The sequence below is a fragment of the Rhipicephalus microplus genome, chromosome 1 (assembly GCF_043290135.1).
Source record: "Rhipicephalus microplus isolate Deutch F79 chromosome 1, USDA_Rmic, whole genome shotgun sequence".
Lineage (NCBI taxonomy): Eukaryota > Metazoa > Arthropoda > Arachnida > Ixodida > Ixodidae > Rhipicephalus > Rhipicephalus microplus.
Genome location: NC_134700.1, coordinates 81497599 through 81569687, shown reverse-complemented (window position 1 = coordinate 81569687; position 72089 = coordinate 81497599). Strand labels below are relative to the sequence as shown.

At 46.2% G+C, this 72089-nt stretch overlaps 1 protein-coding gene across 2 annotated transcripts; it reads right to left on the bottom strand.

Annotated features, from left to right (window-relative positions):
* Positions 1–33361: 33361 nt before the first annotated feature.
* Positions 33362–71551, bottom strand: LOC119178632 (uncharacterized). 2 transcript variants are annotated; one of them, XM_037429852.2, is made up of 5 exons: positions 71280–71551; positions 47912–48260; positions 41563–41795; positions 35920–36337; positions 33362–33732 (listed from the first exon to the last, which is right to left on the bottom strand). In XM_037429852.2, the coding sequence occupies exons 1-5, from the start codon at positions 71344–71346 to the stop codon at positions 33438–33440; spliced, it is 1362 nt and encodes a 453-aa protein (XP_037285749.2). In that variant the 5' UTR covers positions 71347–71551; the 3' UTR covers positions 33362–33437. The 2 variants fall into 2 exon arrangements, 1 of the variants encoding a protein (XP_037285749.2); XR_012888602.1 differs by having other exon boundaries at positions 33589–33732; positions 35833–36337.
* Between the last annotated feature and the right edge of the window lie 538 nt (positions 71552–72089).

The window sequence follows — 72089 nt, the reverse complement described above, 5'->3', positions numbered from 1 at the left end:
CCCATCTCACTAACATGCATTGGCTGCATGATGCTCGAACACATTATCGCATCATATATATACTACATCCTATATAGAATCGAATAAGTTCTTCATCCCAAACCAGTATGGTTGCCACAAAGGCTTTTCCTTTGAGTCACAGTTATTTGAGTTCACCACTTCCCTTTATTACAATTACATCACATTCCAAATTTTTTGCATCTTGTTAGACAGAGAGAGAGAGAGAGAGAGAGGAGAACACAAGGAGAAAGGCAGGGAGGTTAACCAGGCTGAGCCCCGGTAGGATACCCTGCACTGAGTAAGAGAAGAGGGGGAAGAAAAGTTGTAGAGGAGGAGAGAAAAGGTCACTGACTGGGCCGACGCGTAACAGTTTCCCCATCACAAACGATAACACAGGCCGGTGTGTTTGAGAAAATGCAACAGTGCTTTCGTTGCTTTCGGAAAATGGATGGGCAGTGCCATGATCTTAATACTTTCTCGACAGTGTATCACTTCTGTCCAGTTGATTTAAAACACTGCGCAGATGAAGCATCTTGTTTGTGTTTGCCGGGCAGTAATATAATATGTGTTCAATAGTCTTATTGACGATGCAGTCGTTGCACTCGGCGCTGTCGGCCATCCCTATCTCAAATGAGTAGGCATTGGGGAAGGCTACGCCCAGACGCAGATTGCACAACACTGTGCCTTCCTCCCTAGAAAGACCAGAGCGTAGCCGCAGTCGTAGAGATGGGTCGAGCGAATACAGTCAATAATGTGCAAACTGTGATGACTGCTACTTCTGGAGTGTCATGTCTTGCGCCAGCTTACTTAGGTATCTAGCCCAGTAAATCCGAGATAAATGTACGTACACAGTGTTTGTTTGTACGTGTGTATTTCTGGCTGCTTCACAGCGAGGCCGTTACCAGAGATACCGCAATGACTTGGTATCAAATGAACACAACGTTGTGTCCTTGTTCGGTTGCATCGTGAAGCATTTCTCTGATCTTCCGTACATTTTCCTCGTACAACCCGCGACAAAATCCCGACGTAACAAATTGTAGAGCTGCCTTTGAGTAAAAAAATACCGCCCATTGATTTGCCGGTTATTGCTTTATATAATCGGTAGCACCTCGCAGGGCAACAATTTCCGAACCAGTCGATGTGCTCACGTGACAAAGTTTTAAGTGATGTTGATGTGTCGCAATGGAATGACGGCGGTGCTGGTGGAGCTAGTCTGGGTGGTAGATCTATACGTCTATACGTGGATTCTGTCAGCGTAGAAAGTGTGTAAACAGTCCAGAGTCGCTTGCTTTAAGGCCACGACAGATAGGGCTTTTCTATTTCTTATTCCTGGGACGAAAAGGCGCACGTCAGGTTGTCGCAGGCTTGCCAAGGCGGATGGTGAACACGCCAAAGGTATAAAACGGGATAGTAGCAAAGCGCGGTGGAAGCTGACGACCTTAGAGAACGACGCCTGCGGTCATTGTTCTGGTCGAAATGTCAATTGGCTCGATACAAACTGTTAAATGTGGTGAATATGTGCTCTCAGCTCGTCGGTTGTGACGTAGGTCGTAACTGGATGATCCCGAGCCAATATAACTATTCCAGTGGTTCAGGTAGTTCGTGGTAGGCCGAGACAAACACGTAATGCCTGTGCTTGCACGCTCTGGAGTGCACAACTTCCTAGACTTTCTGTGGCGTTTCCGTAATTTGCTTGCCTTCCAGTTCATCTGATTCTGATACCGCCACCTACCAGAGGGATCTTGTAGAGTATATGACCACGAATGTGTGTGCGTGTACGTTATCATAGTGCTAAATAAAGCCTTACTTGAGACCCTCCACTGTATGTGTGTTTGCCATCCGAGTTGAATTTCGCACTATACAAATAAAGTAAAGCCCAAACATTACCGCCCAATTTCGGCTTGGTATTTTAGGTTGTTTTATTCACACAAACTATACAAATGTGGGACGAATTAGCTCTTGTTGTCAAGTATGTATTTACAGGGGCATAGCCAAACATTTTTTTCGAAGGGGCGGGGTTCACACCGACGCCACATCGAGGGGAAGGGGCACAGGCATTAGCTTCCCTCAATTACGGGACTATCAATGGCAGTTTCAACAGATTGTGTACATGCAATATAAAGTCATGGGACTCCCACCACCCTCCCCCTGTGTTCGCTTGTGGAAAGAGTACACTGTAAGCAAAAACTTACCGAGTTTGGGGTTTTTGCGGCTCAGGACCTCTGAAAACTCTCTTGCGTTTAAAATTACTACCTCGTGTAGGAGTAAAAGATGGTACATGACATAGTTTTACCACCACCTCTCAGGCAAGTAGTAAAGGGATGTCAAAATCCAGTTTTACCACGTAGGGAGTTTTCTATCACGTGCATTTTAACCTGCGTTTCAGAGTTTATTACCACGTGACTGCAAGAGGTGCCGCTGCTTCGGTGGCTTTTGCCCCATACCCCCCATTGTGACGCTCTCCTGAAGGTACCCAAGGACCACAGTTTTTTTTTTTTTTGCATCGCCGTGCCTCGGGATTGACCTCGAGTCAACGCAGTTTCACTGGAACTGGGGGCAGCATAAGCACAACAAGCGAGAACAGCATTCTGTGAACGAAAAAGAAAAAAAGACGGGTGGGCGGATCTCAAAAGAAGAAAAAAAAGAAAGAAAAGCTGCTCAGGAAATTTGTCCTGCATATTTTCGCAAATTTTTGGCTTTTGCTCGGCGTTGGCCTTGGAGACAGACGGTGCAAGAAGCTCGGTATCTGTGTGTCTGGTTGGGCTGATGGATCTCACGTGTTTCCTATATCGTCAAATGACCGTGCGCTTCCGAGCGCCTCCGAACCTGGACGTCGCGCATATCTCGCTTCCGAGCCGAATTGCGAATATCTGCCAGTGGTAACAAAATCAATCTGGTGTCATCGTCCGTGCTTGCCTACTGGAAAAGCAATAACCAAAATGCTTCACTCTGTCGTCGGCACCGAGCCGCGGCCGCCAGTGACCAGTGGGAGTGTGTCGCCGGGGCAGGTGAAAGAAGCATCGCATATATTTTGTTCCAGAGTAGGCGATGTGTGCATGAGTAAAGTGCTGCCCGAATTGCCCACCTCATGCACCAACTGCTCTCAAACATGTAGCGCAAAGACTATACGAGGCAGACAGAACCAACAAGCGGCTGCCGGTGAGCACGAAGAAAACATGGATGGTGGTCTTTACGATGACCATAGTTATAGCGCGAGAACAAAACGACGACACAGAGACAAGAAGGACACGAAAGTATGCATACACCGCCCCGTCCCCGTAAGATAGTGGTCACGTGTTCATTTGTGTCCGAAATGACGATGAAATTCGCACAGGATATGTCTTCTGTGATCGCCAGCTGTGTTTCATCGGATAGCCGTGCTCCTCAAAAAGGCCTAGTGCACCGTCGGTAAGAAGCTTGTGTGCAGGCGTGCACCGCTCCTCTACGCCCGTTGTGATGAATACGCGCTGCTACTGTGTTTGTGCACCGTCGCTCAATGAAAATCATTGAGCTACCATGGTTTGTGCGTACTTAGGTATACTTTACGTACTTGTGCATCAGCAGTGCTAACATGCGTGGGGCAATGAGCCCGGTGTGCCAAGTAATTATTGGATACTCAAAAAGGTGAGATTGGGTAGATTTACAATAAAAGGTCGGTGTGACATTTAGTGCCCTGCAGCCCACCTTAAGTTTACGCTTGCACCTTCAACTGTTCTTGTTTATCGATGCAAAAAAAGAGCTCTCCTACTGGTCCTACAGAGCCGGTCAAAAAGTCGTGCCTATATATACTGGATTGTCAAAGTGTAGTTGAGCAACGTGTGCAGTCTGTTCGAGTGGTGTTTTATTCTGCATTTGTTGTGTGTGGGTGTCTGTCTATATGTGAATCTATGTGTCACCAATTCTGCCGTGTATCAATTCAATCAATTCTGCTGTTTAATGAATTTGTCGACTCTGGGCGAATGCACCCATCAATTTTTATTTTTTACCACCAGAAATAACTCTCTCAAATTCCCTCAAAAACCTTGTGAAGGCAGTAAAAGTTTACTCTCTCTATACTTGCTCAAAACTTCACTTGGGTAAATAATTACTACTCTCCCTACGTTCAAAAACTCAGTTAGCGCGAGAGTAAATTTTTACCTCGAAAGTAGGTGGTAAAAAAACCCAGGAAAGGTAGTGCGCCAGAGGACAAATGGTTTACCCAGTTTTTGAGGTTATTTCAGGTCATTTTTGTTTAGTGTGCAAGCGAAAACAATCACCGCAAAATACAGCGAAGCACGGGTACAGTGGCTGTTTGGAGAACCAGCCTGTCATCGCACATTGTGTTACGCCTGGGAGTCCACACTGAACGTCAATGCCTCTGCAAAGGTGATCTGTGTCAAGGCACAAAATCGTGCTCGCATGACACGATCGACTCAACGACGTCATCAAGCGGCGGCGCCGGTCTGTCACGCAACGCACAGCGAGCTCCATCAGCCAACGAGCCCGTTGAAACAATCGGCGCCTTCCAGTCTGGCTGGTTTTACGCAATGCGTGGGAACGTCACTCGTTCTTGGCTGCAACAACGTGCAGCGGCTCCGGATCTGATGAGCAAGACGCGGCCCAGCGGAGGGCCCTATTGGAGGATTCTGACATCGCGGCCAGCGGCGCTTCTGGTTGGACGTTTGATGACTCAAAGGATCCACCCGGTGCCTATAAAAAAAGCACTGTGGAGCGTCTCCGGGAATAGACCTATGTGCCAGAGAAGCCTCTCGTTGCGTCGAGCCCCTTTGGCAGTCGGCGCACCCGATGTCCTTGGCATCGGCGAGTTTTGTGGCGCCATTCGTGACCTCGTCGGCGGTGCGCTTTGTAGTTGACTTACACGGCAAAGAGAAGTGAACGGACGCGTGCGAGAGAAGACATCTCGGCTCTTCGAGTCCGGAAGCTGTTTGCCAGTGCTGAATTTATAACGCCCCTATTTCTATGCTGTACATAAACCTTGCCTTAACTCATCGTCGTCTCGTCCGCTCGTCTATCAGCTCTACGCAGAAGCAGTCGCGAGCACAGTAACACACGCTACCGAACGGCTGGAGACCTTGGCGGCGGAGTTTGGAGCAGTGGCACCTTCGAAACCATGTTGGCGTCTCGCCTTCGTAATAATTGCGACGACCTGCCTGATCTGAGAAGACATCATGAATCGTTAATCTCTGCTAAGCGTAGATGGCGTAATCCTCGGCGGGGCGAAGTGCGTTTCACAAGTCAAGACCGCCTCCGCTTACAACAAGAAATCAGAGGTATTTGAAGCCTGTTTTTGTACAGTCATAATGACATTTCGGTTTTGCTTACCTTTCCGAGTGAATTTCTTACTGTCGATGTTTGTGACTATATGCCTATGGGAATGATTTTTTTTTACGTTAAGCACTATCACGGCCGCTGGATGAAAGATCGCTTTCATTCAGCGGCTGTGGCACTATATGTCAAGCAGCCCACTCACAGTGATGTCTTTTAGTTAACATTTTGGAGGTGAAGCTCCTTAAGGCGTGATTGTGCATCTCCTGTATGTAGTAGCCACATCTCTTTTTTAGTCCTTGGAATGTCTACTGAATAGCGGTACTTGCATATATTTAACATATAATAAAGAATCCGAGACGGTGGTACTTCGAGTGTTCACTAGATTGACGGACGGATGGATAGACGTGCAGACAAGCGGACGTACAGACAGACCGACAGACGGACGGACGAATGGACAGACAGACAGCCGGACAGGCGAAAGGATTGACATACATACATACATACATACATACATACATACATACATACATACATACATACATACATACATACATACATACATACATACATACATACATACATACATACATACATACATACATACATACATACATACATACATACATACATTCATGCATACATACATACATACATACATACATACAGCTGGATGGACGGACACATACATACAGGTGGATGTACGGACGCATAGACGGCTTGATGAATGAATGAATGAACAGAAAGACAGACCGACGGGTGGACGGATGGACTAACAGAAGCATGGGCGAACGGACGAATGGACGCAAGCACGGACGGATAGATGGATTGAAGCACGGATGTACGGACGCGAGCGTAGACGCACATAGGGACAGAAGCATGGACGCATGGACGGAATCATGGACGCAAGCACGGACGGACAGATGAAGGCAAGCACGAATGGGTGGACGGATGGCCGGACGGACTGATGGAAGTGTGGACGGACTGACAAATGGACGGAAGCACAGTCGGACCAACAGACGCAAGCACGAACGGACGAACGCTTCGCCCCACTTGTCATGAATCACTGCGTGGATGTGCTGTGATCATTTTTTACTTCTCTGTGCGCGTTCAAGCGTGTTTCCGATATGCAATTATTAACTTTTTTCTATGTTACGCTGCGCGTTGGTAACACGATTTCGATCGCGTGAATTTCAGGCCGACTTTCTCGCAACCTTGGTTGATATAACAGTCACACTGTGATTTTTGATAGCAACGAAGTCCTCAAATAGTATTGGTTTTATTGTGCTGTTTGCGAGGCTAAGGTAAACATTGTTAAAAAGTGTTCAGTTGGTCTCAATCAAAAATGGACATGGGACCATAGTATAGCTACCTGAATAGATATAGCTTCTTCGCTGCGCATTCATGCTAAATATTTTAAATACACATAAAACCTTCTATTATGGTGGTGTTGATGTTATCATCCAAAAAGGGGTCCTGAAGGACACTCGGCTAGACGCGAAGTGTAAGGGCATCTCCCACGTTCGAACAGAAAGCTCGAAGCACTCTGCCAACTTGCGGGTCTCCTGGACAGCCCGAAGTTGGTCTGCTAGTGAAGCACTTCTCAGCATTTTGGCTCACTGGTCCTTGTTCTTGGCGTAAGTGTCAATCGATGCACAACCGCAGAGCATATGGTTTGAATCTACATGTTCACAACACTGTTCACACAAGTGTTGTCCGTCGTAGTCTCGGTTGGTTTGCTTTATGCGCCAGGGGCTGAGGTATGAGTTAGTCTGTAGCAAGCGTAAACGTTGTAGGCCCGTGTGCTCAGATTTGGGTGCACGTTAAAGAACCCCAGGTGGTCTAAATTTTCGGAGCCCTCCACTACGCATCTCTCATAATCATATAGTCTTTTTGGGACGTTAAACCCCACACATCAATTAAGCGTAACGTGATTGACAGGCTGTGCATTATTTCTTATTTGGGAGGGGCCTAACTAACTGTCAGTGGCCTGGATAAAAGCGCTTAGTGATTTCGTTGAAAGTGGATAACTGATCCCTGTACTCCATGTGGTGGGTGGTGAAAACTTTTAATAACCATTAAATGGTTACAGAGAGGTGATTGGGTTGGGGCCTTATTGGCCTCCTACCCTCACAGCACTAGGTGGAACCCCTATTCCGGGGCTCCATTGGCAAGCAACGCCGCCCGCGCTCGTTGAACCAGAGCCTCTTGGGCCTTCAGGTCTTGACAGCCGAGCAGGGCCGCCTCCCAGTCCTCTCTCGTGGGATTGGGGTTGGGGGGGATAGATGGATTAGACTGGCACGCCCAGACGATGTGAAAGGTGTCAGCCACCTCACCACAGAACTGGCACGTGCCATCAAAGGATGAATTGAACTGTTTTAGCACCGCCAGACACAGTACAGTATTGGTAAACAGTTTTAAGAGGAGGCGCTCGTCAGCGCGATGCAGTCCCTTACAAGGGTCTGGATAGCGCCGGTGCTCCTCCTTGTAGTAATTGGTAATATCTTTGAATGAAAGGGCCGAATTGTCTGATTGCGAGTAGGCTTCCAAAGACAGGGAGATAGCCCGGGAAGAGAGTGCGCGGGCGGCCTGATCGGCCTGTTCGTTACCCCTGAGTCCTTGGTGACCGGGTGCCCAAACCAGATTTCGCGGAGGTGGATTAACGTATCGGCAGCTAGGTTCCAGTATGCGCTGAGCAAGCGGTGAAGCCCACCCTAGCTGATAGTTCCGACAGGCCCCTCGTGAGTCGGTGATGATATGTTTAGAAGAGGGATAGGTGAGAGCCAGAGCGATGGCAATCTCCTCCGCGTGTGTTGCGCTGTAGGCTTTGAAAGTGAGCCCGTTTACGGTGTTTGAGTTGTGTATGACTGCGGCAGTATACCACCCCCCCTGGTGCGGGCCGGCAACGTCCACGTAGCACACGTGTTCCTCTTGACCAAAGTGTCGCTGCAACGCTTCCGCGCGCGCCTGGCGGCGACCACTGTGGTTTTCTTTGGACATGTTGCGTGGAAGGGGTCGGACCCGGAGGGCGCGTCTCCAAGGTTCTGGCACTCTCACCCTTTCCTCAATATAGTAATCGTGTTTGATGTGTATTCGGTCCAAGAGGCGGCGACCGGAATGGGTCTGTGCAAGGCGTGTGCATTGGTTAACGAGGTGGGCTTCTCGAAGTTCCCGGTAGGTATTCACCACGCCTAGGGCCAGAAGTCTCTGGTTGGACGTGGTGATAGGGAAGTCGAGAGCCCGCTTGATAACTTTACGGTGGATGACCTTGAGTTGATCATGCTCGTGTTTGCGTAGGTGCAAGTAGGGAGTCGAATAGAGTATTCTACTCGTTACGAAAGCATGGGCAAGCCGCATTGCATCCCTGCTTCGTAATCCGCCCCGATTTTTGGAGACCCGGCGGACCATACGGCCCACCTGGTCTCCCACCGTGCGAAGTTTGGCTATTGTGGTGTCGGCCTTGCGTTGGTGGTGTATGAAGAGGCCAAGGACGCGGATCTCCTTGGCCTCACGGATCGGTCCCGAAGGAAGACTGATATGGAGCTGAGTTGTGTCCTGAGGGGAGGGACGTACGTGCACAAATTCTGACTTAGCCGGGGCACACTGGAGTCCGCAGTAGGTTGCGTAGTCGTCGACTACAGTCGCTGCTGCTTGCAGGCATGACTCCATGTGACCGAGGTTACCTTGTGTGGCCCAGATTGTGATATCATCTGCGTAAAGAGCGTGATGTATCCCTGGTAAAGAAGCCAATTTGGGGGGAAGATGAAGCATGGCTATATTAAATAGGAGAGGAGAGAGGACCGCGCCTTAAGGAGTTCCCCTCGAGCCGATGACGTAAGGCCCATGTTCCTCATCTTGTATGCGTATGTAGGCTTGACGGTCTGTAAGAAACTGTCTAACATAATTGAATGTTTTATAACCACAGTTGGTCTGACTGAGGTGGTCAAGGATTACCTCATGCTTCATGTTGTCGAATGCCCCTTTAAGATCCAAGGCTAGGACTACCTTGTCATTGTGGGGGCATTCAACCGGATCTAATATGTCATGGTGGAGCTGTAGAAGTATATTCTGGGCTGACTTCTGAGGGCGGAATCCAAACATGGTGTCCGCAAAAGTGTGCTGTGTTTCTAGAAACTCGGAAAGTCTGTCGCGCACCATCGTTTCCATTAGCTTGCCGACACAAGACGTGAGGGAGATGGGGCGAAGGTTCTCCACGTCAATAGGTTTACCTGCCTTCGGGATGAAGGTCACGAGAGCTGATTTCCATTCAAGAGGGAGAGGAGTTTCTCCGTCCCAAATGCTATTGATGTATTTGAGGAGCGTGGCGTAGGCTGCATCGGGAAGATTGGCCAACAGTTTGACCGTAACCTGGTCACGCCCTGGTGCAGTGCCACGCTTCATCTTGCGTAAGGCCGCCTGGAGGTCGTGGAGCTGGAACGGGGTGTCCAACTGCGTGTTCTTTTTGCCTGCGTAGGAGTATGCGACCGTCCGGGGGTCCTTGGTGGTGCACAGGTATCGGTCCCTGAGCGTGTTTGCCAGCTGTGTTGTCGTTCCTGTAAAGATGTGCATGACCTTATGTAAGTGACGTTGAGTTTCCGTGCGTGTTTGTGTTGGATCGATGAGAGCGCGAAACAGGCGCCACGTGTTGCGACCAGACATCTGGCGTGCAGCCGTGTTGCACCTGTCCACCAAGTTAGTGTCGGCTAGCTGAGCAGCATATTCCGCAGCTTGCTCCGTGAGTTCTAGGATGCGTTTCTTGAGGCGTCTGTTATGTTTCTGTTTTTTCCATCGTTTGGTGAGGCTGCGGCGGGCCTGCCAAAGATGGAGGAGGTGGTTGTCCACGTCCGTTTGAGTTTCCGTGAGCTGTATCAGCTGTTCGTGTTGTTTCAGTGTAGACGTCAGTGATTTAGACCAGGTGTCGTATCCCGACTGGAGAGGGTCTACAATAGGTAGAGTGGTGCGGAAAGTTGTCCAGTCTGGGATACGAGCTTGTGTAAGTGGGCGTTTTAAGGGACGCATGTACACGGTTGTGTTTAATACACAATGATCACTACCGAGAGTGTCCTGTGTGTTCAGCCAGTCGGCATGGCGTATGTTGCGTGTAATTGTGAGGTCCGGGCAAGTATCTCGTTGAACAGAGTTGCCTACACGTGTTGGGCTGGCGGGATCAGTGTGGAGGGTGAGTCCAAGTGTAGAAAGAAGTTCCGCAAGCTTCCTCCCACGCGTGTCCTCTCGTGAGTAACCCCATAACATGCTTGGGGCATTGAAGTCGCCGACGATCAGGAGGGGGTCCCGTCCTGCCACCTGCATAGCTTGTGTGAAAGTTGCGCTGAACGTGACGTTCTTAAGCTTTGGGGGACAGTAAATGTTTAAAATATGAACAGGTGGGTCAGATCGCCTTATAGGCAGCACCGACACCATCGTGTATGGGAAAGGCGGTGTTGTGGGGAGTGTGACTTCCTGGGCAGTATATTGCTTGTGAACAAGTATACATGTCTCCGGGTTGTGTTGAAATGTAGTGTAATTTGTGAGTTTGACGTCCGTGCCGGGTTCCTGAAGGCCAACCACGGCAACGAGGAACTCAAAGGTCTCAAGATAGAGGCGGAAATGAGCCCGCTTCTTGTGGTTCTTGAGACCTCTGCAGTTCCACTGTGTTAGTAACAACGGCTGAGTTGCTCTACTCCATGTGGAGTGTAGAGGTGGAAACCGAAGTGAGTCGATGAGTCTTCGCGCCGCCTCGTCTGCCGTCTCCTTGAGATTCCGCAGGTTGCCCTCTAAGCTGCCCATGTGTGCCTGGAACCATACGATAGAGTGATCGGTGATGTAATGTCCGCCTAAAATTCGCAGCGTCGTCTTGTCGATCCCGCCTATGGCGAAAGCTCAAGGAGCTGCTGTATATTGTTGTGAAGCTCCAGGCCATGAGGGCTAGAGCTATCGCGGCTTGTTCGGCTACATTCGGTGTCTTGGTGTAAAGAGTGAGTTAGTCGTGCGTTCTCCTGTGTGCGTCAATTGCTACGACCAAGTAGGCGTGCTTTCCCGGTATGTCCGCTGCATCCACGAAAGCTGTCCAGCCGGTAAATCTTGCGGCGTCTGCCATGAGGGGCTCTGGCGCGGGCGAATCTTCTTCCATGGTTGTGAACCGGGTGTACGCTTCTTTGGAAGGGGAAAACTTTAATTGATTTTACCATGAGTTTGGGTAACTCCTTAACGTCGTTCCTTTCCACAGTAGTGTGCAAACCGAGCTTGACGACAATATTTCCGCCCGCTTTGGTGGTGGATAGGCGTGCGATCTGTGCCATTGGCTGGGCCTCGACGATTTCAGCAAGAAGATTATGCATTCTTACCTGTAGGAAGAGAGCAGTGGAGGCATTATTCAGGAGGCCCAACGCTGTCCTAAAAGCGCGTCGTATGTGTACTTGGAGCTTTTGCCGTTCTACTTTTTTCCAGTTCAGCATCGCAGCCACGCATGTGATGTGACAATGGACAAGAGCGTGGGCCATTCTGATGGCGTTATCATTTCCCAGTCCTCTGTGCTGATTCATGATGTGTCGAAACATTCGAAACGCGTTCTCAATCTTGAATTTGATGCTGTCGAGTATCACCAAGTTGGAGCCACTACTTTGAATGATGACTACAAGGATGCCAATTTTGTCGACCGTAGGTATGCTGTTGCCGTCCGAATCACGTAACTCGATGCATGGAGGGACGGGTCTGCGTCGGTCGTTTGATGGGCACCCTCGTTGGGAGGACAATAGATAAGCAGCTCAGATTTTCTGGAAGAGCAGCGAAGTTTCATTAAGGTGAGATGTGCTTCGTTGACTGAGATTGCGTCTTGCATGCGGACATCTAAATCTTCATCGCTGCCACCGGTGCTCCAAGTGGTGATATCGTCTGTGTATATTGTATGCTCCACACCTACTATTTTCCTCAGTCTGCGAGAGAGCTTTGCCATAGCCACATTGATAAATAATGGCGAAAGTACCGAGCCTCGCGGTGTACCCTTATCGCCCAGCTCAAAGATTTTAAAAACGCGCTCGCTATACGATAAGTGGCCGTTCAATTCTACCGAAAAGCATCGACGCATTGATAGAAGTGTGTGCAAAGATTGTGATGAGATATAGTGGTAAGAATGGCTTCATGTCTGATGTTGTCAAAAGCTTGCTCCACGTCGAGACCCAGGAGCGCCCTAATTAATATCTTGTGTGGGGTGATCCAGTAGTCCTTTCTTTATTCTCAGCAAGGTGTCTTGCGTTGATAAACCCAGCCTATGCCCGATCATAGTGTAGGGGAAGTATTCCTTTTGTTCGACATGCTCTGCCGGTCAGTTCAGAATGACATGTTCAGCTAGCTTTTCTATGCAGGACGTTAGTGATATCGGCCTCAGGTTTGATAGCTCCCGCGGCTTTCCCAGTTTTGGGAGAAGGAGCGTGTTTTTATGCTTCCATTCTCCAGGTGAATAGCCAGTTTTGCAGGCTTCGTTGATTTGTTAAGAAGGTGATCAAATTGTTATCTTAATTTTGGAGAGTTCGAATGGTGACACCATCGTAGCCAACTGCAGAGTTGCTGTTGAGTTCGGGAATTGCGTAGCAAGCTTCACTCTCAGTGTAGTCCACGTCGAGCTCCGAGTTTGGGGCACCGTCATAAATCTTCCGATGGGAAATACTAGGTTGTCCCAATTTATGTGGTAGGTAGCGCTTTGCAAGGCCGTCAACAAGTTCTTCAGCAGTACAATGTTGCGTTGCGCAGTGTACTAACTTTCTTAGCCTGATGTGTAGCGCAAACTTGAACTTGGTGCCATTTTTGACGAGAAGGTATTTCATGAACATCAATTCACTTCCTTTCCGTATTTTGCCGTTGAGGGAGCTGCAAACTGCGTCCCACTGCTGTCGGAAAAAAAAACACCGCAATATTCTTCAATGGTTTTGTTGAGTTCGGCGAGCTTTTTTCGCAGTCTTCGATTGAGTCGTTGACCCTTCCACTTGGCTACAATGTAGTGTTTGGCATCAAGCAGATTTACTAGTTGACTGTCCATTCTCTCCACATAAGCGCTAGTGGTACACATTCATTCCGAGTCTATGATGTAGGCTTTGAGCTGTTCGATCCAGCTTGTTTTCGTGTGATTTGTGGTTTCTCCTGATCAGTTTGATTACTGCGTCCGTATTTTGCTAACTTTGTCGCAATCAGGGACAAAGTGCAAAGAAAGTTTGTACTGCCTTTGCTTCATTCTTCGGAGTTCTGCATCAATGCGGAGAATGTAGTGATCTCGGCCAAGGTATATGCCCGACTTACACCAGCCGCAATTCTCTATGACCCGGACGAAACTGAAGTCTGGTGTAGTGTCGCGGTTAGTGGAAGTACCACACCTAGAGTTTTCGTGTCTGTCATAAAAGTAAGATCGAGATCGGTTGCGGTCGTGTGAAGACGCGCACCTTTGCTAGAGGAATATGCGTAGCCCCATGCCTCGTGTTGGGGCAAGGTCGCACACATCTTTAACGATGTTCGCAATCTTGACGAATATACTTCTGAACCCTTGCCTTGTGTCCTTCGAGCTGCTGTAGAAATTAGTGAGAATATGATTTGGTTGTTCACTACGTGGTCGTTAGGTATGTTCTCCGTCTTGAGGTGTTTTGATAGCAGGCTGTGTGGTGGATTTCGTGGTGAATATACGGGATCTTCTTGCCTATCAGAATCCCGACGCCTCTGCCTTGCTCGTGTCTGTGGGTTTCGGCCGTATAGCCTGTAAGGGTAAGTTCCATTGTGATCATTTGTTATAGTAAAAATACGTGTGCTTTCTCAGTTTCCACTTTTATCATCTGCAGGAGGACCACTTTTTTAGGTGATCCCACTGCAGTGTAACGTTCTTTTTTAACGAGTAATGTTCTTGTTTTTTTGCAGCTTTCGTTGCTATTCTTCTTGAAAAGATAGCGTTGCCGCAAGGTGTCTTGCGTTGTTTGCACGCCTGAAGTCATCATTTTCCTTCACGCCCACAGATTCAGAACTGCACAAAATACTTAACCGCACAGCATAGATAAAGCTTCTATACACTGTTCTAACTGTTACGTGCATTCATGTTTGCAGCACTTGCACCAGCATGAATACGTGCAGCCTCGTACCACACAATATTTTGACTGATCGGTTCATCAGTGAAGAAGGAATGAACTGCGGTCTTGTTCAGAGCATAGTGCATCATAATCAGTTTTTCAGAACACGTGAACTCCGTCGACAAATGCAAGCGCATCCAACGAGCCTTTACTTATGGTGTACCGCGTACCATCCATGCCTGTCGGTTGTCTGTATCGAGAGTTCCGATGGGAGTTACTGGAATTTCACTGCTCGTATCATCTCCTTCACTTTCTTTCAGGTCTGTGGTATGGGATCACAACGCAACAGGAGCTACCAGCCTTCCGAGGAGCACATTTACAAACACGAGAAATTTCGCATGCAAAGTAAGATGCTAGGCGAGAGCGAACTTACCGGTGCCTGAAGGGAAGCAAAGAAAATTTACACGCGCGAATCTTTTCGCCAGAGGAGAAACGAGCGCTGGTATAAAAGGGGGAACTCTACAAGTCAATATTGATTGCCACTTATGTACTCATTTCTCGCAATCAGTGTCACTGCCCGAACTTCGCTTAGCACGTTGCTTTCTAGAACTGCAATCACCCCATTCAAATGAGCTGCCTACATATATTGCTCAGTAGTTCGTGCTCCATGTCAATCGACACCATTCTATGAAACTCGGCAGTCATGCCAAAAAGCTGTGAGGAAACGCTTGATACATATTTCTCGAAAGGCGAAGCTGCTCCCAGTGCATATTTTTCTCTGGTTTGTGGTCCTCGTTTTTGCGCTATTTACCACACTGCTTAACAATAAAACTTGTGCTCACTGCAGCTGCCCACACTGAATTTCTCATTACGCTGCTTTAGGTTTATTACCACTACCTTTTGGGGTCGAAGCTCCTTACGCCGTTGGTCGTATGTCCCGTGTCGTGGTCGTAGTAGTAGCCAGACTGCAGCCATATATAACCAGTAGCCTACCGTCCGTTCATTCGTGCGTCCGTCCCTCTGTCCATCTGTGCGTCCGTCCGTGTGTCTGTCCGTTCGTTCGTCCGCCTGTCCGACCGTCCAACCATGCGCTTCGCCACACTCATCATTCCCCTTGTGGATATGCTGTAACTTTTTATTTATCCGTCAAAGTTTCATGATGAGTACTTTCGAAAGCCTTTCTAAGGTCGTGATGGACCTGTACGTTTGTGTCTGTCAATCTTTGTCACTGGACAATACTTCAGAGCGCATTTAGGCGATTGAGCAGAGTAAACATCAATGTATCGAACAATCGCATACAAGCGAAGCTCGGTGGATATGGTGAGGTGAATATTCTGTCCCGCACGCGCGTTTGCGTATGTGTGTGTGTTTAGATGCTACCAGAACACACAAAAGTTCAATAGAAATGTTAGTCTCGTTTGCGTGTGCGTTTGTGTGTATGTGTGTGTTTAAATATTACAAGAACACATGAAGGTTCAATAGAAATGTTAGTCTTGGCTGCAGTATATCTTAGCCCACGTACGCAGAGTCACACTGTCATGTGCTTGACGTGGCCTATCAGACCTTGGAACTCTGTCTGGCTTTTACTATTAAAAGTAACATCTGCCAAGTGAAAATTGTTGTAGTGGTCGACTCCGGCGAGATCAGGTGCAGCAGGTACAATTGTGACCACTTCTCCAGCATTATTCTCTCGCTATCCAGCCAACCTTAAACAAACGCCGCCGAAATTTCTACCCGAAATCTCAGAGTGCAAAGTCCTTGACAAACAGCCCAACACGTTCTTTCGTATGGAAACTATAGTCACTGTAAATGCACCCAGGAAAGATATTGTGATATTAGCACCGCTTAGTTTATAAATCATGTCAGCCCGAAGCGACAAAAAAAGGGGGTTAATTGGGGGGGGGGGTTGCACAAAAAATTTCGGGAAGTGTTGAAACCTCCCAACACCCCCTTTACCTTGGCTACGCCACTGTTTATTTATATTCCCACAAAAGATACGCTGGTTTCATCTACATTAATTGTATATTTAGCATAGTTATCCATGCTTCGCCCCCACCAAAGCACTTTCTAAAGAGAATTTTAATCAAAATGCTTCCTGGGAGTCTGCCGCATTTAATTGTATTCAAGAAGAATTTCTATCGATAAATTTGGCGCTGGTTTCTATAGGACTTGGCGCCACGCATTCATGTGCTTTTAATAAGTATTTGGAGTTATGGTATAACAATTATGAGTAGTTTGTGTGCATGTACAGTTTTTGGTGAAATATATATATGGATATGGAGAAATAATTATTATTAGAAATAAATAATAGCTTCTTCAGGGGGCCGGTGTTATTATTTCCGAAAACTGTGAATTCTAACTTCTCTCTGCTCAGGTTTTAAAGTTCTGGAACAAGTTTCTAACCCAGCTGGGCTTTCCTGTGTGCTCGAGTCGACTGCCTCTAGTGCTCTTGCAAGCCACCACGATTATTCAATGCTACCATACTATAAGTAAGGCGAGGCTGGTAAATTGGAGGCTAAAATTCAGACCATTGTTTAAGCAATGGCGTTCCAGTTGCCACGATCACACTCAACTCTGTCTTAAACACTTGGGGCTAACACACTTATTAGGAATGAGCTCAGAAGTGCTCTGCCGTCAATTCCGAGCGTCCCCGATTCACCTGCCTTGGCACTCTTTTTTTTGGTATCTTGACCCAGCCCGGGACGCGCAAATAATCAAACTTTTCATGCACACAAAGTTAGCCACATATTCGGAATAAATGCAGCGTCAGTATTAGCCTGAACACCACCTTGCAACTTGATCTTCCAGAAACCAAAAAAGGCCACTGTCACTGTAATACACTTCCATCACCCTTGCAAGCTTTCATGGCTGGTGTAGCACGTTGTCTGCATGCAAGAGCACGATGTGTCTTTGTTTCACTGCCATGTTGATCTGGTGCCAGCAAAGTCCGATGATTGTAGTTGTAACAGGTATTTTTTTCGTCCCGTCCAAGAAATGTTCACCGGTAGCTTTATGTGAGCGAGCGTGCGCATGGCATCTGCTTGTTTTGAATGGCTGGTGGCTGCATCGTCTGTATATCTTCGTGCAAAGAAAAGCTCGGCTGATGTCAACGAGGAAGGTTCTGTTGCATCTGCCTCAACGAAAGTTAGAGGACCAGAGTTTATGGCTTTGATCCAGTGTGCATTGTTGACACTTGCCTAAAGCGCAGATGCACATTTCTGATTTTTTGACGAGGAAGCTTCAGTGACCGTTTTGAGGTTCTGCCACTATTCATTCTAGAAAAAAGCATTTGACGCAATAAGATTGTATACTGCCACGTTCCATTTCCCAAGTTTTCGTTATCGTCCCAAAACACCACACGATTCTCAGCGCAAACCGCGCCTGCAGTTTTCCAGAAGGTTCCGGACTGTAGTAGATCATTTCGATAAGATCACGCCCACTGTGCTAACGGTACAGATTGTTCTGGAACCTACGCCACCGCCAGCGATAACGCTAGAACATTCGATGGCCAGAGTATAAATGCCGACGCGCTTCGCCACTTGTCAGTAGTTGTGGATCGAAGGCCGACGCTCTGTTCGCCGCTATCAGTCCGAGACTGCTATCTGTGCGAGACTGCTGCTGTCATTGGACTTTCCTTTTACCGGGCACAGGTTCGCCCAAATAAACAGTTAAATCCCAACACGAAGTCTCCTGTCTTCGGCCACGTCACGACCCCGTGACATCTGGTGGAGGTGCTGCTTCGTTCATGTACCGGACGCCCCCGTCAAGCCGTGAACCCAGCCCACGTCGCGGAGAAGATACCGACGCCAACCAGGAGCAGCGAACAAGCCGCCGACAGCAAGGGCTACCACCGGAGTACGGGCTTCTGCAAGACAAGGCGCGGAAGACCAAGGCCATGACCGCGACTGCAGCGACAATGACAACCGCAGCGTCCCAGCCCACGATGGTCATGCATCAACCCAGGGAACCACCAATTTTCCATGGGTCATCGTTCGAAGACCCGGAGTCCTGGCTAGAAACATACGACCATGTGGCCGCCCTCAACCACTGGGACCATGACGAAAAGCTGCGTCGTGTGTTCTTCTATTTGGAAGACACCGCAAGGACCTGGCTCGAAAATCGGGAGTCCACGCTCCGAACGTGGGATGTTTTCGGCGGCGCATTCCTGCAAACGTTCGCGAGCGTCGCTCGCAAAGAGAGGGCCGCTGCTTTATTAGAGACCCGGGTTCAGCTACCAAATGAAAATGTCGCCATTTTCACAGAAGAAATGACCCGACTATTCCGTCGCGCTGACCCAGACATGCCTGAGGAGAAAAAAGTTCGTTTCCTCATGCGAGGGGTCAAGCAGGAGCTCTTTGCGGGACTGATGAGAAACCCACCGAAAACCGTCCAAGAATTTGTAGCTGAAGCGACCACCATCGAAAAAACCCTGGACATGCGCACCAGACAGTATAATCGTCGCCTGACGCCAGAATGCGCTGCTGCTCAAGCCAGTGACTCCGACAACCTGCGCGAAACGATCCGAGCGATCGTGTGGGAAGAGCTGCGCAAACTGTTGCCTTCGGCGCAACCTCAAGTGGATTCGATCGCCGACATTGTGCGAGAAGAAGTTTGGCAATAGCTTCGAATTCCCCAAACACCACTGCCCGAGCCAGAAACTATGAGCTACGCCGCTGCAGCGCGCCACAACGCTCCTCCCCGTCCACGCCGAAACGCCGCCCCGTCGCACTTCCGTCGCCAGACACCACCGCCGCCACCACCCCCACCGACGACCTACCGTTCGCCAGCGGGCCAGCGCAGTGCGCCGAGAAAAACCGACGTCTGGCGCACCCCTGACCACCTCCCACTGTGCTACCACTGCGGCGAGGCCGGGCACACTTACCGCCGTTGCCAGTACCGACAGATGGGACTGCGTGGCTTCGCCGTCGATGCACCACGTCCGCAGCCGGGGGAACGGCCACGTGACATCGCCGACTACCTGACAGAAACTCAATGGAGACCACCAAGTCCTTCCCGTTCGCCGTCGCCCAGCCGCCGCATGTCACCGCACCCCCGGCAGTACTCCGGCCCAACGCGGGGCTGGTCTCCTAGCCCGTATCCGGGAAACTAAGGGCAACAACCGGTGGAGGTGCGGTTGCTGTGCGACGAACTACCGAAGATCCTCCGACGACGACGACGCCGCGACGGAGCTTTCCGAACACAACGCTAACCAGGCAAAGCCCTGACGGCGAAAGCTCACTTACCGAAGGTGGCCTGACGACGCAACATGGAAGCAGCGGAACAAGCCGACGCAGCCGTGACCCGACGCCACGCCCTAACTGTAATGCGAGACGGCGAACTAGCGACCTCGACGTTCTTATCGACGGCCACAGTGTGACTGCTCTCGTCGATACTGGAGCTGACTATTCTGTCATCAGTGGGTCGTTCGCCGCGAAGTTAAAGAAAGTTAGGACAGCTTGGAAAGGCCCTGAAATCCGCACAGCTGGAGGTCATTTCGTAACGCCTGCAGGAATCTGCACAGCGAGAGTCACCATTAACGGCCGTATTTATCCTACAGACTTCGTAGTCCTACAGCGTTGCTCGAGAGATGTCATCCTTGGCATGGACTTCTTATGCCTCCATGGTGCTGTCATCAACCTAAAAACAAAGTCGATAACGTTATCCACAGAAGAAGCACTACCGCCGCGCACGCCGTCAGGACACCATGCCTTGAATGTGCTTGAAGAACAAGTCACCATTCCGCCTCGCTCAAGCGTCATTATTTCAGTCGGCGCTCCTAAATCACCTGACTTGGAAGGCGTCGTTGAAGGCAGTCAGCATCTGTTGGTCACCCGAAATATTTGCGTCGCAAGAGGAATTGCAGAGCTGCGGGGAGGCAAAGCAACGGTTATGCTCACGAATTTCAGGAATGAGTACAAACATGTGAACAAAGGAACAACGGTCACATACACCGAAGAAATTGTCGAAGCCACCAGTGCTTTCACCCTCGCCGATTCTGCGGAACCTGCTCAGAAGAACCAAGCCCCTCCCATAGCTTTTGACGTCAATCCCAGACTTCCGAACGATAAGCAAGCACAGCTCAAGGCCCTGCTCCTGCAATACGAAGATTGCGTTTCGTCGTCATCGAAAATTCGGCAGACCCCAATCACGAAACATCGCATCATAACCGAAGAAAATGCCAGACCACTCCGTCAGAGTCCGTACAGGGTTTTGACGCGAGAACGTGAGGCCATGAAAAGACAAGTTGATGAAATGCTGCGGGATGACATTATCCAGCCGTCCAAGAGCCCATGGGCGTCCCCCGTGGTGTTAGTGAAGAAAAAGAATGGGACCCTACGTTTCTGCGTCGATTATCGCCACCTGAACAAAATCCCGAAAAAGGATGTGTATCCTCTCCCACGAATAGACGACGCACTTGATCGGCTCCATAACGCCAACTACTTTTCGTCAATGGACCTCAAGACTGGCTATTGGCAAATCGAAGTCGACGAAAGAGACCGAGAGAAGACGGCGTTTATAACACCGGACGGCCTCTTCGAGTTCAAGGTGATGCCCTTCGGCCTTTGCTCAGCGCCTGCAACTTTTGAACGCGTTATGGATACCGTACTGGCAGGATTGAAGTGGCAGACTTGCCTTGTGTACTTGGACGACGTCGTCGTGTTTTTATCGAGTTTGACGAGCATCTTTGGCGCCTTGAAGCTGTACTTCAAGCCATCAAGACGTCCGGACTCACACTGAAGCCAGAAAAGTGCAGATTTGCGTATGAGGAGCTCTTGTTTCTGGGGCACGTTATCAGCAAGCCTGGAGTTCGTCCCGATCCGCGGAAGACAGCCGCCATCGCCAACTTCCCGCCGCCCACTGACAAGAAGGCCGTGCGCCAATTTCTGGGCCTGTGCGCCTATTATAGGCGGTTCGTGAAAAACTTCGCCCGCATAGCCGATCCTCTCACTAACTTTACCAAGGCCGACGTGGAATTCAAGTGGGAATCGCCCCAGGAACACGCTTTCCAGGAGCTTAAACATCGCCTCCAGACGCCTCTGTTACTTGCCCAATTCGACGAATTCGCCGAGACAGAAATACATACTGACGCAAGCAGCGTAGGTCTTGGCGCCGTTCTTGTGCAAAGGCCTGACGGACTTTAAAGGGTTATTGGTTACGCCAGCCGATCGCTATCCAAAGCAGAAGCAAATTATTCTACAACAGAAAAGGAGTGCCTCGCCATCATCTGGGCTACGTCGAAACTTCGCCCCTACCTCTACGGCAGGCCCTTTAAAGTTGTGAGCGACCACCACGCCTTGGGTTGGCCAGCCACCTTGAAGGACCCTTCAGGTCGCCTCGCACGATGGAGCCTGAGACTTCAAGAATATGACATTACTGTCATTTACAAGTCCGGCAAAAAACACTCCGACGCCGACTGTCTCTCTCGTGCGCCTGTCGACCAACCGCTACCTGACGACCCGGATGACGACTACTTCTTGGGAACGATAACTACAGACGACTTCGCTGAACGACAGCGGGCCGACCCGGAACTTAAAGCCCTAATAGAATACCTCGAAGGCAGGACCGCCGAAGTCCCGAAGGTATTCAAGCGCGCACTTGCGTCGTTCTTCCTACGAAACGCTCTTCTACAAAAGAAAAACTTTTCACCGCTTCGAGCTAAGTACCTCCTTGTGGTGCCTTCAGCTCTGCGACCAGAACTTCTGCAGGCCCTACACGACGATCCGACGGCAGGGCACCTCGGTGTTTCTCGCACGCTCGCGAGGATACAAGGAAGGTACTACTGGCCACGTCTTACCACCGGCGTCACTCGTTATGTGAGGACATGCCAGGACTGTCAGCGACGCAAGACACCGCCGACAAGGCCAGCGGGACTTCTGCAGCCAATTGATCCACCTTGTCGACCTTTCCAGCAGATTGGTATGGACCTACTAGGGCCGTTCCCGACGTCGGCTTTCGGAAACAAGTGGATCGTGGTAGCTACCGACTACCTCACCCGCTACGCCGAGACAAAAGCCCTGCCAAAAGGCAGTGCATCCGAGGTAGCTAAGTTCTTCGTCGAAAATATCGTCCTACGTCACGGCGCTCCGGAGGTCCTTATCACCGTCAGAGGAACGGCATTCACTGCCGACTTAACTCAAGCGATCTTGGCATACAGCCAAACAAACCACCGCCGGACGACAGCGTACCACCCACAGACCAACGGCCTCACCGAGCGGCTTAACAAGATGATCGCCGACATGCTGTCAATGTGCGTTGATGTCGAACAGAAGACATGGGACGCCATTCTTCCGTTTGTGACCTTCGCATACAACACGGCGGTGCAGGAGACGACGCAAATATCTCCATACAAATTGGTCTACGGAAGGAGCCCGGCAACGACGCTCGATGCCATGTTACCCAACGTCACCGACGAAGAAAGCCTCGATGTGAGCGAGTACCTTCAACGTGCCGAAGAAGCCCGACAAATTGCGCGTCTCCGTATCAAGAATCAACAGACGATAGACAGCCACCGTTACAACCTTCGACGACGCTTCGTGGAATACCAGCCCGGTGAACGTGTTTGGGTGTGGACGCCGATACGCCGACGTGGACTAAGTGAAAAGCTTCTGCGACGCTACTTCGGACCGTACAGGGTGGTTCGACGTCTCGGCCGACTTGATTACGAGGTTGTCCCCGACGGCATCACGAACTCTCAACGACGCCGATCGCGACCTGAAGTCGTGCATGTCGCGCGCCTCAAGCCGTTTCATGCGCGTTAACAAACGGAAACAGTGTTTTTTTTGTATTACTGTTTCATCGTAATTTATTCATTGTACTTTCTTGCATTATTATTGTACCTTCATCTTTAGTTAAAGCATCGGGACGATGCCTTTTTTCAGAGGGGGGCAATGCCACGTTCCATTTCCCAAGTTTTCGTTATCGTCCCAAAACACCACCCGATTCTCAGCGCAAACCGCGCCTGCAGTTTTCCAGAAGGTTCCGGACTGTAGTAGATCATTTCGATAAGATCACGCCCACTGTGCTAACGGTACAGATTGTTCTGGAACCTACGCCACCGCCAGCGATAACGCTAGAACATTCGATGGCAAGAGTATAAATGCCGACGCGCTTCGCCACTTGTCAGTAGTTGTGGATCGAAGGCCGACGCTCTGTTCGCCGCTATCAGTTCGAGACTGCTATCTGTGCGAGACTGCTGCTGTAATTGGACTTTCCTTTTACCGGGCACAGGTTCGCCCAAATAAACAGTTAAATCCCAACACGAAGTCTCCTGTCTTCGGCCACGTCACGACCCCGTGACAATACAATGCCGTCAGTGCTGACGCGGCCAATGACTTCTTCTGAGAGCACTCAGTGTCTCCGGAAGCTTTGTAAATGGTTCGTTCGCTGTTCAAGTAGATCATGCTTGGTGATCCTCTTCTCGCTGTCAAACACTGTAGACAAAGTAAAAAGGCCACGGGTGTTCTATCCGTGACGAGGTTGAGAAGCAGGACTTCACATTTAGCGCAAAAATAGGTTGCAACGTGATGGCTCGTGTCATCTGTTTCCACAGAATCAAAGACTACTCAAGTTTTTTGTCGTAAGCGGGTGTTCGCGTACTTTCTCGTGTGGCATGTACAAATTGTGAAGACGGAAAGTCAATCACAGATAACTTTAGAGTTTCTTGTATGCAAGTACTTATTATAATATGGTGATTTGTTTGCACCAGATGCATCTTCGTCTTGAGATGATCGACAATGTTTTTTTGTCGAGTAATGGTGACTTTTTCGTATCTTTCAAGTTCAAATCCATTCTTACAAGGGCACGTCAATTCGTATCTGCCGTTGACTGGCTAGCGGTTTTCTAATATTGTACTATAGTATTTTTCTCTTCAGCAGTTTTGCCTATTTCTGTTACTCTCTGGCGCTTATCTTCCCCAAAAACTGCACAAAATCGTTGGACTCGGTAGTCTTAACTTTCAGCACGCACACCACGTTTCGTGAACCAGTCGGTCGACACATAATCATATGGTGATTTCGGGACGTTGAACCCCACATATCAATCAATTAGATATCAAGTGCCATAAGCTTCCCTGGAAGGTTCAACCCAACTTCGGGTTAAATACAATCAACAATTCGATGCCATCACATCGGAAAAATTCACTTGTCAACACTTTCCACGTTTTATCCGAGCCGAACAGGACGCTGATACTACTCTTCGTGATCACAGATGGATGTACCAGCTCATCGGCGACACCCTTTTTAAGCTTCTTCAAGATGCGATAGAAAGTACGCCTATTGTTGTCTCCTCGATGTTCTAGCATATGCGTAAGCTCTAGATTCCTTGCGCCACCAACTCTTCGCCAGAAAACTAAGTTCGCAGTCGACGTTCAACTATTCGACGCCTCTTAGCTGCTTGAGCTGATTTTGAGTGCCATTCAAGTGTTTCCAATTCTTTTCAGCCGGAGATGTTTAGACAGTAATTAAGTAATAAAGGTTCTCGGACTGACACCATCAAAAAACTTCTCGTATGTTAAGGCGTGTGTTATTGTTTACGGGCCAAGCTCGGAATTTGTACAGGATTACGAGAGCAAAGGAGCCTTCATTTAGTGGCCGTGTTTTGTGTGATGCACACACTGTTATAATTTCTTCTTCGTTTTTGTTTCCATGGGCTGTGCGCTGCGCCCTTCTGTTCGGGTCACACATGCTCGTAGGGTGTCCAGCATTGCATCTCGAGCAGGCTATCTTTCTTTTAAAGTCACGTGCCCGATGTCCTTTGGTGATGCAGCGGAAACACCTCTTGTCCTTGCAAAGTAGTTTCTTCTTCTCCGTCAAAGGCAAGTCAGCGCTGCATAATTCCGATCAGTGCTCAATTTACGAGGAAAAGGCGTGATTGTCCTCCTTTGTTTCCCGCGCTGAGTTAGTGTGAAGTACAGAGGAAGTATGTTTTGCATGGCTAGAATATGTCAACGTAATTTCCACTTCGATGTTGTCCGAGTTCTCGCCCTGAGCGTCCTTGAAATAGCTCTTTAGGTATTCCAGTTCGGGGCACAGGAAGTTGCAAGGGCTATTTAGTCCTAGGGGTGCATTGTTTCTCGAGTCACACGACACTTGGACTGCACACGATCAATGGTATTGCGCGACTATTTCCCGCGGAGGAGCACGCAGTAAAATGTCGCAGAGTGTTGATCAGAAGGAGGCCTTAGGCAGTCCAAGAATACCTGTGCCTCGATATGGACAAGAGCATTGTCGTTCAAGTTCCTCGGAGCTTTGAGCCATATCACGAACGAACCGGGCTCAACATGTGTAGCTTCGCAAAATATTCTAGCTCTAGCGTCGTCTTGCCATCAAAGCCCCTCTGTAGCATGGTGATGGCGTCGTTCTCACAGCTATCAGTCGCCAGAAGGCCCACCATTACCGATGCAGCGTCTCCTGTCATTGATGTCGCAGGTAATATAATTTATGTGCGGCCGCTACATATGCTGATGTTCCTGTGAACAATTTGGTCACTTAGTTCCCCAAAGTCGGTCACTTGCACAGTTTCCCAGAAAATGCAGCTTTTGTCGGTTTAGGCAGTCTCACTCCAGCTCCATCTAATGGTGCTGTGACTGTTTGAGCGACCATTTCTTCGGTTGTAGTCGGCAACCGTAGCATGCAAACTTTCTTGCTACTAAGCTCCGCTTGAGTACGAGTAGCATTGTCTTCGTATCCAGGACTGCGCTATACTCTACCTCAAGACCTCAAGACATCAAGCTCTTCGTCAGGAATGTGCTGCTCTATTTCGGTGTTCACGTTATTAAGCTCGTCGTTATTAGCCTTCAGCCTCTCATATATAAAATTGAGCTGCTCATGAGTCACAGAGTCGCTCCCATCGGTGATACCGTGCTAAATGCGCTGGTTCTCGTCCTAGTCGCAGGGTTGTTAGTGAGTTCAACACTTGCCTTGTTTATATACTTTATGTTCTGTGCTCGCTGCGACGTCCGCTGCGGCTTTAGCTGGTCGATTCCCGTGCAGTTTACTGGTAGCCGTTCATAGGTCACTGGTTTTTAATTTCTGTTTTCGGCACCAATTGTACAAATTGAGGGATTTCCAGTCACTGCGATCACACTAAACAACGTCTTAAAGGCTTTTGGCTAGCACACTAGTTAAAATTAAGCTTCGAAGTGCTATGACGTCCGTTCTGAGCGTTTCCGCTTCACCTGCGCTCACGCGCTTCTTTTCTCTCGATATTCACCATCATTTTTAGCTTCCCCGATTCGGCCCCCTCAAATACACCTGTACGCTCTCTTCGACTCACAGCAGCTAGAATACAGAGCAGCCGTATTTCAATTGATTTTCTGTAAAGAGATAATAATATTGCTACGTACCAGTGGCATGGAAATGGCATGTAGTGGTCACAAGAACTATGGCGCTTGGCGTATCTGCTGCGATTATCGACCTGTAAACAAAATTACCCGAGAAGGCTTGTATCCTCTGTCATTATTAAATGATGCATCTGATTGCCTATGTGGGTTCTACTCTTTTTGCTCTATAAACATTCGTTCAAGCAACTATCAGATTAAGGTAGATGAATTGGACCAAGAAACGACGAAATTCATCACCCCCCAATGACCTATATCAGTTCAAGGCCATGCGCTTTGGCCTTAGTATTGCTCTAGTCACCTTCGAACTAATGATAGACTCCCTGTTCAAAGAATTAAACGGTCCACCTGTTTGCGCTACTTGAAAGACGTCAATGTTTTTTCATCAACATTTGGAACTAACATAGAGCGCCTCGCCTCTCAACCTTCTTATGCATTTTCTGTCGCGCTCGCCTACAGCTCAACTCGTCTAAATGTCACTTCAGACGCCACAAAATTACAATGTTTGGCCATATATTACACACCAATTGTGTACAACCATACCCGGCAAAAATCAGCGCTGCCAGAACCTTTCCTGTCCCATTATCGGCGAAGGAAGTACGCAGCTTTATCTAACTATGTTCTTAATTCTGACGCTTCGTGAAAAACTTTCTGCACATAGCGAGGCCTGTTACGCAGCTCTTGAAGCAAGGCATCCCGTTTTCATGGGGCTCCAAAGGGGCTTCTACGTTCTCGACTCACATCGCTCTTCTCACTACTCCTCCGATTATGGCTCACTTCAACCCTGCTTCACCTACGGAAATCCGTACAGATGCAAGTGGACATGGCGTTGGTGCAGTTCTGGCACAGAAACAACGTTATTGCATACGCCAGTCGCCTCCAAAGGGAACCCGAACATATATATTCAATCACAGAGCGTGAGTGCTTGGCTCTCATTTGGGTGGTGGCGAAATTTCGGCTGTATCAATATGGATGCCCCTGTGCGGTAGTTACCGGCCATCATGCACTCTGTTGGCTGAACTCTCTCAAAATTCATCAGGGCGTCTTGGACGCTGGGCTTTTCACCTGTGAAAGTCTTCCTATTCGGTGTCTACAAATCTGGCCGCCTGCACCATAATGCCGATTGCCTCTCCCCATACCCTGTCGGCAATTCTGAGGACGCATGCACCCACGGAGCACAGTATCTTGTCTGTGTCCGACTTCCTTAACATTAGGGAAGAACGTAAGCGGGATCCAGTGCTGGTTGACATCATAAGCCATAAGGAATCCTTCCCAAGTACCGCTTCCGTCTACTACATTGTTCTTCAAGATGGTGTCCTATACAGCCACAATTTCCGACCTTACAAGCCTGACCTTCTCTTTGTTGTGCCTAAGCATTTGCGGTGCTGTGTTTTCACCGAACTTCATGACAATCCCACAGCTGGAGACCTTGGCGTACCTCGCACGCACGAGCACGTACGGCGCTGTTTTTTTTTTGTTTTTTGGCCAGGCCTTGCTTGCTCGGTACGCCGATACGCTAATTGCCGCGTGTGAGTTATGCCAGCGTCGCAAAACACTGCCGCTGCTACCCGCTGGCCATCTTCAACCAATCGACATACCCGCGGAGCCATTTTACCGTGTTGGGTTAGACCTGCTTGGTCATTTTCTCACATCAACATTGGGAAACAAATCAATAGCCGTGATTGTTGATTGCAGAACAATCTTGAATCACTACCACCTGACTTGAAGAGAAGTGGTGACTGCACTCCTCTGCTTTATAGTTTTTTGCTGCTCTTCAGACGGCGATTATCAACATAGGCACGCGCCCCCACCAGGAGAGGACGTCCCCACTAACCCTTCAAAACTAAACGCCAAGGATGACATCGCACCTTTGAAAAAGATAGGTCCTCTTACGGAAACGTCGGCCAGCCAGTCGGAGGCATTTCCACTGTTAACCCTGATTATCCCACTACGTTCTTTCCGTCTGTCGGCTCTCATCTAGATCTTCGTTCGGTAACACGATGTAATATTAAAAAAAGTTTTGACTCTGCAATAAATGCATTCTTTCTAAATGTTCAGGAGCCTCCTGTCATGAACCTGAACAGTATAGTTGCCGATACAATGATAAAAGCAGTAAATTATCGACTCGTTCATTGTACAATTTCTTATGTGACTTTTGTCAGACACTCTAATGAAAACTGCAGTGACAGAAAAAGAAAGGAGAAAACAACGTGCTTTAGATAGCCTGGATTGGTATTTGCTCATTCACTGGTGGGACTACAAATTCTGGCAGCACTCTAGACGGCCTTAATTTCTTAACAGTTCTCAAAAATGTCATTTACAACCCACAGAAAAAGAAAACGACATGGTAGTTGTTCTCCTACAAATGAACAAATCCTAGCCTGCCACCTCGTAAATTTCTCAAGAGCTTTGTACGGAATATTTTTTCCAGGCAGAGCTCCAAATAAAAGTTGAGAATACCTTGTGCACTTTTTATATTGATTCCACTGCAGTGCAACACCTGCACTCCATACTACAGCTTGCTCACTAGAAACAAGTTGCACGTTCTGCACCGTGCAAATATTTAAATGCCCCAACCTTTACATCTTCCTACCTCACAGCTCAACGGCGGTGTTTCTTTCCTCACATACGCCACAATTTCTGCAAACGTCCCATCATATCTGCCACTGTGCTCTAGCAGGGCTCCTGCTGAAGTGAAATATTGAAGAATGACCATGACATCCACGCTTAGTTTCTTCAAAGCATCGTCTCTACGCGCCTGTCCCATTGAACGCGTTTTGAATATAATTGTAATTATCAAACTGCCAGGTTACCCTGCCAGTTACTTCTAGCGTCAGCCTCGTTCATAGCAATAATCTATACCAAAAAAACCTCTGCGACGCTGAGTACTTCCCAAATTACGCCCACTTGCCAAAAATGACAGCTTGTCAAAAAGGACGACACGCCAAATCTCGCATTCTTCTCTGAATAGGCAGTGGTGCTTAAAAATTATTCATTATCATGTCATTTCAACAATACAACATAGCCTTTAAGTAGCCTGTTTTCGACCTCAAAACTTGCAAGCATATTGCTTTAAAGGTAAGGTGGGGTGTTTTTATCGGCACTGGTTATCTGTACCTATGCACTTATATAGGTATGAGTCTGTATATCTATACATGTACAGGTTTGCCATTATTTCAGTGCGTATTATGCCTACAACTCTCTTTCAAATAACGTTCCACCATAGGTGAAGATGCCTTCTTTGTGGACAGTTGCATTATATTTTTGAGATAACATGTCCATCTATGTAATACGTAAAAATTACTTCAGTTCGAAGGAAGATGTGTAGTATGTTCTCGCTGCTTCGTGTTCTTGTTGTTTCCTGCTAGCGCCAAGTTAAAGCGACCGTGGGCCTCGTCAAGCCATTTTGTGGCTTTTAGCTCATGGCTCCCAACATCTGTATTTTAGGGGCGATGCTCCTTATAACGGCACCGGTTGATCCCTCGTAGCCGTCGTAGTGTGTAACAATTGTTACATTTTCACCTCCAAGGTGGTGCCGGTGGAAGATTTCTTCTGTGCGTTGTTGAACAATAAAGTTAGTGTTCAATGTACATGCCAGTGGCTGCTAATGGGGAATGAGAGACAGGAGCATTCGGTTTTTTGTTAACGCGCACGCTTCGATCCATTATAGCAGCTATTGGCATGTACATTGAGCACTATCTGACAAGAAAGGGTTGCTACGTTATACTCGCTGGGTGTAACCTCCTTAGTTTTAGAACGGTTTAGCGAGCGTTGAACCGCAGTGCCATGAATACAATGAACTAGTATATACTATGAACTCGAGGGGGTTAAAGGTGGGAAGTAGACAAGAAGCGCAAGTCGTAAGAAAGTGTGCGTGGGCCACCTCTCGTTTAGTTCTTGGAATGTCCACTTGATGGCGGTGCATATGCGGAATATATGACGAAAAGATGCGAGACGTTACTTGGAGTGTTGAATAGATGGACAAACGGACACACAGACAAATGCATGGAGGGACGCATGAACAGACGCAGGGGCGGATGCATAAATGAGCGCAGGGATGGATGCACGAACAGATGCACGCACGGACGGCCGGGTGGACGCATGGACGGTCACACAGACGGACGGAATCCGTTAATCCCTTAAACCCTTAATCCTAACAAATGCAAATTAGTTTCCTTCCACCGCCGCAAAAACCCACTCCAATTTTCCTATGAAATTGCTAACATGCCAGTCGAAACAGCCGTATCCTACAAGTATCTTGGTGTAACATTAACCCCTGATCTTTCCTGGCGAACGCATATCACTAACATGATTTCATCAGCCAACCGATCATTAGGATTCCTAAAACGTCACCTACGTCACTCACCGTATCACGTTCGTCTTCTAGCCTATCAGTCGCTAATCCGGTCCAAACTTGAATACGCATCACCCATCTGGAGCCCTCACCAAGTTTATCTGATCCACGCCATCGAAGCAGTTCAAAATCGTGCCGCTCGCTTCATTCATTCTTCTTATTCTTACGATGTCAGTGTTTCATCCCTTAAAAATGAATCCGGTCTATTAAGTCTTTCCCTTCGCCGCAGAATTGCTACGTTGTCACTGTACCACAAGTTGTATCACAGCTCACTCCGCCAACCACCTTACATCGCTCCCGCCGCACGCATTTCTCCCCGCACTGGCCATCCACTTCAAGTCTTCCGACCCCGATCTGGCACCTCAACATTTTCTGCATCATTTCTCTGCCGCGCCGCCAAAGAATGGAATGACCTTCCCCACGATGTTGTTTCAATCACCTGTCCATCACGTTTTATTCAAAGTGTGTCAATGCATCTGCAATGTTAATCTGTGGCTTTTGTATCTTTCTTGTACAACCCACCCCTTATGTAACACCCCCCTGTGGGGTCTTTAAGGAAATAAAGTGAAGTGAAGTGAAGTGAAGAACGAATGGACGGACTAATGCTTCGCCCCACTCTCTATCATTCACTCCCTGAGTATGCTGCTATTTTTTTAATAACTCGAGCTAAACAACTCTGACTAACAAATAACTATAGCAAGCCCTCAGTAGGCGATCTTAGCCCAGTTAGGCGCCCATTAGGTGCCGCTCTTCTGGTTCTCGCAACGCTTTCTCCGATTCCACTTACACGCTATCACCATACAGCAACCACAAGCGTCTGTGACCACAAGGTTAGAAAAATCCTTAACAGTAGTCGTGTCAGGATGACGTTTCATCAATCGCATTTGTCTTCCTGAAGGCTAGAACGTAAATGTTATATCCTTGAGTAAAAAAAAATCACAGCGTATCCATGGAGTGCATGACGGTGAGGGGGGTGCAGGGTCTGTCCGTCTATTCGTCCGTGTGTCCATTCGTACGTGCATGCGTCCGGGCATCCGATCTCGTTCGAGAATGCAGACGGCGCACGTAACACTGACGTGACGCGAGCCAAGGAAGCCGAGTGCAAGCGTCTTCCACGCGCCCGCTGCTCTGATTCGTCCATGCCCCACCAACTTAGTGCCACATGCGGTGACCATTCACGAGACTGAGAGAGGCATTCATTCTTCGCGTACCGAGGCACAGCCTGTGCAGCAGCCAATCAGATACCAGCGGTACAGCGTTATCTAGAATATCGTCACTCAACTGCACTTTGTGCGTCCATAAAATAGTGTCATCCATTACGCTGTTTTTGTGAGACTACCGTCTTTTTTCTCTTGTCTCTTCTCTCGGTTACGCGTGACGCGTGACAAGGTTAGGCTAAGATGAGCTTCGCTCCTAAGAGGATGATCCTGATTGGAGGTCTCGTGTTACCATGCCACCAACTTTCTACGGGTGTGCTGCCCTTTCAAGCGACTAGGACTTTCGTTCTGCCGAACACCATGCCAGAGGCGCGCTTGTGTAAATTTAACCAGTAGTTGCCTGGCGGCAGCAATTCTCTCCCTGCCATAGTAGTGGTAGATGCTCAGCTATTTCACCAAACCTCTGGTGGGTTAAGGTACACCCAGGAGCCTTCACAGAACTTTATCTTGCTACCTTTAAAGGTGAGTGCCCAGATACAACCGAGTGCTCAATCGTTGTTCTCTTCAAATCCTTGAGAAAAAGCGATGGGTTCCAGGTCGCCACTAGGAATTGAACCCTGTGCCTCCCACATAAAAAGCGGATGCTCTAACATTGTAACCACTGCTGTGGTAGCTCTGTTCTATCCTTGTAGAAGGCAACTTCGCTTGCTGGAACGTCGGCTCGACACAATCCTTATTTAGGATTTTTTCCACGCAAGCTTCCATCTTCTCCTTCCTGCTGTTTCTTTTTGTATGTCCACATGTATTTGTTTATTCATTGGTCATAGACTTTATCCATCGGTATAGTGATGTACAAGGACAGTTTAGAATTCCCAGGTCAATATTCCTTCTATGTACTATGGCATTCATTCCATGCTGCCATAGTATATGTCACACTATATGGCAGCCTTGAATGAATATTTCTGACGGTCCCTGTACCATCAAGCATTAAGCTGCATCCACATCAAACGGCGCTATACCTGTGAAACTCCACAAGACATCATGCAAGCTCTCTTTTATCGATGTACAATAAACATTCAGCTATCTCAAAAAACATGTCACATTTTTGTGTTATTACAATTTCTTAAGTGCAAAATCAACCATGTCTTTTCGTAGCTGTTCTTTGAAAAAGGTCACCATAGTGTCACCTCCATCAGACAAACTCGAGTAAAGTGAAAAAAGAACAAGCATTGATTATCTTTATCTGCAGCTACCGCAAAGTAGCAATATTGAGCAGTCTTAGATCAATTTCTATGCTCTTCGGCGTATCTGCGGTAAGCGTCGATGATGGAGCTGTTCCATGGCATCCAGGGAGCTGGATCCGTTATAAATTCGGTCACTGTCCCTATCGCCCGCTCCAGATATTTCCTAGAGCTATCTTCCAGTTTGTTCGTCTCTTCTTCAGTCAAACGCCTTTTCATAAACCCTTTGAATGCTTCAACCAGTGGACCGATAACGGGTGTGAGCACGTACACGTCGTACTCTAGTGGTATTGTGAAATTAAGCTGGTAGTCTTCAATTTCGATGGCCTTGTTTTTCCTGAAAAAAACAGAAAAAATTCAATCCATAAGCATTTCCATTCAACACCTCCCCTGTAGCACCACTCTCGTAGCAGGTACAATAAAAGTCTTCGTAAAACCACAAGCTTCGACTGACGCGTAGTTTGAAGGTTGTAGGTTCAGATTTCCGGAAATGGTGAATCTTTGCTGGCTTCAGTTAATTTAAACATACCACACAACAACAATTGAATCCCTCAATTTTTTTAGAAGTAATTTTCCCTTCGGGTCATTTGGTTGTGCCTAACATATAAAGAAGCCGTGCGTGCGTGTGCGTGTGCGTGCGTGCGTGCGTGCGTGTGCGTGTGTGTGTGTGTGTGTGTGTGTGTGTGTGTGTGTGCGCGCGCTCGCATCATGTGCGCTGTCCTTCAACACGACCTTGTATTGTGCGTGCGAGTGTGACAGACGTTCATGCCACGTAAATGTCGTGTGTCGTTGTGCAACTCGAATGCGAGAACAGACGCTACAGTGGAGTACCACATATTCTGCGTTGACGTGCACTGCTTGGAAGCATAATAGTCGCATAAGATTACTTGTAAATGCAAAGAATTTCATAGCGAACTTCGGCGACATTGAGCTATCTATCTATCTATCTATCTACCTATCTATCTATCTATCTATCTATCTGTCTATCTGTCTATCAATCTTTATATCTATCTAGCCACCTACGACTTTTTCGTCCTCCTGAACGTTTGGATAATGGTATCAAACCAAAATCGATATGTCATACTATGATTGTATGACGAGCCCAAGCGACTTGTCGTAACATGAAAACGATGACATGTATGTGATGCATGTTTTGAAATACATTTCATGGTCTTGCTGCTCTAGCAGTGCTTTCGTTCACATGGCATGCAGCAAAACTGGTATGGCATGACATGACTTCATGGCGATCACAAGGGACTGATTGTTACGTAGAAATAATGACATTGTTGTCATGTAAGAACATGACTACATGCCACGCTCATGAAGCGCTCGCGGTGGTTTTCTTAGTTTCGCATATGCCAAGTTTGGTATTACATCACGTAAATAAATGACGGAGGTATTTGACTGGGGAAAAGACGAAAATCATGGCATGCGTGTCATGTAACAACATGAGTACATGCCGCTTTTATGATGTGCTCACGGCCGTTTCACTAGCTTCAAACATTCTAAATTTGGTAGTACTTGACGGGAACAGAGGACGAAGGAAAATGACGCATCCAAACATAATAATCTTGACATGCGTCGCTAGTTCCACATATACTTGACTGCATGCCACACTCATGATGGTCTCGCGGCCGTTCCGTTAGCTTCACATTCATCAAATTTTCTAATATGGGTTGTGTATGAATGGCGAAGGTATGTAACTGGTGCAAACACGATAATTATGACGTGCGTGTCATGTAACGACATGCCTACATGCCGTGCTCATGATGCGCTCGTGGACGTTATGCTAGCTTTACATATTTCGAATTTGGTGTTACTTCATGCTAATGAATGGTGAAGGTAAAAACACATTCAAACTTGATAAGTACAATATGCATGTCATGTAAAACATGACAACATTCTACGCTCATAGCGTGCTCACAGCCTTTTCGCTAGCTCAACATATACCAAATTTGGTAGGACGTGACGATAATAGATGACGAAGGTAAATGACGCATCTAAACATGATAATTTTTGGCATGCGTGTCATCTAAAACATGACTACATGCTACGCTCACAGCACGCTCATGGCCGTTTTGATATCGCTATATATACCAAATTTGATATCACGTGACGTGAATAGACGGCGACGGTAAATGACACGTTAAAATAGAACATTCGTGACGTTAAAGTTATGTGCGGCATAATTTACGTCTGCCTCGTAACGCTGTGCTGATTTTAAGTGGCATAACCTTCCTCATTCGTGCTTCGCATATCATCTATTCTAATTAAACGTGGGATCTACCAGTTTTTTTTTTTTCAGAAACGACCTCTAAAACCGCCGTGCGCCGCTGCTTCCAAATGACAGCACTAAATATTTGCGTCAACCATTCTAGTAAACGTGCGAGCAAGTGAAAAAAGAAAGTATGAAAAAGCGTGAAGTACTTAACCTCACCTTTTGCACCCGTAGATGTGATTGTGGCAATTTGTCAGGATCTCCCCAGTTTAAAAGGAAATGAAAATAAAAGTAAACTACACTCACTCTTTCACCTTGAGGACCACATCAACTCCCATTATTCTAACGTCCATTCGTAACCGCACAGATGGACTCTCTATGGTGGCGTACAACTGGACCCTAATATTCTCCATAGCGAGGGCGACGCGGGCTCTGATGCCGCATCGATCGGTGACAGCGTAATTGTCTCCTCCTCGGCGAAGGAAGCCCAGACCGTCCACAGTCACGTTTGTTATGTGGACGTGCCAGCCATTCCATGTGACATCATCCACGTCAGTGAGCACAAGTGGGTCGAGATTCGACGCCATCGTCATGCGCTTGATGCTGTAGTCAAATATTCCCCACTTGCTGGGATCTTGCCAGGGGCCCAAGGGATTGTTAGACGGAGACGGAGGTAAGATGAACACAGGAATGAAGCTGGGGTCTTCTCGTGGTTTTTTAATATCTGAAAACAGCAAATAGTAAATATGAGTGCACTGCCCGTTTCAGGCAGAGACGCAGATTTGGGCTTACATTAGCAGGCTGTTGTGTTAGGAGGTCAAATTGAAGAACCCCGGTGGCATGAATATTTCTGAACAGTGATATTTATAGTAGGTTTGTCACAGACTGTGGCCACTCTGGCGTGGTCGTGTGCTTTTAAATTCTTAATTGTGCCAGGCAGGCGCTAATACCTTTTAACACAATTGAAAGCTAGGCCAGTTGTTCATACTGCTTCAACATATACAAACTCAGCGCAATGATTAGGGATACATAGAGCAAAAAAATGCCCCTGTATCTGTATGTTGCACAGCAAATGTCGTCTAAATACGATAGTCTTGCGAGTGGAAAGAGTAAACAAAACGTTTATTTGATGTTCTGCGCGAGAAAATCGGTTAATTGTATTCTGTGAGCGCTGCGTCAGAGAGTCTCGATCCGTGCAGCGAAAGCGAAAGAGCGCCGCGAGGCACGTTATACACGAGTGCCATCTGGCAGTTATCTTCGAAAATGAAGGAAGGAGTGCGCGCCCGCGAAGAAAGATGTGTGCCTGTCTCGGAGGCGATAAAGTGTAGAACACAAAGCAATGGGCAGGTTTAATCACCGTGCCGTTTTACGAAAGCGTTGGAAACACCTGCCTTTTTGAGAATCACGTCGCACTGTCAGCGCAGCGTGATAAACGCTATGGTCCTTAGAATTACTTGTGTGTGCCTTCTCTAGTATGAAGACACTCATGCGAAACATCGACGTGTTGTTACGGTGTCTCAGCTATGCACAATAATTGCTTTTAATTGACAATCGCACAAATAATAACGCTGAAACTTTATCAATATTGGTGGGCACTGCGGATGGGGTTGGCCGTTTGGCATATCGTTTGTAGCCGTTTTGAGTACGATTACCATGAACAAACAGACAAATGTACAGACATACAGAAAGACAACAGACAGACCAAAGTTTTGGCGTCGAAGGTCCCCAAGAAAGACTATCGTATTTAAAAAGGGGAGGGGAAGGGAGTGCGAAGAACAAACCACAGCGTGATAGTTTGTCCTCCAATACTTTCTCTCTGCGTCGTGTTTGCTCTTGGCTGGAATATGTTCGTAAGCTCACAGTCTTCGTTCGTCAAGGCCAATTGCGTGACAATACCACATGCCACAGCGACAATTACTGGTGCACGTAGCAGGGAACTCTTGAAGCACTGCGCTGGTATAATTAAAAGAGCACCTGAAAAATAATGTTGTCAAAATGCACTGCTGTAAACGCTCATTATCGTGGGCTTCCCAGGGCCGGGAAAATGTAACAATGAGCTGACTGCCAAATTACTGAAAGTGTCAAGGCAACAACTAAAGAAATGTACATTGCATTAAAGCCCACTTTCTTTTTTTCAATACGCACATTCTGTACTTATTTCGCATTGAGACAGTGTGACAGCCAAGATTCCGTCATTCGGGGCTTCGTTCACAATGTGATCATGGTGCCAGACAATCGTGCCTGACTAACCGAAACATGATGCCCCCCACTCTTTTCATGCGTACTGCCAACACCACGACGCACATATGATGTTTTTGCGCAGCTGAAATGGCTTTGAAATAAGAGTTCATTCGTCACGTTGTAGAAACAAGACTTTTTTTTTCAGCATACCGATCACGACTGAGAGCTCTTCAGTTTCAACGAATTCCACGATGTTTTAAATTTTGTGACGTTTAGTGCGCATTTCATCAAGTTTTAATGAGGCAACTAAGTGCCGGATCCGCCTGTGGGCAAAGTCACGGCGAAGTTAGCGATGTGGACAGGGGCATCTTATTTCAGATGTCTGCGAAAGGCATTTTTGCGCGCTAGTGTCTCACATTTGCAGTGCGGTGCACTTGGTGTACCTCTGGTACTGTAAAAATTAACAAACAAATGTGTGACCAAGCGTCATAGAATTAAATACCAGTATGATCGATTGATTGATTGACCGAATAATTGAATAATTGATTGATTCAGATAAGTTCCCTGGTTTAAACGCTAAAATATGCATCGACCAATAAAGAACACACTTTACTTGACGTTTAGAAACCCCTTCCCCCCCCCCTAATGGAAGCTTTGTGGACAATCATTACTGTGCGAAACTATTTCAACAATGTTCCTGTATCCAAAAGAGGTGTAGGTAAAACATCAAGCCGAAAAGTGGGTTCTTTCTTGGTTGGTGTGTCCATTCGCATTTACAATGTGCGTGACCGGGCGACACGACTTGGTGTCAAACTTTGCATTTGAATAACTTTCATGACAACTACACTTATGCCATTCAAGAGTGCATGTGCTGTCGGGGACCAGAAAATACGTCTGAATAATACGATTTTCAGAATTGACGGGTATAGAAGTAAAGAATGGACTTTTAATGTGAAAAGCTTAACATTCTTAACTGGGTGTAAATGGTTTATTCTTTCTCTGAACCTTATTCTTTATTTCCATTGTAATCTTTTTATGCAATGGCAGGGGCCAAGCAAAAAGCTGCTCTAGGCAGCTTGAGGAGCTCTTCGCCTCCGTTCTCCAAGGTGGCCGCAGGGGGCGGAAGCGGCAAAAGACGTGCTTTGGTTATTATTTATATAATATCAACGACAATTAACAATTACAAAACACAAGCAAAATGAATAAATGCTACGTATTGTACAGTGCTTAAATATTGGGGCGCGTGAACGAACAATCTCTTCCATACTATACGAACTGCCATACGCTGAAGCACGCTATTCACAAAGCCAGTGGTAATTCATAAAAATAAAAAATCACTGCTTTGCCACAAAGGCGAAGCAATGAACGTGATAGCAACAAACTGGAAGGTCCCGCGCAGAATGACAAGCAGATCGAAATGTGCCCCACGTTTCTCAAGCTCAAATGACGCACGAAACGTAAAGATACCGATGAACACCAATAAGCTTCGTAGTTGTTACTTCGCAGTGTCTGAAAAGCGCGTCCTTATCGCAAAAGGAGTTAGTGCCACTTGCAGTAACCTTTGTGTGCCCCGTAACTACAGCGGAATCGTTCCAGTTCAAGCCCAACACCAGCCAGGACGTATGAGCCTCCCCACTGGGAGATAGGGGCGCGCGAGAGATCGTCCACTCTTTTCCTCTCCGCGGGCCAAAGTAAGCGTGAGAAATGAGAGCCGGCACGCGCTCATCGCGCCATCTTGCTGATAATTCTGAAAACACTATATTTCTCCCCCGATATGCCTGCTAAGAGCGGTAAGTTGTACATACAAATAGCTTGCCGTTTGAACGTGGAAGAAGGTATCCCTCGATGGCTCAGTGATTAACACCTCGCGGTCGCGACGCGGAGGTCCACGCACTGAAGTATATTTTATTTGTTTGTTTCTTAGGTTTCCATATATATAGATTCGTATATGTATACGGTGTTTGATATTGACGCCGATGCCGGCGGTGAAATCCAGCCGAGAGTGTCCTTATAATTACTATCGCCTCAAAAACACTGACAGAGTGACTCGATTAGTGAAGGTAGTTGACACCGGATATATGTCTGGTGTATTAAAACCAGAATTTTCAAGTGAAACTGCGCAATACATGCAATACATTTCCTTCAACATTTCCTTGCCATTACTTGTTGGTGATTGAGATACACACCGTACTTTACTGTGACTGGTGGCATAGATAGCTGTGTTTTATTGTTGGCAGGCTGTTTCGTTAAATAAGCTAATTTTTAATTTATATTGTAGCATCATACATAAAGTAGGAAACTATTATGGAAGTAAATAATAATGGAAATGCTATACTGCCTGAATAGGTTCTCAGTTTGATGTATAAAAGTGACATAAAACTGAGATATTTATAACTGACACTCTCATCACCTAGTAAAAGGCGTTTTCACACATTAAAACACCCATATAATAGAAGAACAAGAAAACGAAGCATGCATAACTCAGGGATAATGTAATTACATCAGTATAGAAGGCGCACATACACAGTAAACCAGGCACGCAATATAGCAAATTAAAGCTCCAACTGTACAGAGCCCTTGTGCTGCGCATCATAAATGGATAACTTTAAATATGTGGCCATGTGGCTATATGTCACGTTTAATTTCCATTGTGGGCAACGGGCGTATTGCTGCTCTGCAAATTGAATATTGCACATTCGCACAATACGCGTAAATTTGCAGCGTATGCTACAAATATTCTTAGAGCAGACAGACTTGTTAATTTTTCGAGTTACTTATGTTTCAAAGGAAGATATATTTTTTACCTCAATATGTTTTAAAGTTATGTATAGAAGGAGGTGAGCCTTCACTAACGGCACAAGACTACCTTATCCAGCACATGAGACATTAGCCGTATGTGGCTCTTCCTCCTGATGTGTCCCATCAGTAGACATATTGCTAGCGTTATCGTTCGGATAGTTGTATCGCTGCGCGTAGGTGACGGCGCGCACATTACTATATTAGAACACGTGGTCGAAATACACTAATGAAAGTAAAAACAGAATATCCTTTCAAGCAAACTATTTTGTGCTAGATGTAAGACTGTTGTTATAGCAGAAATGGCTTTCTAGGAGGAAAGTAAGAAGAAATAGGCAACCTATGCTTCTTGTATATTTCAGTAATAATGGTCACCTTTTGACAGTGGAACGACTCATGCGCAATAAAAAAAGCTAGCTGTGCCAACAAGGCTACCTACACAACGCCAATAACGATAAAGAAACGTTAAGCGCAAAAGGCGAACACCGTGGACACGCTGTGACAAGAACACCAAGCTGGGCCTTTCTGCTACTGCTGCTGCTGAACATCTATTGAGTGCAGTAAGCCAACTAGCCTACTTTAATGTCTGACGAAATTCTCTTTCTTTAAATCTGTAATAGCTCTCCTATGCTTTGAAAACGCCACCACTTTAGTAGACACGGCTTGTAAAAGTAAGGATGAATTCTGCAGTTCTTCAAAACTTCACGATTACTGTTCTCGTTTTTAAAGCAATATGCGACACAGCTTGTGACAACTATATGAAGTCTCCGTTATATAATAATATCTGGCCCAACACTTTTTAAGAGTAAGTTTTTACACGTTTATATTAGTCACCACCAGTGTGTATCATGCATTTTTATAGTCATCTATACATAATGACTTTAGGTGAATACCCAACTCTTGTCTTCATCACTCTCCTGTTTCTTTGTTACTTGATAGCTTTTCAAAGAAGAGGAAAGTGGCATAATTCACCTCCGATCTTCGTTCCATTTCTCGCAAAAAGCTCCACTTTGCCCAAGAACTGGTTCACAACATCGACAATTACTTCTCCCATATTTTCGTTGATTGCCTTCGCGATGCGACTTTCGGCGAGCCAGTTGAGAAAGTCGAACACCAGGCTGCTTCCATCCAGTTGGTAAGCCCTGAATCTCACCGGGGCAGACCAAAACCACAGCTCAGCGAGCTTCAGTTTATTCGGTGCTGGCCTGGAAAAGCAGGAGGGCAACAGTGTTGATACAGAGGTTCATCTTTTTAGTGACAAGGCACGGGATGACACAATGATTAGCAATGGTGTTTCTCAAAAAAAAAAACCTGGTTTATCCCTCGTCCCATACTTACGTGCAACAATAAAGTGAACCGCCGGCAATGAAATATGTAGCTCACTAAGATTCACTCGAGAAATATGTCTTGCGCTTGCGGCTGACTCGGCTTTAGGCTCAACAATATCATTCTGAACCGACCTCATTCAGACTAAGCTTCACTAAAATTTTCTTCGACCATACTCACTCGAACTCAAATTCACCAAAATATTTTTCATCCGAGCTCACACAGGCTCCCAGCTCCAAGTCTGAGAGAATTTGGGTAAGTCGACTCATGAGCGAGTTTTTCCACTAGTCAAATCTCTTCTCGGGAATACATTTGATTGTTTATTCTACATGTATCTATGAGATCTTGCGCAAAATATATCAATGTTTGGCAGCTATTCTTATCAAGATCCGGCTACACTCCATATCATCACTGTGTTAATGTGCAGAGACGTTCGGTAAGACACAGTGAAATGTACTTCGCAGCGCTGTGCTAACAGTGTTTTGAGCTTAGTGTCGGCAACTAGAGCACCTTGTCTGCATTTCTATGGTGATTTACGCCCTCCATAGCCTAGTTAGTGCACGATGCCAGCCTAACATTTCAACTACATATAAGTAGGGTGTAATCTGCCACTCTATTGGGCGCTAGCCTTCGGGGACAGCCGTGCTCTGCATGACGCAGTATGTCTTTTAATAATAAATTCGAAGCTTTTTTCAGCGAACTTCGGTGACATTGAGCGTATTTATCTATCTAGCCACCAACGACTTTTACCTCTCCTGGCCGTTTCGATAATGGTATCGATACCAAAGTTGGTATAACATAACATGACTGTATGAAAAACATATCTACTTAGTCATAACATTCAAAACATGACATGGATGTCATGAAGATTATGATATGTATTTCTTGGTGCTGCAGCTCTGGCGGTGGTTTCGTTAACATGACATCTTGCAAAACGGGTATGGTATGGCATGAGTGCATGGCGGACATGCGTGACATGCGTGTAATGTAACAACATGACTACATGTGACGCTCACGCTGCGCTCGCGGCCGTTTCGCTAGCGTTACATATACTATTACAGTACGTGAATGGTTGACGAAGTTATGTGACTGGACCAACAATGATAATCATGAGATGCGTGTCATGTAACAACATGACTACATTCCACGCTAATGATATGCTGGCGGCCGTTTCGCTAGCTTCACTTAACCAAATTTTGTATTACAATACGTGAACGGATGATGAAGGTATGTGACTAGTAAAGACATTAAAAACGTGAGATGTGTGTCATGTAGCAACATGACTACATGCTACGCTCATGATGCGCTCGTGGTAGTTGCGCTTGCTTCACATGTACCAAACTCGGTATTACGCAGAGCGAACGGACGACATAGGTGAATGGCATATCCAAACATGATAATCACGACATGCGTGTCATGTAGCAACATGACTACATGCCACAAAGATGATACGCTCGTGGCCGTTTCACCAGCTTCACATATGCCAAATTTGGTATTACGTGGCGTCAATGGATGACGAAGGTATGTGACTGGTAAAAGCATGATAATGATGAGATGCGTGTCATGTGATAACATGACTACATGCCACAGTAAAGACGCCAATACTTTTCGACGTGACGTGGTGCGCGTGCTCACTGGCGTTCATTTTGTCGCGTCACGCCAGCGTCACCACGCCAGGCGCCGGTCCTGCCATATATTTGCAGGCGCGCGCCGCCCTGTGTCGCTTTGACGCATGCGCGTTTCAGCGTGTCCGCCGTCCCTCCGTTACGAAAAGAGGAACACGCAGTGTTGTTTAGGTAACGCATCGACGCGAAATGCAGCATGTCGCATTTCGCGCCGGTTGTCGTCGATCCGCGCCGACGGACGCTGGTCGCGCCGGTCGAGCCTGGCGTCAGACTATAGAGTGCTCGCGCTTTGCTAACGTAGCGTCGCTGTGCCCAGCATGCGCGTGCGTCAACGCTACATTGGAGTATATTGGGTCCTTCATGATGCACTCACAGCCATTTTTCTGTCTCCACATATACCAAACTTAGTGTTACGGGACGTCAATTGATGACAAAATATATGACTGGTGCAAACATGAGAATACTGTTACGCGTGTCATGTAAGAATATGACAAAATACCACGCGTATAGCGTGCTCGCGGCCTTTTCGCTAGCTCCACATATACTAAATTTGGTATCACGTGACGTGAATAGATGACGAGGGTAGAGACACATCCAAACATGATAATCATGACACAAACGTCATGTGCGGCATCATTTGCCTCCACCTAGTAACGTTGTGCTGATTTTCAAGTGACATAATAACATTTCTCATTCCTGCTTCGCATACCATCGATTCCCACTGTACATGGGATCTGCCATTTTTTTATTTGTCCCTATTATGCTTCTGTGCTGCCTATCATACAATATAAATTTTATTGCGCTGCCGAAATATTGAGTATTGTCTTCTTGCCCTAGCGTCAACAAAAAAATCTGTATTTCGGTGCAGTTAGTGTAAGCAGAATTTTGTGCACTCTGATTTTCTGTTTGCAACATTGCAATTACTGCTATATAAGTGCTTGGCCTGAGATTTTTTACGCTGCTGATTGGCCTTTGCAGACGTTCGCGCATACTTTGTGGCATATGTCACAAGTATTATGAAATTGTCAAAATTTCATGACATGGTGCCGCTAAGGTTTTCCTTTCACACCTTGACATTTAGCACTTCTTTTTGTTGGGATGGCGCCTAATGCATAGTATGATGTTCTTAAACGGCTAAGTGGCATAAACTTTAAATTATATTGGCAAATGGATGGTGCAAATTACACTTAGCGCAAATCACACTTACACATAACCACACCAACATCCACTCACTCACTACAGTTCTTACAAGCGTCGAAAGGCGAAAAACTTGTGTAGATATGGTCGGCATGCCTACAATCATTGAATTCTCGGACATGCATGTCTACTCAGTAAAGGAGCAAGAGGCACGTGCAAAAGGTATGATGGCGTGAGGAGCCACGGAAAGCTACCCGATGATATGCACCCCTGCCACGTCCGCGCACGCAATTGGTGGTGGGAGGGCTCGTGGCGCATGACCCGCGCCATGTTAAAAAGCCCGATAAGATGAGATAGATTTGTGCTACGGATGGCAAAACGAAGAAGGTCTTAGTAGACATCGTACTTCCCGCGACGACAGCGCCCATAACATAGATTTGAAGGTAGCGGCATGAAGGTGTTAGAAAGCAGCCGTCTCTCTCGGTAAATTACGGGAGATGCTCTCCGGACACCTCGTAACAGCACTTTCCGGGATGTCTGCCACTCTTTCTTTCTTCACAAGATAGCTGCAAACCGCCACTTGACAGTCCAGGGAGTGCACATCGTGGGTAAGCCCTAACCTGCTAAGGCCCACGACGACCGTAGTACGAGGCGGAAACAAGCGGCACACTTAAATAAACGACGACCAATGGCCACCGTACGACCACTTCAAGGACTACAACGACGGCACACTTCGTCATAGCGGCAATCGCACATCACGAACAGTAACATAGTGAATACGCGCAACCATTTGAATAGCCACTGAGCATAGTGGCTATAGACTTGCTTGGGGCTAAAAAAAAACTTAAGCTGGATTTGAGCTAGTTCTTGCTTTTATTATTATGAATATGCTTCTTATTTAGTTACATTTTGAGTGCCCGCAGACTTTTTGGCGATATTATTGTTCCATAAAGATTACTTATACTACCACGGTCACCCTTCTCTCTCAATCCATCCTTTGCAAGCTCTCCCGAGATGATCATGACAGCGAGGTACTCGCATGCCTGCGAATACGGCATGAATAGCAGACGACATAAAGGCCCATCGACGCTAAGAAGTTTTCTCCACATTACGCTAGGTGCCGACACCATTCAATCTCGACGGCTTTACCATCGTTTGGCTTACGTTGACACCTGGTGGTACTTACAATATTCGTTTACCACTATTCCTCGGCACATGTTTATGCCGACCACTAACGCCAAACATTATGATTTAGCCCTTCCGCTAGCTGCATTAGTTGAGCACATCTGGGCACGGCATTGCTACATCCCGCGAAGGACATGGCATCAAGTATGGCGTAACACTCGTTATGAGAACACTCTATATGAGAACAGTGACAGTGTAGTCATATCAGGAGAGAACGCTGAGGATGCGCTCCCCAATATTTAAGGTTGACTACACCTCGCTGTTGCTTGCACATTGTGTAAAGCCCTAGTTGACTGAAAGTTTGTGTGTACGGCTACCTAATCATCCAAAGCTACGAAGCTTTTGGGACAAAGCATCTTAAAGTCGAGGCTTGCCTGCTGTTGGCGTTAATGCAGTGTGCCATAGCTGTCGCTGACTTTGACGAAGGTGCTGATGAGGGTGAAGAAAAAGAATGTCCCAGACCACACTTTCTCTTTCTGCAATCACGGCACAACACATGCAAGATACCCACTATACTTCATGATGATGATGATGATAATGATGATGATGATGATGATGAAGAGGATCACGGACATCGGCTGGCTTGTGCAGTATATGACGATGCGTTTCGTATGACTGGAAACAGACAACCACCAGGAGAACGTGCCAAGACCTCATCTTCGCCATCTTGATGCTAAATTTCATACGACAAAGCAATAACATTGCAGAAAAAAACAAAATTCACAACTCAGCAAAGCATGCTACTTATGACCTCAAAAGCCATCACTCTACACTTCTTTGTCATTCACATGCGTGTGCAGTCAATGTCACCGCTGACTTACGGTAAGTTTGAACGAACCCATTACTTCACCCACTCATCGTTATTCACTTCGTCGATAGGACGTGTGTTTTTCTGTTGGTTTTTTTTGTTGCGCGCATTTTATCTACGTATTTTCGTGACACAAACACGTCTTTGAAGCCTTGGTTGATAAACCACCTTCTTGTTAGAAATAACGTACGCATTTTGTCTGCATTACCATAGCGGCATCACAAAATGTGTGGACGTCTGCTTAACTTGCTAAATAGCATATCTTGCTCCATAACGAAAGTGGCATACAAGAGTGAGAAAACAGGACTAAAATGGCTGACAGACGATTTCATCCATATGATAACGTGCCTAACGATTACGCCCTAAAATCTTTCCTGAAGTCCCGTGGGACTCATACCCACGTACCGTGGCCCGCGGTATGTCACACGCAATTCACAGTCTATATCAAGCCAGGTACCGTGAAACCTAAAACATTCTGCATGTATGTTAAACAATGCAGATGTATGCCATTTCTTAAGGTTCGCGGTTCTAATGCATTAGTTGAATGCTTCAAAATTTTTGCAGCGACCCTTAGCCTGCAACCACGTATTGCAAAAACAACAGATCGCAATAAATGCATTACATCTGCACTTCTGCGCCAGCTTTCGAGTTCGGATAACCTGATCTCACCACGAAAATATTCCAATAGGGTGCACGGTGCCCTACACCTGTCTTTTGAACGTATCTGTTATCTGCCCTTGAAACAGGGCTATTGCGATTCGCTAGTAAAAAGTCAGAGCACAAGACATTCGATCTTCTATGATGTTGTAGAAAAAAACTTTAAAACTCTGAAGCAACCATTTTGAAAAGTTGTTTTGGCACTTTGACAAGGGTTAGTAATGGGTCCTGTAGAAAAGGTCCGTGCCAGACACCGCACTAATTCACCTCCAAGCTACGTGTTCAGTTATTTGGTCTTGTTTTTTTCTCGTGTGAGTACGAAGATACTCTCGTCTGAAATCAACGCAATGGCGCTGGCCAGGATAACGGTGGTGACTAGTGCTCAAGGCCGATCGAGAGCCGCGGACAACGAAAGGTGAAATCTTTTTATGGTTAAAAACGGCTCCACCATTTCTTTCAAGAAACCCCCGAATATCAATACTTCATAGATTGTACTCAGAAAATCGTGGGGTACCTGGAGTGTAAAATACAAACCACACTCCTCCTCATCTCAGTGTGCATTGATATATTTAGACAAACTTACTCTTCGGCGTATATGAAGAGCTCAATCCTGGGTATGTAGATGTTCACTTCTACGCGGGCGTCTACGGGTGCAGAGCGGACGGTTCCCGTGTACGTCACTGCAAGCGGCCCACCGTCAATCTTGAAGTGGGCTGTGATGCCGCTGTCAGTGGCGTTGATGTAGCTACGCTCCCATCGTTTTAGGTTCGACAGTCCGTACAGCTTTCCTTCAGAGAGACGCACATGAAAGTCAAATATTTTCGTGAATGTGCGCCGAATATCTTCCAGCGGAAAGGCTTCCAAGGATGGCATGCTCAGCACCTTCGCTAGCCCGATGTCGAAGAGGGTGTCACCATCACTGCAAGAAGGATCTGTAAAATAAAAGTGCACAAATAAGCTACTTGTGAAGGGTAGGACATCTACCTCATATAAAAAAGATGCTGGAATTCACTGAAACTGCGTGATACGCATAGGCTAGGTATATTTTGATTATTTTTCCGAAGAGCTTTGTGTTCACCGGGCATTTAATTCATCGCTCATTATTGCAGCTTAGCTAGATGCTATTGTTGATACTGAAGCAAAAACTAAACAGGCTGCTCGGCGTACTCAAAGTGCATTCAGTTTTCAAAGCGCGTCCTCATTGTCGTGATACCAAGCTCACTTCTTGGGGAAAATTGCAGTAGATTCCTTCGATTGCGTTAAAGGATTTCATTTGTTGTAGTCTAAGGAAACTGTGTCATACCGGATATTTTGGCTGAGGGCCAAATATGGTCAGTATTCTAGCCTTAATTTGTGTACAAGGCAGTTCCAGCTCTTCGCCAAGGCAGAAGGTGTGCGACTGGAAAGTATTATTCTAGAAGCTCATCACATGCCTTCCAAGGTTCATTTCGGTTCCGACACTCCAGGCAGAAGCACACCTCAGTATGTTAGACGATCTCATCAAACAAGGCAACAAAAACAAAGCATGTTCCAGCAGCTGCTGCTTTGGCACATTACATGAACCCTAAAGCCCCTTCACTTTACGAGCCCACGCTGTCAGTGTCACCGTGGGATTATTGCCAAGTGACCACGAACAAGCTCACGGGCCGTATCCGTCTAAAGGTGCAAATGTCTTAGTGTACCCTGTTCCACCCTTTATTTTCGCCATCTCAGAAACATGAACTGAGAGCATATTTTGATTCCGGATTGACATCATCTATACTGCAATCATCCACGGTGTGTCTTTATCACCCAAAACATACTCGTTTTATTTATTTATTTATTTGCATTTATTGAAGTACCCTAAAAGCCCACTAGGAGCATTATATAGGGGAAAAAACATAAACAGAACATAATTTTACAGAGAATGAACAATGGCAGGTTCATACAATGCTATATATATATGCATATATATGAGGGGCCGTAGCGTTGCATATAGTCCAGTAGATCCTCCGTGAGTGGTCACAACGTGGTTTATTTCGACGTTTCAGCCTAGAGTCTGGCCTTCATCCTGATGAAGGCCAGACTCTAGGCCGAAACGTCGAACGAAACCACGTTGTGACCACTCACGGAGAATCTATTGGACTAATATATATATATATATATATATATATATATATATATATATATATATATATATATATATATATATACATATATATTGTACAGAAATTCGTAGAATCTAGTGACAAGACAAGAACAACAACAAGAGTAAACATCAGATAAAGGAATTATGAATGAAAATAACAGGGATGCAAATACGTTAGTAATGCAGAATTAAACAAAGAAAGCTCAGTTATTGTAGCTGTCCTGGAAGGTAATTTATTCCATTACTTTATCGATAAAAGTAAAGGCGAATTTTTGAATTTTTCTGTACGGGCGAAGATAGGGTTGCCTTTGAAAGAATGATCGGTGCGACTAGAAGTACGAGGTGGTGGTAAAATATGCGTTCGGGCAAATGATGTGTTAGAGTAATACAGGGTGTCGGAGCTAACACGAAGAAGATCCAGCCCTGAGAGCGTTCAGTCTTCTAACTGACGTTTTCATTATCGTGCTGCATCCGCCGCGCGGCCTATTGCCAACTTCTTCTTTGACGAGAGCGCCGCATTCTGAGGTGCCACAGGGCTTCCCCCCCCCCCCAATAGAGCGAGAGCCGTAGGAGTCACCAGAGGAGTTGCGCAGTGGACATGCTTGGATGTGGGCATCCAGACTGAAGATTGAAACCCCGCGGCCGCGTGAGCGGCGATATACGCAGGTTTCAGTCGATCAGCAGCCACGACGTCTTCACGGCCATTGATGTCCAGCGTGAACGTCTTAGGTGTACGATGGAGTACGCGGAATGGGCCATCATAGGCTGGTGTAAGTGGTGGCCGCATTTTGTCACGCTGAATGAATATGCAACTTCAGTCATGCAGATCCTGGCTGACGAAGAATGATATGTGGGGTTTAACGTCCCAAAGCCATCATATGATTATGAGAGACGCCGTAGTGGAGGGCTCCAGAAATTTCGACCACCTGGTGTTCTTTAATGTGCACCCAAATCTGAGCACACGGGCCTACATCATTTCCGCCTCCATCGGAAATGCAGCCGCTGCAGCCGGGATTCAAACCCGCGACCTGCGGGTCAGCAGCCGAGTACCTTAGCCACTAGACCACCGCGGCGGGGCAAGGCTGACGAAGAAAGACTGTGGGTGTCGGTGGGCAGGAATAACTGGAACAAGGTATCTAAAGTTGGTGCGGAGCACTTGAATGTACGTGGAGGCATCGTGAGCAGAAAGTGGCGATGATGGCTCGAAGAATTCTTTTGGAAGACGCTGGGAAACGCCATAGATTAGTTCTGCTGATGAGCAGCTGAGATGCACTTTCAATGCTGATCGGATGCCCAGAAGTACGAAGGGGAGGTGGTCGAGCCAACGTTCCCTTGGCTGGTGAGCAGTGAGGGCAGCTTTTAGTTGTCGATGAAGGCGTTCGACCATTTCATTGGCGAAAAGATGGTAGGCAGTTGTGTGGATGAGTCGAATGCCCAGGATATTGGCAAGTACGGTGAAAAAGGCTGATTAAAATTGACGATCGCGATCAGTGGTGACGACAGAAGGGCACCCGAAGCCCGACATCCAGCCATTTTTGAAAGCCTTGATAACTGTTGGTGATGTAGTGTCGGAAATTGGAAACGCTTCCGGCCACCTGGTGAAGCGATTCACACATGTCAGCAGGTAACAGGCTCCTTGCAATGACGGAAGAGGGCCGACAATGTCGAGATGGACGTGGGAAGACCTTGCGTCTTGAGGCCGAAAGGGCGATGTTGCCATGATTGTGTGACGGTGAACATTAACCTGCTGGCACCCAAGGCAGGTTCGTGCCCAGTGTCGGACATCAGCATTGATGCTTGGCCAAAGGAAACGAGACGTGACTAGCTTCTGGGTCGCACGAATACCAGGATGACTCGAGTTGTGCAATTGATCAAAAATTGCAGGATAAAAAGCTGAAGACACAAAGGGCCTAGGGTCAACAGTAGACATCTCGCACGTTATTGTTGAGGTAGAAAATGTAAGCAGCAACTCAGTGAACGATAGAGACGTGGATGAAGAACGAAGACGATGCAGCTCAGGATCGTTGCTTTGGGCAGCTGCTAGCTCTTCGATGTCTAGTGGTGGCTGGGTCGACAAGGCATCGGTGCGGCATAGTGCATCAGCAGCAGCATTTTCCTGCCCATTTACGGGTCTGAGATCCACAGTTAACTCGAAAATAAAGCATAGTTGACAAACCTCCCATGCAGTATAATTGCTTTGATTGCGATGGAAGACAAACATCAGGGGCTTGTGGTCTGTAACGACGTAAAAGTTCCGGCCCTCCAATAAACGATGAAAATGTTTGATGGCAAGGTATACTGCGAGGAGTTCTCAGGCAAATGTACTGTATTTTGCTTCCGGTGGTTTTAGTTTTTGCGAGAAAGACCAAAGGGGCTGCCAACCGGATACATGCTGCTCGGGAACGGCGCCAACTGCCACGCTTGATGCACCGCTGATGAGACGAATTGGGGCATCAGGGACGGGGCGTATGAGCATGGTGGCGTCTGCCAGAGCCTTCTTGGCAGTTGTCGAAAGAAGATGCATCGTCCTGAGTCCACTCCAGTGGCGCAGCCGGGTTTTTTTTTTAGCTATTAGGTCGGTCTAGGGCTTTAGGAAGGTGGCGCACTTTGGAAGAAAGCGGCGATGGAAGTCTAGTAGGCCCAGAAAATTTCGGCGTCTCTTTGGTGAAGTTGGGGGTTGAAAGTCTTGAATAACTTTCACTTTGCTGGCGAGTGGTTGGATGCCCTTTGAAGTGACAAGGTGGCCTAGAAATTCTATTGTAGCGACGCGAAAAGAAGCACTTATTGGGATTATTTACGAAGCCGCAATCATCCAGGTGGTGAAACAGGGTGCGCAAGTGGGCTTCATGCTCAGCGTTGGATGAGCTTGCTACAAGGAGGTCATCAAGGTAGGCAAATACGAAATCGAGACCTCGCGTGACCTCGTTGATAGTTCGTTGAAAGGTCTTTGCAGAGTCGCGCAATCCAAAAGACATCCTCACATATTCAAACAGACCAAATGGGTTGGTGATAGCTGTCTTCGGAATGTCGATGGGCCCTACAGAATTCTGGTGGTAAGCCTTCACTAAGTCAATCTTGTGCGCCCAGCCAAATTTGAAGTGAAATCCTGTATGTGAGGAAGTGGATAGCGGTCTGGTAACGTGTGGGCGTTGACGTGGTGGTGATCCTCACATGGTCTTTAGTCGCCAGGATCTTTCTTCGGCACCATGTGGAGTGGTGACACCCAGTTGCTGGACGAATGCCGCGCAAGGCCAAGTTCAAGCATGTGCTCAAATTCGTGACGGGCGATGGTGAGGCGCTCTCCAGATAGTCGACGGGGTCGTCTAAAAGTGGGAGGTTCGGTGGTCAGAACGCGGTGAGTGATGGAATGCTTCACTGGTGACTCTCTCTTGTGCCACTTCGTGATGCTGGGAAAGTCGGTGAGTTTTTTGCATTCAGCGAAGCAGGTGTGAGAACTCGCAGTCCCGTTAGCAAGAAGTACACAGTACACCGTTGATAGAGAGGTGTGTGTTGAGGTCAATGAGGCGATGAGTATGCACGTCCACAGCAAGGTTGAAAAAACTGATGAAGTCTGCTGCAAGAACAGCTTGCGAGACGTCAGCGAGGATGAAAATTCAGCGGAACGTACGACGTAGTCCAAGGTCAAGTGTAAGAGAGCGTTGGCCGTATGTGCGAATGGCGGAATTGTTGATCACTTGGAGTGGGCAGGTCTGTTTGTTGCGACGGAGATCTGCATACGTGGCCGGGATGACGCTAACCTGGGCTCCTGTGTCCAATAAGAAGCAAGCGCCAGTGATCTTACCAGAAAGATAGAAAAGGCGGCATGATTTTCGACCAGTACCACTTGCCGCCTTTAGTGGCCAGTCGTCGCATTTCTTCGACCAGGAGCACGGATGAGTGCACTTGTGAGCATAGGCACCGAATCGACGGTGGTACCAGCACATGGTTGAGGATGATACGTCCCACGGCGCGTCGGTTAGCCGAACTTCCGGAGAACGTGGGGGCGTCGGGGAGCGACTATTTGGAACCTGGGTGACGGTCGACGATGCGCAGGTACAATGTCATCGAGCGCCTGACAAGGGCGTCTAAGCAGTTCTCGATGATCGCTAGTGCCGGTTCTGCAGCGGGGGCTGGTGGCGGTATGGTAACAGCGTTGAAGCTATGTGCCCGCGAGTAGTTTGCCACTTGGTCAGCTATTTAAGCCAGTGTGTCTACTGGGACATCTCCTGCAGCTACGAGGACCAAAACCATGCTCTGCGGTAAGCGCTGGAGGAACAACTCACGCAACAGCGTCTCCTCTTGGGGCTGGAGGGGCCGCCAAGAAGCTGGCGCATGCGTCACAGGAGCTGTGATGGGCGACGATCACCCAGCTCTGTAGCCGTGATGAGCTGTTGGAGTCTGCAGTGTTCGTACTCAGACTTGCGGAAAATGATAGCTGCCTTCAACGTGTCGTAGGGATGGCTCGAGTGCGGTGACGCTAAAATATCTTCTAAGTCGTCGGCTACGTCTGGAGATAAGCAGGACATCATATGCCAGTACATGGTCTAGTAGCTGGTGATTTGCCGTAGACGGAAGTGCATCTCGACCTGCAAAAACCATGTGCTTGGGCTGTTGCGCCAAAATGGTGGCAAGTTGACATGGGGAATCGCAGTGACTGCAGCACCGCTAGGTCTGGCGTTTTCTTGGGCGTCAGGACCAGTAGGATTGGCGGTAAAGCCGGCGAGACCCATGCGGGATTATCGGGGCTGTGTGTTCTTTATCGGGTCACCATTAACTTTCAGAGCTAACACGAGGAAGATCCAGCTCTGACAGCGTTCAGTTTTGGAACAGATTTTTTTATTATCGCGCTGCACCCACCGCGTGGCCCAATGCCAACTTCATCCTTGACGAGAGCGCCGCATTCTGGGGCGCTACAAAGGTATAGAAAAAGGATAATGTGGAAAATTGCCTGCACACAGCAAGTGGTGGTATATTCAGCTCTACATTCAAAGATGAAACGCTTTATAATCGTGAGTGTGATGATAAGATTGACTGAGCTGCTTTATTGTGAACGGCTTTCATAAGATTAGTAAGTTTGATGTGGTGGGGACGCCAAATTATTGATGCATATTCCAGTGAAGGGCGCACAAGGAAATTATATGCTTTAAGTCTTGTGTCCATGTCGGCTAGATATAAACGTCGTTTCAGAAGGCCTAGTTTCTTCTGCGCTTTACAAGTAATGCGTTTTGTGTAGTCAGTCCAGTTAGTCTTGAATCGGTAAGGAGGCCGAGGTAGTTTACCGTTGTAACTGAGTCTACTATTTTATCGTTTAGTACATAAGTATTACATTGCGCCTTCGAGACAGAACTGAATGCCAAGTGCCAAGTGAAGATCATTTGTAAGCAGCGCATGGCGGAAGCAGTGCCGTGCCCGATGGTGTTGGCGGCTGGCTCCAATTTGTGCTTTGCTCCGCTTGCGTCACCGGTAAACATGCCCAATCCGGGTTGCCAGGAGTTGGAAGCGGATGCATCCTGACCCGGTGGGGTCCGAGCAGGACCGGACTAAGCGGTGGTGGCTCGTCGAAGTGCAGCGGGAAAAAGCCAGGCAGCCAAGAGTGTACGGTCCATAACAGTGTGGCCTGGAAGAAGATCATTTGTGAGCAGCGCATGGCTGAAGCAGTGCCATGCCACCACCGCTTAGTCCGGTCCTGCTCGGATCTCCGCCGGGTCTTGATGCATCCGCTTCCAACGCCTGGCAACCCGGATTGGGCATGTTTACCGGTGACGCAAGCGGAGCAAAGCACAAATTGGAGCCAGCCTCCAACACCATCGGGCACGGCACTGCTTCCGCCATGCGCTGCTCACAAATGATCTTCTTCCAGGTTAGTTACTTGAACCATGCCGTGTACTACAAAACGAACAATTACTGCCTTATTGCGGTGTCGTGCCCATTAGAGTTGTCTTGCGTTAAAAGACATATCTTGAATTGTTCATTATGCTTATCTTCTTCCCTTGTTCACTTGCTGCTCTTGCTGGCGGGCGATGTTGAATCGAACCCCGGCCCGATGAGTAAGGCAGAGGGTGTTGCCTTCGAATCGGCTTTGGGGGCAATTGAGAAACTGCGTACTGAACTGAAGTCTGTTTTGCTTGAACTTCAAGGTATTAAGGCGGAACAAGCAACTACTAATGGAAAAATCCAGAATCTGCTCTTGAAAGTAACTGCTCTTGAAACCGGTGCGATCGATCCAGGTTCCCCTGAAGTAGCTCCTTCTCAAAATGCCTTGCATGATATCTCAACTCAGCTACAACAAATAACTTCCAGATGCGACGATGCAGAAAGCAGATTAAGACGTTCCAACGTGATATTTTTCGGTTTAGAGGACGACTAAAAAAAATTGGGCAGCGTCTAAAGAAAAGGTCATCAAATTCTGCGCAGAAAAACTCGAAGTTGCCACTACAAGTGTGCAGTATGAACGTGTACACCGCCTGGGCAAATTTACCATTGAAAAAAACGGCCCATTATAGCAAAATTATCTTCATTCAGGGACAAACAGAGCATCTTGTCTGCAGCTCGTAAGCTTAAGGGAACAACTTTTTCGATTCGGGAAGACTGCGTCATCAACACGTGTGGCCAGAAGAAAGTTGGTCGCTTTTGCCAGATCATTCGACAAGCCGTACAAGTTGGTCCTTGACAAGCTTCACTTGGATAAGAAGGTATATGTGTATGATGCCGTTAATGACACAGTTGCTCAATCTTCCAGATAGCTAGATGTAAGCTTAAACTCGCACGCGCCGCATCTCGTGCCCCAAGCAGCCTTTCCACTCTCGGTCGCGTACACGAACATCCGAAGCTTGTTACACAAACGTGACACGTTTTGTTCTTTTCTTGATGATAGCGATTCAGATATAGTAGTACTAACCAAGACATGCTTGAATCCAGATATAAGACATAACGAAGTACTACCTCACAACGACCTTTACAAAATTGATAGGAACGACCGCGTAAATAGGCGCGGTGGCGGCGTACTCCCTGCTATTAAGAAAACGCTTCATTCGCATTGTATTGATTCGAAATCTTCCGTCGAAATTGTATGGGCAGCTTTGTCTATGTCATCTAGTGTGGTATTAATTGGGGCTTGTTACCGTGCACCAGATTCTGATCATTCCTTTTTGGGGGACTTGCGTGATAGCATCTCTCATGCCATTCAGTCATGCCCATCTAACCATGTATATCTTCTTGGCGACTTTAATTTTCCTTTTATCGACTGGGAACACATGTCATCCTCATGTCAAGCGTCTCTAGAACTAATAAATCTAACGTTGGATTTCAACCTGTTCCAAGTTGTCAAAGAATCCACCCGTGCTTCCAATATCCTGGACTTGGTATTCACCAACGCTCCTGACACAATACTTTCAATTTCAAATGTGAGCGGTTTTACTGACCATAACCTCCTCCAACTTAATTTAAGCATCCCGAAGCCCGTATCTGGCAAAACAACAAAACGAATTCGCGATTGCAATAGAGGAAATTACGCTGCCATTAACACAGAACTAGAACAATTGTTTTTAAAGAGTTACTACCTACTTTCATTTGTCGATCCGTAAATGAAAACTGGGTACTCTACAGAGATAAATTAACAGCGCTAGTCGATCAGAATGTTCCCTTAGTGTCCATAACCGACGATAAACTAAGCCCCTGGTTCAGCAAGTCCCTTAGCAAACTGCGAAACAAGAAGAAACGGTTGTACAAGAGGGCTAAACGCTTGCGCACTGATGGGGCATGGCAGGCATACAAACACTGTTTGAAAACCTACTGCTCAGCAATAACCTCAGCTAAAGATAAATATTACTCGCAAGACCTACCTTCCCTGCTTCAGTCTAATCCCAAAAAATTTTGGCGAACTATATCTCCGGTCAGAGATACTAACACTATTACTTAACATGGGACTGACAAAACACCTATTCCTATCGCCGATTGCCCCTCTGTTTTCAACAGGTTCTTCTCATCTGTTTTCACTCAGGAAGATTCTTCCAATGTGCCTACTTTTCCTGAACTTGACGCCGCCTATATGGAACCCATTACTGTCACTGTTGGAGGCATTGCATCACTCATTAACAACCTAAAATTATCCATATCAGCCGGTATTGACAACATTAATTCCAAGATACTAAAGAACACCCTCCCCATATCAAGCAAAATATTATGCCAAATTTTTGACCAATCTCTAACATCTGGCATGCTACCGGACGACTGGTTAATAGGAAAGATAAAACCAATTCACAAAACTAAAGATGTTCACTCGCCTGACAACTATCGACCCATATTTTTAACTTGCATATGCTACAAAATGCTTGAGCACATAATCAGTTCACACGTGTACAATCACCTCGAGACGAACAATTTTTACTTTCTTAATCAGCATGGTTTTAGAAAGGGATTTTCGTGTGACACACAACTGTTTGAATTCACCACCGATTTACACTCAAACATGAACAGCAACCTTCAAACGGACTACATCTTTCTTGATTTTTCTAAAGCCTTTGATCGTGTGCCCCATTGCCGACTAATCTCTAAGCTATCTGCTCTACGACTTGATTCTTTAACATTAACCTGGATTCGAAACTTCATTTCTTTTCGACAGCAGTTCACTGTTGTTAACAATCTTGCGTCCCCTTTTTCTTCTGTTAGTTCGGTCGTACCGCAAGGCAGCGTCCTTGGGCCCTTACTATTTTTAATCTACATTAATGACTTACCCTCCGAGATTACTTCTTGCATTCGTCTATTTGCCGATGATTGTATATTATACCGTTCTATAAACTCCAGTAATGACCACTTAACCGTTCAAGCATATCTCAACCATATTTGTAACTGGTGCGACAAGTGGCTTATGAAACTGAACTTAACAAAATGCGAGGTAATGTCTTTCGCCCGTAAACACGTAAACTCTGAATTCTCCTATTACTTGAACAATACCATGCTTTCCCACACTTCTTCCTACAAATACCTTGGTGTTCTTCTCACAGAGAATCTTTCATGGGCCTCACATATCGAGTCTACCAGTGCCAAAGCATCACGTTCACTGGGCTACCTACGCCGCAACTTGAGAAATTCCCCTACTAATATTCGAAAACTAGCCTTTCTTACCTTTATTCTGCCAATATTAGAATTCGCCTCAGCAATTTGGTCTCCTCATCAAAACTACTTGATTATTATGGTAGAAAGGATCCAAAATAGAGGTGCCCGCTTCATATCACGAAACTACGACATCACGTCAAACATAACGCAATTTAAATCAGACCTTCAGCTGCCGTCATTGGATAGCCGTCGCAATATTGCTCTTCTCTGTCTGTTCCAGAAATATATTACCTCTAATAAACGAACGCGGCTTCAACTTCAAACACCTCACTCTTTTTCACGCAGATTGCCTAATCAGTTCAGCTTCATGCGCATATACGGGTCAACTAATGCATTCAATTCATCACCACTGCCTCGGGCCGTTCGTCTTTGGAATGACCTCCCTGATTGCATAGCCTCCATATCTAATCCCGATATATTTCGCCGTCAGCTACTCACTCTATTCACCATGTGACTCTGTTTTTGTATTCTAAGTGCATTGCGTAACGGCGATTTATATTCTCCTTGTCTTTTATTTTAAAATGTATCCCTCTGTCGCCATGTTCATATCAACAAGTGCTGTATTCCCTCAAATTTACCTCGCCCTGTATAGCCTAAAATGTGATTTCATTTATATATATATATATATATATATATAGTTTTTCGTTGTTCTTGCGCAGATCCTGCCTGTAAACTGTTCGTTACCTGTCTGTACCATTCCGATTCGTCCCCCCCTTACCCAATGCCCTGTCCTGGGGCCTGTAAGGTTTTTTTTGAATAAAGAATCATCTTTTCTACATTAATTTGCATCTGCCACCTGCTGCACCATTGTGTTAGCTTATGAAGGTCATATTGTAGAGCTATAATGTCGTTAGGACCAGCTATTTTTCTGTGTATTACGCAATTGTCTGCGAAAAGGCGAATTTTCGAACCAATATACGATGTCATGTCATTGATATATATTAAAAATAAAAGCGGACCTATTACTGTTCCTTGAGGGACACCAGACGTGACACGTGTCGGAGCAGATATAAAATCATTTAATTTAACCACCTCAGAACGATTTTTTAGAAATTCCTCAAGCCATCTTGTTGTTTCGCTGTGAAGTTCAAGATTACGTATTTTTAGTGCTAGTCGTTTAGGACGTACGTGGTCGAAGGCCTTTGAAAAGTCAATAAAATTTCTGTCAGCAATAACGGACAAGTGCAGTTAGTTGTGAATGTCAGTTACTGCCTCATAAAGCTGTGTTGGGCATAAGAGTTTCGAACGGGAACCATGCTGATTGTTTATGAGCAGATTATTTCGGTTGAGATGCGCCATTATGTGTGCGTAGATTATGTTTTCTAGCAGTTTGCAACTACTTGAGGTCAATGATATAGGACGGTAAGTATTGAAGACAGCTAGCGTTATCAACACTCTTAGGTATGGGCAGAACATGAGCTATTATCAAGTCTTCTGGCACGCATCCAGAGTCAAGTGACTGCTGGAATAATAAGGAAACTACTATCGCTGAGGTGTGATTGGTTAATTTTAATAGTTTAGGGCTGACTCCATCCACGCCTGGGCTGGTCTTGAACGTTAAGCGGTCAATAGCGAGTTTTACACCGTTGGAAGATATAATGATTGATGGAGAGTTAAACGAAATGGCTGGTTGTGGAAGAGTCAAGGAACTAATAATAGGATCTTCATCGGTGTAGACTCCGGCAAAGAACTTATTAAATTGCTCGGCACACTCATCTAATCTTAGCGCGTCGCCGTCGGCACCTAACATAGATGGCACCAACCGATCTTGTTTGGGGTTAACTACATTTCAAAACCTTTTTGGATCTGTTTTTAGCAGGTTTGGTAAAGTGCAGTTAAAATATTTATTTTTTGCTTCAATAATTGCTTTTTCTGTTTTTTTTCGAGGCTTCTTTATAACTTTGCCAGTCATCTGGCTTATATGACTGACTTGCTTTTCGATATGCCCTTTTCTTCCTGTTTATGCATGACTTTAACTCGCGAGTGAACCATCGATCACTTACACGTGAGCTGATCGTGAGCCTTGGTACACATGAATTTTCTATGCGTTAAAGGTGATTGCGAAATATTCATTAGTTATCATGGGTTGTACGGTTCCCGTAGTTTGGCTGGAATTTAACTAAAGATTGTTGTAACATGCAATTTATTTTTTCTGTGTCTACCTGTGCATAGTTAAGTATTTTCTTTGTTATTTTTCTTTTGTCAAAGCCTGGTGCAGTGATCGAGCAATTTACGGCTCTGTGATCACTTATTTTTTTTCCAAGATATGAACGCGTGCCAAGTCCGGATTGTTAGTCAAGATGAGGTCTAATGTGTGATTACTGCGAGTAGATTCATGCACTACTTGGGTGAGGTGATGATAGTGAAGGCACAGAAGAGAACGCAGGTACTCCGGGCGATTACTCTGAGCAGTAATTGATAACATCTACAAGTCTATGTCTGGGTAATTGACGTCACCGCATATGATTAAGAAACACCAAGGAAACTTTTTCCTGACCTGTTCAGTAGCATCAGTGAAAACATCAATGAAGTCAGATCGTCTGTCTGCTGGATGGCAGCAGACACCAATGATGCAATGAACACGGCGTAAGCGAACAGATATCGAGATTAATTCCAGGGGTGAATCAATTTCTACGAATGACGGCTGAAATTGCTGTTTTACTGCTATAAGAACTCCACCGCCTCTAGGTCTAGACCCTGTCTCGCCGAAAAAGCCCTAAATTTGGAGGGAACATCAACTCGCTGTCGAGACGGAAAGTCACGTTTCCGTTCCGATGAGAATATTGGTTAAACACGTGTGCATGATTCCTTTCAAAAAATCAAGTTTATGAAATATGCTGGGAACATTCGCCAGGAGCAAGCAAATTGGAGCTGGTGGGGCAGCTTTCTTTCCTTGTTTTCTGTGGTGTCACTTTGATGTCAGCCCTGGTCATGCATCGACGCGAATGACACAATCTGAGGCTGAATCGTAGCAATAAATACCGCTTTTCATGTGTAGTTTGTTGTACCGCACAGTAAACCGCTCATTTTTTCTGCGGTGCATCTTGGCGCAATCGAGCAGCTTTTTCCTTTCAAGCAGTACTTTAGGGGAGAAATCCTCGTCTAACGAGATTTTTGGGGATTTGAGGTTTTTAACTTGGATGCATTATTTAGAATTTCTATTTTCGTTTTGGGTCGATGTTTACCAGGATGACGCTGGCCGAGGCGGTGAGCTTTTTCTATGTCATGCGTCTGAATGCAAAGATGAGTGTCTAAAAATTCCTAAAAAATTCTTTCAGAATCCACATATTCCTCATGCTCAGATTCAGGGAGGCCCTTGGTAATCGAATTGTTTCTTCGCCTGTGGTTATTCATGTCTTCTACGACGTCTATCAGCTGATTGTTTGTTTTACGTAAGTTTACCTTACATTCCCGATTCTTTTCCGTTACAGCATCAAAGCCGTTCTTCAGTTTCGATACATTAGTCAAACTCCGTTCAATAGATGACACGCGAGTATTGATGTCGGTAATTTGCTTACCAATATCTGTCAATGACGCTGTGGTCTCAGCATGACACTCTTTAAGCAGTACGAGTATGTCGTCGATCTTAGGGCCCGGGTTTGTTTCTACATCGTCCGCACAAATGAAGAGCATCGCGAGGCACACAGACATCAAAAGTTAGGAGGACCTAGGGAAAAGCTTACGTAGAAGGCTAGCTCCTGCACTAAAACGGTCTTTACGAGAGCACTGACATGTTTGACAAGCAAGAAACGAACCAATGCGTACTCGTTACGTGCACACGTCAATACCCACTTGAGCAAAAGTAAAGGCACAAAATGCACTGAAGGCACAAAATGGGGAGTAGTGGCCACAAGGCAGAATGAATGCGGTATGAATAAATAAAACCTACCTACAACGGCAAAGTGTACAGATTAGGTATATGCCATTTGTGGCGGCAAATCCCAGAGAGCCGAAGCCAGGCTGTCCTTTTTGTCGCGATGTGGTGGCGCGGCGGTTTGTTGAAGTCGGTGCCCGGATGCAAGTGACAGTCCCCGACGATCCCTAGTCATTTACTGGCGCACTTGGGAGCCAGATAAGTTGATGGGATCCTCGGTAGCAATGGTGCAGAAATGAAGCGGCAGGGCTTGACTGGAACGAGGCAAGGCACGTTGGTCTATAACGGCAAAGCACACAGATTAGGCATATGCCATTTGTGGCCGCGAATCATAGAGAGCCGATGCCAGGATATCCTTTTTGTAAAGATGTGGTGGCGCGGCGGTTTGTTGAAGTCGGTGTCCGGGCGCAAGTGACAGTCCCCGATGATCACTAGTCGTTCACTAGCACACTTGGGAGACAGATAAGTTGATCGGATCTTGGTAGCGACGGTGCAGCAATGAAGTGGCAGGGCTTGACTGGCACGAGGCAAGGCACGTTGGTCTATAACGACAAAGTGTACAACGTAAACATATGGCATTTGTGGCCGCGAACGCGTTCAACATTCCCATTGCATCCATACTGGCAGAACGGCTTGGTTTCTGTGTTCATCTTGCCACATTTCAGCCCTCGTCGAGATGAAACATTCATCCAATTTCATCCTTTATACGGACTCGACACAAGCTGCTCGCGCACTTTGTGGAGTCGACTTTTTAGTTGGTGTAGTCGTGCAGTTTTGCCGTTTTGCTGCTGTTTATCCGGGCTCAGTTCAAGTGCGTTTAATTTGCCGATATAGTGTTGGATCATGCCACGGCAGATGTCACTTGCCGCCCTGTAACCGTTAAATACCCCTTATTTGTGCTCCTGCAGACCTTCTGATACAGTGGATATTCACAATGAAACCCTTCGGCGCACCACGTGACCTCTCTCACCCCCGCGGAGTATCAACATCCTGAGTAGGTTGGTCACTCGGAAAATTTTACGTGAGTGCAGCTTTGACACCTTCAATCCGTGCGAAGAAGGACCACACCGACATTGCCTCAAGCTGTCCATTTGGTCCCGGGTCGGTGTGGGAATTAGACTTGCACCACCTTTTATGGACATGCCCTGACATTCAGGCGGCTCATCGATGGAATCTTTGGCATGCGGGACTTCAGCACGCCAGGCCCCCAGACTTGCAGCGATGTAGTCACGGCCCAAACCTCAGTTGCCTCCTAGACTTCAAGGAGGAAACCCATGCTGCACAATTTCCTCTAATATTTATTGCTGCGTACGGCGAACTTAAGCACTCAAAGAAAAAAGGTCTTGTGAGGTGGATCTATATTATTAGGAAAATATTGTAGTTAGCAGATTATCGTGGGTTTACCATTTAGTTTCTGGAATTCACAAAGACGCATGCTATCAAGTAAACATAGAATAGAGCAGAAAGAAGCGTCACTTGCAACTCCCCTTTTTCTCAGAAACGAGCAGACATAAAAAGCCGTGACAAACATACGCCAAGCCCATTGCCTCATGTGCTCGTGAAAACACCGTCAAAAAGGAGAATTACACAAAACAGTTAGTCAAGAAAAGTCTCAAAGAAACTAAACTGGACGCCACGCAGAACAACAGAGGGGCTTTGTAAGCGTTCTGTTCGGAGGCTAGATTTAAAAGAAGAACGAGAAAGAAGCGCGCGGGAGTTTTCTAGACTATTCTGATGATCAGGACGTGATAATAGCCACAAAAAGCCGTAGAGAGGGCGTAGGCCCCGTTCTATCGATGGCCTGGATACCCAATGGCCTGCGTACGACATGTATTGGGTTGAAACAGCGCAAAGAGTCCCTGAAACGGTTTTGGCACGATCTGTTTGTGATTTGATTAGACCACTACTGGAGGAAATCATTGGCACCAAATTTGAATCGAAACACCCTTCATTAACGGAGCTACAAGTACTAAAAAAGTACTCTGCTCCTCCGCTCTGCTTTTCACCCTCAACTGCCCTCATCTCTTCCTTTGAGCGGTCAGGGATAAGCTCCCCTTTAACGGCGCCTGTTTCACGATGGGGCGAGAGACCGCATACGCGTAATTCCCGCCACAGATTTTATACCGGCAGTCTGCGCTGCGCGTTCCACAGCGATTCAGATCAGCTGGAAACACTGACGTCAGTGGGGCAGAGCGGGTCGCTTGGTGTATGCGTGGTTGAAAATGCGTTTGGCCGAGTCGCAGCAATCGGCAGTGATCTGGAGTGATTCGCAGCTTGAAAGCGTTGTAATGAATTACGCAGTTTACTCAGACAGCTCAAGTCAGTCTCTCAATTATCCTTGGTACTTGGTCTACCGACCCAATTTGTTTATAAATATCGTCAAAACTGTTTCAGGGTCCCTTTGAGCACAGAAAACTGCATTAGGCAGCTTTGTGCCTTGTTGCACCCTATGCCACGCAAACAGTATATTAAAATTACCACAGAGCGACTCGTCAAGCTTCGATGTCACTTAGCGTCTACTGAAAGCATTACCATAAATAAATTATTAAAGCCTCCCGACAGTGCAGTCTCAAGCAGCGAAAATTAATGCCTGCCAATATTGATGTTCATATCTGACAAGCTTGTATTTATTCACGCATCAAAAGCATTTCTGAATTCTCTCAGCTCAGCTGTGGACTAACTCTTTGCTTGTTTTCCTTCCTCCGTTCAATCCATTGTCCGCGTTGTGACAGAACGCTTACAATATATTGCCCTGGAAGGGTCATTTACATAGATATTGTTTTTTCTTCTCAGTGTAATCAGGTTCGAGAAGTTCACCCGTTGGGGTCTCACTAGTCTTACCAAGAACGGATACACCAAAAACCTCGGTCGCACTTGCAGGAAGCGCAACGAACAAGCAATTGCGCCTAAAGTTTCGTGGAAAGTTCATGCTCCCTAGCTCTATTGTTTATACATGTGATTCCTCAATCGATACAGCCCAACTGCAAATGAATGAATCTCCTGCGTCAGTCCGGCCGAGCAAGTGGCAAATGGCCTTGCGTGCCTGTTACCATACAATGTGGGCCTCAGTGCATTACAAACTCGTAGCCACTCGCAAGTCAACTTGCGAAGCAGTGAGAATACCAAAAGCGCCTTGTGCTTGTTAGCCACGTTTAATAACAAGGGCTCTTATGGTTTTTATGAGATGCCAACAGAGCCCCTTTTAGCAACCGTGATTGTCCACCGCCGCCTCTTTCCTTTGCCACTATATCGAAGTCGTGTCTTTCTCTCTCTTGTGACTGCACACAATATAGCATTGTAAAAGAGTGAAATAATGACCACGCTTCACGCAGTGCGAATCGCATAATGAGTGGACCTGGCCTATTTTTTTTTCTTTTTTTATGAATATGAATTCTTAGCTCATTCGACCACTTCTGAAAGAAAACAAGAGTTGCTTAAGGTGGTGGCAGTGGTGTTGCAACATGCGGGGTTACCCTGGCCTAAACGGCCGGCAATTGTTCCACCTGACCATCCTCTGAATATGAATGGTTCATCACAAAAGGTCTGACAACCAGGTGTCTCGAAAGGAAAGCCATCAGAATACGTTGCACGTGCTCCTCCTCGTGGCCGTATGCTCTACAGAAAAAGGGACGTCTTCAAATATCACGTTCCTGCTGCAATATCACGTTCCTGCTTGCTAGCTGCATACCGTCACTGTGCTTTCTCTCTCGAAAGTGGGCACAGTCAGAGTTCGCCGATGTCACCACAGAAGACACAAAACAAGGAAGAGCCTCAACCAATTTTAAAAGACCAAACCAGCCTGCACCAGGGGCGTAATGCATTCCTCAGCAGATGAACATTTCAGACTTCAATTCCTAGAATGAAATATAATACAAGGCAATATACAGGCGCTTGAAATCGCTATTGCTTTCACTCACTAATTTTTGAAATTTATAATCGGGATCACACCGATGCTTAATGAGCATGACTTGAGTAAATTTTCTTTTTGAAATTTATAATCGGGATCACACCGATGCCTAATGAAGCAGGACTTGAGTAAATTGTCTTTTTGTTTTTTTCCGCGAACCACTAGAAAACGTTTTCACTATAGTTAAAAACCATAGGCACAATTCAGCCACATTAGATGACCTGTGAAAAAACGGCTTATTGTTTTTAAGTGACGCGCATAGCACGCACGTAAAAACAGTAGGTAATATTTCTCGGATCTATTCAGCTATAATAATAACATATTTAAAGCTGCCCTTTAGGGGCGAAGCTTCTAAAGGCGAGGTAAACCTCTGCCAAATGTTACTATCCTGAATTGTTACATTTAAACCACAATTTCTTTCGGAAACGTTTCATTCGAATTTTTTTCTGCTAGTTCAACCAACTTCCAAGTTCTCTCAAAAAGCGAATACATTAGCTATTCCCATTCACAAATGTTCCGTATTCTTAGACTGCTCTCAGGCATTTGCTACAATTATTGATATAGCATGTTGTCAAACAGGTTGGAATCTTATGGATTGGCAGGTCCAGCGTTCACCTTTTTCAGTAACTACTTGCTTGACAAGAAAACTAAGTTGATTCATAATCTAGTAAGTTCAAAGACACTAAGATAATTGCCAGGTGGTACTGATTGATATGTGAGTTTGAGAGTCTCAAAACCACCATTTGATTATCAGAGACGCCATAGTGGAGGGCTACGGAAATGGAGGGCTACGGAAAAGAACCCCAGGCGTAGCCTGGGGTTCTTTAACATGCACACAAATCTGGGCACAAGGGCCTACAGCACGTTCGCCTCCATTGAAAATCCAGCCTCCAAAGCCGGGATTCAAACCTACGACCGGCGGGTCAGCAGCCGAGTATCTTAGTCACCAGAACATCGCGGTGGGGTAATCATCAGGGGGTAAGGTTGAAGCTTAAGAACATTATTACTTCTTTTTTATTTGTGTAAACTTCGACTACGCACTTAACCTTTACAATCATGTTAAATGCTGGTGACACAACTCTCTCGGACTGAGGTGTGTCTTTAACACTTAATAAAGCAGAAATGAAGTCATGCATTACCTTCATGTAACAATAATCAGTCAATTTTAAATCAAAGAAAACTACATTTTTCAATTTTTGTTCTCTTCAAGGAAGATTCCAATTTTTACCTCAGGTGACCATTTCTTCCAATTTAGTTCAATGATCGATTGCGTTTTGTTTTTCAATGCCTGCATTGATCAAGGACAAAATTTCAAAATCAATATTTCAAGTTACAGAATGATATTCATTCAGAATAAGAGCGCTAATAAAAGCTTCACATTGTCGCTCTACTCCTGCTCTCCTTTCATATTACTACGCATTTATGCATAGTCTTTTTATTATATGTAAAGCGTTTCTTAGCAAACGTCGGCGCGTTTGAGCATATCTATCTATCTACTATCTAGCCGCTTACGTTTCGGTGCTCTCATGGTTACCCCCTTAACTTTGCGTGAACCAAAATTAGCATGGGATGGTAAGATGGTTGATTGAATGTGACACGCTGGTCAAGACAATAATAATGTCACAGTCCCATCGCGCACGTCAATCGTCAAACACTTCCCGCCCGACAGTGGCACGTACCCGCAGGCGGGTATGTGCCGCTGGTATGCGGGTATGCGCCACAGGTGATTAACACTTAGTACCTACCAAGGAACGACGAGAACACACATGGGCAATTTTAACGCATGAGCGTTGCGAAATACCCGACATCGGTAGCATCGACCCGACGAATGCAAAGAAGGAATGTCAGGGTTCCAGCTAAAATCGAACCCAAGCATTCTGCGTGTCAATGAAGTATTTTACCACAGTGCTATTCCAGCCCTCGGAACTCATTTTCAAATGAATGCTAATCTTCATGAAACGTCAATAGTGGTTGCAGTGCTTCCTACCCAGTTTTATAAACATTACATATCTACTCGTTTGATGCAGCCGTCCCGTCGGGTTAGCGTCAATTGTGGTTAGTTTCGATGCTCTGAAGTTGACTTATGTAGGAGTAACCAGGCTCAGTACCTTCGTGAGCATTAGCGCTTCGTATCGGCTTTTGATGTTTCAAATACGCAGGTTATAATTGGCATTGTTGCGCAAGTGCAAACAATTGGTTATATAAACATCTGCAACTTTTCAACATACGTCTGTGCGTGCAACATTTGCACATATATTTACCGTCACTTCGTGACTTGTCATTCAATAAAGAAATTGCAACATAGTCACCCTTTCTCCACATGCTTCGCATAACGTCGATTCTCTGACAGGTGGGATCTGCCGAATCTCTCTCACAATCTTGCTGCCTTCGGTAAGTCTTATCACGGTCACTTCTCATCAATTTCGCATATACAAAACTGAGCTCTGCGAATTTTTCCCGACTTTAGCAGCGGTGATATTAGTCTAATACGCAAGGAGAATAAAGCGCTCACATCTAATTATCCATTCACACTTAATTACCATCCTTCAAAGCTTGATTAGGAAAAATATCATCCACAATTACTTTGATTTCCTTCGCTTTTTTTGAAGAACCCTACTCGTTTCACTCGGAATAATACCTTATCGCTGCCTCAAAACTTTTCTGATTATGGCAGAATCAGAGCACTATTTTGTGCAATGGAGTTTTGTACACTATAAACACACAAGGCGTCCAAATACGGACGCAAGAAGAAATCCTTCTTGCCTTATGTTTCCCTGTTTGCATGCCCTTGTCTTATTTTGCAACGAATACGTATCAACTGCTTCAGCTCTCTCATTTTTTAAGCGAATTGTGCCATTTTTTTTCATCACCTCCTCAAAACATCGCCATCTCTTAGGGTGTTGATAGAATTTTTTTACGTTTATGATCGTTCAGCGAACTTTCCGCACTGTGGAGAACTGGGAGCGCGGGACCACAAAGCAGATGAAAGGAGAACCACAGAACACGAGCGCTCACTACAAACAATCAATTATCAGTGAGTGCTAATCCAAGTTTTCTGAATGATCATGATTTACCAACTAGTCCACCTGTTAAACCCTTTCCCATTTACTCTCTGAACAAATATTTATAATAATTATTCATAATGCGTACAGTTTTCTTTTGTTTTTTTTCTCTTTAATTACGGTAACATTGCGTGAAATCTATTTTAACTGTTCAAGAAGACTTTCCTGGTGAATTTTCACAGGTAGCACCAACTTACATTTCTTCTCACAATAATAACAGAATTACTAAGCAGTCGAATGTAGTTCAAAAGTTTATTAATAGCGTCTCCTACTACTCTACTTTCATTTCTGTGTAACTATTGTGCCCGTTTTTGTAAGTTTAGATATTTTCACATCGCTGTGCTAATATTACGACTCATATGTAATGATCTACGAGCAGATAGTCACAATATGATCTGCTGACCTTGGCCCCCTCTTCCGTGTATCATTCACGATATAACAATGTTACAGAAAATGAGTGCTTGACTTCATTTGTTCTAGCTTTGACGTAAACATTGCTTTGATGTAAATAAAATCTGTACTCGCCCAGGCTGTCGGTAATAATTTCACAATACCTTACTATTTTAGTCGTTTGCTACTTAAGCCTTAATAGCAACTAATGTCGACGTTCGTTGATTGGCCAACAAGCAAGAGATAGTAGCAAACTGAAAAATCACGCCATTCATTGTGTTTCAACACACCTTCGTCACATTTTAGAACCAGACGATCGCCTAGAAACTGCAGTGAAATTGTCAACATGCACGTGAAGTCCATTTCTGACATGTGCTTTCATTTCAATTCCCAACTATAAAAAGCTAATGGCAACTTTCAATTACAGCTTCGAGCTCAATAGTTGCAAATTCTAGTACTATTTTAGTTATTTTGTAAAGAAGAATTAGCACAACACTTAGTTGGCTTTGAGGGTGTATTGTTTACTTCTTCACACAGAGCCATCAGAGGGTCTACTTTACTGGCGCCTAACGTAAACAATCAATATGCCTTTTTTTTTTCTTTTTAGCTGAGCACTACAGCATAGTGTCTTCGGTTCGCAAGTAAGCCTCACTTATTCATGTTTCCCTATGAGTTGCAGTATTCGGCTGACGTTCATGGGAAATTGACTGCTACTCATGGCTAAGACCCAGAATGATAGGTAAATGCTTAGGTACACATATTCCATCAGCTGATGTGGCAGCTGCACTTTTGGGGGAGGCCAAAAGGCTGTAGGCTCGTTTGTTCATATCTCGCTCCACACTAAAGAACCCCAGGTGGCCGAATATTCCGAAGCCTCCCACTACTGTGTCTCTCATAATCATATGTTGATTTTTCGGCAATGAACGCCGCTTATCAATCAACCAAATCAATCTTCAGCTCAATGGCAAAGAGAGCAGCTTCAGTCGAACATTGTGTCCTTGCACGTTAAGGTCATTGCCTGAAAAACCCAACCTTATTTAAAATTGTTTTTGTTTCTGGATTAAATTTTGTGGGAGCACTATTCCCATAATGCAGCGTGACATGAGTACACAACAAGTAACTCGTGTGAGAACGCGTCAATATATTCAACACAAAACAATGGGAATGACCGTTAAAGACCACGTTACCTCTGACGTAAGCGCAGGAGGCACTATTATATGGCACGAACCAAAGGTTGCGCAACCGAAAGAAAATTATTACGCACGGTAGTTAAGCCTAATTTGGCACGTTTCAGTGCACGAGCCGTGTGCTTTGTGAGTTTATTGTTTATTACAATACGCTCTGTGGATTAGCAGGACTATATCTGTAAACTATGAAAATAATTGATGCCACAGCCCCGAGGTGTTGGACACTTTTTGTGTTCTGGTTACATTCTAAGCGTAAGAAAAGATGCGAAGGTATTGAGATCCAACTTACCTGTGGCTGAGACCGCCAGGATCGTCAAGAGAAATGATGCATGAAGTTGGAATAAACATACCCTCATTGTTAAGTGAGCTTAGCCACGTTGCTGGCTGTATTGTTTCGTCGGAGCCAGAAGTATTGACGTTATGGGCAAATTTGCTAAATCTAAGCGTCCTGACAGACGGCGCAAGCTCTTTTCTATTTACTGTCCCGCTGGTATTTAAAGTCGCAGCACTGAAGACGCTAGCTTGCTTCCTGCGCGCACACTGACAGCAGATACCACCAGAGCGGCTCTCTTATAATCGCGTCCGCAATACTTAGCCAAAAAAATCTTCCTCCAGAGGCGGAACTATGGAGCAATGCTAGCTTAGATTGCGTGCCGTGGCGCAAGAGAGCCAGTTCCGGGGCCAAATGTTAAAGTGTCGGTGCCCTAGTGATAACGCTTAGGCTTCGAAGGCGCGTGGGTGGATCAAAATACCCGCGACACAAGAAGCAATATTTCGCCTTTCAGTTTATGCTGTTAATGCATGCGATCTTCCTGCAGAAAAAAAATGCCCTCATATTTCATAAAAAGGGTATGAAGGTGAGCTGCAAATGGGTTATCATAAAACAAGTACACGCTTGTGCACTCTTAACTGATTAAAAAAGAAACTGCAACACTGTCTATAAAATATTTAGATTTGAATGCAACAGGTTAAATTCAGATCACTTTTTTGTTTGCTTCAAATAAGTTTTCAGCCCCATGACTATAAACAAAATTATTGCTGTATTTTGACGAATGGTTAAACATTTATAGAGCAGAATTTATCGCTTTGCGTTTGGTCT

Excerpts from the sequence above, each read along its gene's own strand:
- LOC119178632 (XM_037429852.2), bottom strand. The coding sequence starts at position 71,346 with ATGAGGGTATGTTTATTCCAACTTCATGCATCATTTCTCTTGACGATC. Across the intron at positions 36,338-41,562 it reads AAATGGAACGAAGATCGGAG|ATATTAAAAAACCACGAGAA; the intron begins GTGAATTATGCC and ends TGCTGTTTTCAG. Across the intron at positions 33,733-35,919 it reads GTGGTCCTCAAGGTGAAAGA|GAAAAACAAGGCCATCGAAA; the intron begins GTGAGTGTAGTT and ends TGTTTTTTTCAG.